The following is a 61,160-nucleotide window of genomic DNA, read 5'->3' as shown; positions in this document are numbered from 1 at the left end:
ACCAGCAGTGCCACCCCGGGCTCCGGGCCGGGCCGGGCCGGTCAGCTTCATCCTACAATGAGGATGGAGAGGAGGGACACTATTAGGTCACTTGCAGGGAAATGGAAGGACCTGGAAAAAATCCTGTTGAGGGCCGGGAAGGTGGCTCAGTGGTAGAGCGCGTGCCTCGCATGCCTGAGGCCCTGGGTTCGATTCCCCAGCACCACATAAGCAGAAAAAGTCAGAAGTGGTACTGTGGCTCAAATGGTAGAGCGCTGGCCTTGAGCTGAAGAGCTGAAGGACAGCGCCCAGGCCCAGAGTTCAGGCCCCACGACCGGACCCCCAAAAATAACTTTTAAAAAGGAAGAAAATATAAAACAAAACCCCATGGGGGGCAGTGGCAGAAACTGCTTCTGGAGAAGGAGCCCCTCCCCCACCAGGGCCCAGCACCGTCCCCAGCCGCGCCGCCTCCCACTCCGATCCAACCCCCCCCCCCCGGAAGGCACGTGGACCGGACCCCCAACTTCTGGGCTTTCCTTAGGCCTCTGCCCTCCCCCTCCCCTCCTCCCTCCCTCATTGATACTGAGCTCAGGGCTGGCTCCGTCCCCCACCCTGGGGAAGGGAAGCTGCCCTTTCCCCACAGCCAGGAAGCAACCCACCCGCGGCTCTGCTGGGGTCTGGGCTGTCCTTGTTAGAAGTCTTGGGTGACGGAGCCGGGCCAGGCCCAGCGGCTCTGAGTCCTCTCCTTCCCCATGCCGCTCCGCAGAGCCCTGGCCGTGGCGCCGCGCCCCCGGGCAGCACGGGCTCTGCCTGGCCAGCGTCCCAGCGGAACTGCAGCCCCGGCAGCGCCGCGGGGGAGGCCCCGTGTGTGCTGGCCTCTGAGGATCGCCATTCCTACAGCACAGGCCTCCCACTGCCCAAGACTGGGGGCGCCGTGCGGGGGGCACTTCATCTACAGCCCGCTAGGGGCACAGACATGAGCCATAGGCCTAACTGGACATGGATTTAGGGGCAGGGGCCAAAGGTCTGCGAGGGTAAGGGCTCCCAGTGCGAGATGCCGGCCTGCGGTCAGAGGGTGGCTGGTGGCCGACCCTGGGGACCGGTCAGGCAGGGCCTTTGTCCCGTGGGAGGCCTGGGTGCCTGGTGACCGCAGGGGCCGTTGAGGGTGGTGGCTGCGGGTACAGGGCAGAGGTGGAGCGGCTGCGTTCATCCTGCTGTGAGGGGCCACGTCACCTGGAAACGGGTGTCAGCCCTCTCAGCAGTGGCCACCCGAAGCCTAACCCGACACACACGCACAGAGGCCCCTGCGGAGTGAGGGAGACGCCGCCCCCCTTTGCCCGTGCTCCTCGGCGGTGGCGCCGTGGACGGGCACGTGGATGGGTCTCAGGCAGACCTGGGCCCCTTGGGCAGAGGTGGCGTGGACAGCGGGGACGCAGCGCAGGCTTGAGCTCCTCGCCCAGGGCCGGGCCCGGGCCGCCTGGCCGCCAGCCGGGGGACCGGCTTTGTGTCGTGGGCTCCCACCTGGGACGGAGCCTGGCCCGGCTGGGCACGCTTGCCCAGCGTCCCGCCCCGGGCGGCTGGGCGGCTTGGGTTGTGGAGCTGGGAGGAGGATGAGGAACCCTCTGGGCATGCTTAGCAGGACACCACCGAGGGGAACCCCTTTTCCTCTCTGGACCCTCGGCATCCCTCCTCCACCCCCTCTGCGTCTGCAGCCCTGTTTCCAGACCCACCGCCCCAACCCCCCAACACGTTGTCTTTCCTGCTGGCTGCCGGCTGCACACACGCCTAGAGCTGGACCTGCAAGGGTCAAGGGTCAGTGAGGGAGAACGGGAGGCCACTGGAGGCGACGTGAGAGACACCGGTGCTGCCAGGCGGGCCGGGTCCCCTCCGGACTGGGCGAGCCCCGTGGGCACGTTGCCACAAGTGTCGCAGGGCTTCCGACGAGGGCCTGGTGCTGTCCTGCGCCAGCCCGGCCCTGGGTCCCTGCTTCCCAGCGGCTCATGCCGGCAGCCACGGGTGTCCTGACAGCCAACTGGGACCTCTGTCAGGCTCCCTGGGGCCCCGCCAGGCTGGCCCAGAGAGGGGGACGGCAGCTCTCCTCGCACTGGCCTCCTCAGCTCCAGAGGAAGCGGGCACAGAAAGCCCACTGCAGGCTCCGCCCTCAACCCTGGGCTGCGGACGAGACGCGGCTGCTGCTCAGACCTGCCAGGCTCGGGAGGAAGGCGATGGGGCAGCGGGTGTGGGCCGCGGCGGCCAGGGACATCACCCAGCCTGGACAGGGGCAGGGCCAGGTGAGGAGCCCGGCGGCGGAGGGGTGGAGTGAGGGCTGCAAGACCCGGGGAGACGGGGAGCGGTGGAGCCAGGGCCGGGGAGGGTGGCCTCCTGGGCCAGGGTACTCCTCCACATGGGACTGGACGGGGCTGGGCCCCAGTGCCTGTGGAGGGCTCCCCTCCCTCCTCAGAGCAAGCCCAGAGCAGAAGGCTCTGGCTTAGCGCACAGGCCGTCCAGGCGCTGGTCGGGCTCGTGACTTGGGGCCCAGGATGTGAAGTCTCTGTGCCCCGAAGGGGAGGACACAGGTGACAGACAGCGCGTCCCAGCAGTCACTCATGCTCGAGCGAGTGGACACCTGGGCCAGGCCCCGGGCCCCGGGCGCCCGGAGCCTGGCCCACGACCCTCAAAGGCTCAGATGTTATCATTTCTCAAAAAGCCAACTTCTTTTAAATTATCTCTACAGTGAACAGGGAGAGCAACTCAAGTATCGAAGCGGATCAAAATACAACTTGAATATCATGTGGATCAACAGTGGCTGTGGAGAAGGGGAGGGGGCCGGCGCAGAGCGCCCCTGTGGGGTCAGCTGGATGACAAGGCGCCCGAGCTTCCGTCTGTGTTGTCTGCAGCCCACTCGGTGGTTCAAACCCACGCGGCCCGGCTTTCTTCCCCAGCTGCTCTCGTGGGTGTGTCTGGGGGCGTGGGACTGCCACACTGTGACACCCCTGTCCCGGAGCACTGGCCCTGTGCTGACCCCACCCCCGGCCCATGGCCCCCGGCCCCCAGCAGCCTCTGTCCCTGCTCAGTCTGCACCACGCAGGGCCCCGGGGGTGTTCTGCTTTCTGATTCCATCTAATCACACTCTTTCTGGAGGGGAAGGGTGTTGTTCTGCCTTATGGTTGATTTCCCTTGGTTTTTATTATTATTTTTACTTTTCTCTTGGTACCACATCTAACGAATGGCTTGTTCATTTCCAGACCCTGTGTGTTTGTTTTAAATCTGTGCGTTTGCTCATCAAGCCACCGCTTCATTGACATTGACGGCTTGTGCCGGTTCTTACCACCCTCCCACTCCAAGGGCGCTCTGAGAACCCTTCTCCTCTTCAGCGGATGAACTGGTTGTTTTGGGGAAAGGCCGGGGGTGGAGGTGCCGGGGTCTTTATTTCTTTCCTTTTTTTTTTTTTTAACCTTTTTTTTTTGTTGGTCATGGGGTTTGAACTCAGGGCCTGGCCACTGTGCTGCTCAAGGCTAGCACTCTAGTGCTTTGAGCCACAGCTCTACTTCTGGTTTTCTGGTGGTTAATTGGAGATAAGAGTCTCAGGAGGACTGGGAATGTGGTTTAGTGGTAGAGTGCTTGTCTAGCATGCATGAATGAAGCCCTGGGTTCGATTCCTCAGTACCACATATACAGCAAAAAACAAAAACAAAAAGAGTCTCAGGAACTTTCCTGCTCAGGCTGGCTTCTGATCCTCAGATCTCAGCCTCCTGAGATCTAGGATTGCAGGTACGATCCTTGGATCTCAGCCTCCTGAGTAGCTGGGACTACAGGTGTGAGCCATCGTTGCCTGGCTTGTGGCCCTGATTTTCTGCAGATGGGGTTGGCACCCTGACCCATCTCACTCAGGTGTCGGCGTCTGTCTTCAGGCGTTTGAGGGTGCCTGAGGGTGCCCCGGCCATCACCTCCCCCCCAGAGGCTGCAGAGGTCTTCCTGTGTCCCCAACATGGGAACCGGCTGGCAGCTGTGGGATTTCTCCCGAGTTTGGTAATTGTGTTTTTATAGGGAGTCTGCAAAAAGACACTCAAGTTAAATCTTGGAATCAGGAAGCGGAGCAGAGCCGGTGCAGAGGCTACAGGAACGGAGAGAGAATGGAGCCTCACCAATGCCTGCTGTAGACACAGAACAACCCGACCCCGCCAGGCGGGAGCTGAGGAAGGATCACAGTTTGAGGCCCCCCCCCCCCAGGCAGAAAAGTTCACAAGACTCTACCTTGAAAATAACCAGAAAAACAAACAACAACAAAAAAGCAGGACTGGCGTCCTACAAATTGTGAGGCCCTGCCTCAGTGCAAACCCTAATACCTCAAACTCCCCCACAAAAACGTTAGGTGGCAAGAAAAATGAATTATACATTCAAATACCTACCAAGGAAGTGGGGAAGAAAGGGGAGGTGGGGAGCGGCCCCGCTTGCATATTGGGTTAGGAAAAAGTGACACTGAGCATTCTTGATGCAGGTGTGAGGTTGAGCTCCCTAGTAGTAAATGTGAAAGTGAACTAGTTCACACATCTTAGAGCTAAAAAGCAGTGGAACAAAGTTGTAAGAGTAATGTCAGTATCATCAGCGCTCACATATAGACCAGAAACATGCAAGTAGAACCTGAAATGTAAAAATCTTAACACGTACAACAGCACCTCCTAAAAAAAGAACTTAGGTATAAACCTAGCAAATTATATTCATGAAATTCTAATTAAAGAAAATCTACAAAGTTTCTGGATGAGAGTTTTAGGAGATTTAATATACCTGACTATGACTTGTTTTATGACTCAAGAAGGTGGGCAGTTTTGAATCTGCTGACCTTAATCCTAACTGTACTGCAGGTAAATTAAAAGTGCTCAGGCCTGTAATCCTGGCTACTCAGGAAGCTGAGATCTGAGGATCCTGGCTCAAAGCCAGCCTGCACAGGAAAGTCCATGAGATTCCTATCTCCAATTACTGCCCCCCCCCCCAAAAAAAAGCCATAAGTGGAAGTGTGGCTTAAGTGGTAGAGTACTAGCCTTGAACAAAAAGGCTCAGACAGCTGGGTGCCGGTGCTCACACCTATAATCCTAGCTACTCGCAGGCTGAGATCTGAGGATCAGTGTTCAAAGACAGCCCAGGCAGGAAAAGTCTGTGAGATTCTTATCCCCAATAAACCACTAGAAAGCTGGAAGTGGTGCTGTGGCTCAAGTGGTAGAGCGCTTGCCTTGAGCTGAAGAGCACAGGGACAGCGCCCAGGCCCTGAGTTCAAGCCCCATGACTGACAAAAAAAAGCTCAGAGACAGTGATCAGACCCTGAGTTCAAGCCCAGGACTGCTACATACACACAACGTTTGGGACATTTGAAATTACCTTTTTGGTGAACTCTGTGTCACGATGTCATATATTTTATCACATTGTTCAAAGTCAGCTTAGGACCATTAGCAACGCTGAGGTGGGTAATGTGTTATTCTGGGAAGAACGTGAAGCTGGGGGGAGACGTGGGAGAGTGGCAGTTGGTCCTCAGAAGCGGATCTCAGATGTTGCTGCTGCTGGGTCCCTTGGGGCCCTCCTGTGTTCCTCCCCATCGCGGAGCCCTGCCCCGCCCACCCAGCCCCCCTTCCTGAGGAAAAGCGTATACCAAACACAAGTCCTCAGGTCCCATCCTGCCCCCTCTGTGGCACTGCCCCCCCCATGGCCAGTGGCCTCATAGGACCCAGACCATAGCCTGGCAAACGCCACCCCAGGGACAGTGGGTCTTCTGTTCAGAGAGAGGGAGCCCGGTGAGGTGATTCCCCCAGCAGGAGGGGGGCGGGCCTGTGGGGCCACCCAGTCTCTGAGCAGTGTGGAGGGGACAGCGAGGACCCCTCTGTGGGCACTCCCTTGCCCGGGCATCTTGGGCGGAGGGGCCAGTGCGGAGGGAAGAGTGGGTGAGGGGCGGACCGCAGCTGTGGTGTCTCCCGTTCCTCCGGCTTTGCCAGGCCCCGGCGGCCTCCGGCTCAGCGCCCCCTGGAGAGAACCCGGGGCATCCTGGCAGGAATAGAAGTGGACAGCAGCTGGAGAGGGCAGGAGATGCCAGTGGGCAGAGGCACAGGCTGAGGGTCTTTACCACAGGGTTCTGGCGACGCTCAGGGCCACTGGCAGCGGGAGCCCCCCGGGCAGGGCGCCGAGTCCCAGCGCGGCGTTGCAGAGTGGCAGGGAGCAGCACCGCCTGGTGATCCTGCCCTGCAGGTAGGTGGCCACGTTCCACTGGAACACACTGTTGGAGTTGGGGCACTGCAGAGCGCAGCGCTTGCTTAGGAGAACTCGGATCCTTGATCCTGCGGGAGTCAGGAGACAGCGGCTGGCCCCCAGTCCCCAGCGAGAGGGCGCGGTGCCAGGGCCTTTCTTGGATCATTCCCAGGGAAACGGGAAGTGGAGGACAGCCCGCATTTCATGAATGGATCTCTTAAGTGAATCATGCCGCAACCAGGCCCTGGGACATGGGGCCTCGGGGAGGAGGCCGTGTGCTGGGCTGGCCTGGCCCAGGGGCGGGCATGGCCCCAGGGAGCCAGACGGTCCAGCAATCGCCAGCTGCCATGTGTTCCCACAGGTCACCTGGGCACAGGGACAGCTTGTGTTATTCCCATGGGGGTAGTTGCCTTCCTAGTGCTCCATGTCCTCCCCTCTGTCCCCCCCCCCGCTGGGGTTCTGAACCAAGCAGGGACCTGAGCCGGAGCGGCCAGGCGGTGGACTCACGGGAGAAGATGGTCACCTCGTTGGAGACGCAGACCTGCTGGCCCTCCTGGCACTTGGTGGGGTGGCACTGGTTCTTGCTTTGGGCTTTGAAGCACTGGAAGCAGCTCAGGTTACTGGCGTGGGAGGTGCTGCGGGGCACCAGGTGGACAGCCTGCGGGACCAGAGGGCCGGGGCCCCCCGTGCACCCCCTGCCTGGTGCCTCTGCAGAGCCCACCAGCTCTGCGGACACCAGGGACACCCAGACCGCCAGCACCAGCCCCTCCATGGTGTGGGCTGGCCCAGGCCGGCCACCAGGCTGCCCGCTCTCGCCCCGCCCACGGCCCTCACCACGCCCTGGGGGAGGGGCTCGGGGAAGGGCTGGTCCCCAGGGCTGCCTGGGCAGGCCTGGGCTGGCCTCCTCCTGGCACCTGCTGTGCCATAGGTCCAAGCGGCAGGGCACGGCTCCCAGTCCAGCTTCAGATCCTGACTCAGGGCCCAGGACACGCAGGACGCCCCTAGACTACCCCAGGACAGCCCTGAACACCCCAGGACAGACCAGGCCAGGCCAAGACAGCCCAGGACAACTCAGCACGACTCCAGGATGCCCCCAGGACAGCCCAGAACAGCCCCGGGACAGCAGAGGCTGCCCTGGACCCAGAACACGCTCAGGACGGTCCTGGACAGGGCGGGGCCTGCAGGCTGTGACCAGACCAATTGGGCCGGACTGGGGAAGCGCCGGGTGGGGGCGGAGCCTCTAGCGGGGCCTGCGGGATGGGCGGGCACCGGGGCGGGGCCTGTGGGTGGGCGGGCCCTACGAGGTGGGCGGGGCCTGCGGGATGGGCGGGCACCGGGGCGTGGCCTGTGGGTGGGCGGGCCCTACGAGGTGGGCGGGCCCTGCAGGCGGGCGGTGCCTGCGGGTGGGCGGGGCCTCCGGATGGGCGGGGCCTGAGGGCGGGCGGGGCCGGACCCGGGGCGCGCCGGGGCGTCGGGCTAGGGACGCGGTGGTCTGGAGGCCGCTTCTCTCCCGAGGGCGACCCGGGAGGCGGCGAGGCGCGGAGACGCGGGGACTCCCCGCACCAGTACCGCCCGGCCGGCCCGGAGGACCTCCCCTCCTCCCCTAGCCGGCCTCCCCGGCCCGGCCCGCCCCGGCCGGCGGGGGTCGCTCGCTCTCGGTCGTTTTTGGCGCTGGCCCGGGGCCGGGCGCTGCCCGGGTTTCTCTGCTCACGACGAGCGCTTCCGCTTCCGCTTCCGCTTCCGCCGCAGCTGCGCTTCCAGCTTTAACCGATGAATGACCGGTGGGAGCCAGGGCTTCCGGCCCGGGCCGGCTCTGAGCCGCGATCCTCCGGATCTCAGCCTCCCGAGCCCTAGGATGACGGCGGGAGCCGCCGCGCCGAGGGACGCAGTCCGCGGAGACCGAGGCGGGAACAGCTCCCGTGTGTGCCTTGGGCCGAGCGCTGAGTTCCCGGCGCCCAGGCGGGGCCTTCCCAGGCTCCTCGCAGATCCCGGGTGGGGTGCGCCCCCAGGACAAGGGGCGTCGCTCCTGCTACTGCGCAGTGAAAGGCTGGAGTCTAAGGGACGGCGGGGAGAGGAGGGGAGAGGCGGGGGGGGAGGGGAGGGGGGGAGAGGAGGGGAGGGGGGAGGAGGGGAGAGGCGGGGAGGGAGGGGAGGGGGGAGGAGGGGAGAGGCGGGGAGAGGGGGGAGAGGCGGGGAGGGAGGGGAGGGGGAGAGAGGCGGGGAGAGGGGGGAGAGGCTGGGAGGGAGGGGAGGGGGAGAGGCGGGGAGAGGGGGGAGAGGCTGGGAGGGAGGGGAGGGGGAGAGAGGCGGGGAGATGGGGGGAGAGGAGGAGAGAGGCGGGGAGAGGAGGGGAGAGGCGGGGAGGGAGGGGAGGGGAGAGAGGCGGGGGGAGGGGGAGAGAGGCGGGGAGAGGGGGGGAGAGGCTGGGAGGGAGGGGAGGGGAGAGGCGGGGAGAGGGGGGAGAGGCTGGGAGGGAGGGGAGGGGAGAGGCGGGGAGAGGGGGAGAGGCTGGGAGGGAGGGGAGGGGGAGAGAGGCGGGGAGATGGGGGAGAGGGGAGAGAGGCGGGGAGATGGGGGAGAGGGGAGAGAGGGGGGGAGAGGAGGGGAGAGGCCGGGAGAGGGGGGGAGAGGGGGGAGAGGCGGGGAGAGGGGGGAGAGGCGGGGAGAGGGGGGAGAGGAGGGAGAGGCGGGGAGAGGAGGGGAGAGGGGGGGAGAGGAGGGGAGAGGGGGGAGAGGCTGGGAGGGGGGAGGGGGAGAGAGGCGGGGAGATGGGGGAGAGGAGGAGAGAGGAGGGGAGATGGGGGGAGAGGGGGGAGAGGCTGGGAGGGAGGGGAGAGGGGAGAGAGGCAGGGAGATGGGGGGAGAGGAGGGGAGAGAGGCGGGGAGAGGGGAGAGGAGGGGAGAGGAGGGGAGAGGGGCCGGCGGACGCTGCTGCCCTTCGTGGTGCAACTCGCCCGAATAAAGAAGAGGGCGCCGGCTCTTCCTTCTCAGGCTGGCGTTCGCGCTCTCCATTTCCGAGTTCCCCTTCCTCATTTCCATGCCTCATCATCTGTCGTGCCTCAGTTTCCCCTGTGGCGCACTCAGGAGCTGCCTCTCACCAGGGCTTTGTTTTGGGAGGTCCTGGGATGGGAACTCAGGTTCCACCAGGCAGCCACATTGTTCAGATGGGGTCTGGACGCGTGCCCTAGCCAGTCCGGACTGAGATCCTCCTGTGCAAACATCCTGAGATGCCGGCATATTCCACCAGACCCCGCTGCTGCATTGCGAACTTCTGGCCCAGGCTGGCCTAGAACCTTGGTCCTCCTGGTAGTAACTGGGGTGTGTGAGACCCTGCCTGGCTTCTCTAGGCTTTGTGCTGCTGTGTCCTGTGGTCTCGGGTGAATTTTACATCCAGGTCTGAGATATATCTGAGCTACTGTGGTGATGAGCAGAAGCATGGGCCTAGACTTGTTCTGGTTTTGTTCCTGTGGTTTCCAGTGAAGGGAGCTTCAGGATTTTGTTGTGGTTTCCCTAGAAGGCAGATTTGGTACTGAGGAAGGAAGACTGGCTGTTCTCCGCCCTCAGCCTCTGGTGTCACCTGCGTTACCCTCAGCCTCGGGCTGGGAGTCCAGGCTCCCCGCCCCGCCCCGCCTCCACCGCCCAGCAATGGCTTCCGCCTGCTTTCCCACCACCTTCTTCCTCGGATGAGTCTCAGAACGTGCAGTAATAGCAAAGGTTATCATCCACAGTAAAGTTCACATAGAAAGGCGCACTCCCAGGTGAAAGTGGGGGGCTGGGGGCGGCGGCTGAGGCCCTGCCCAGGCCGGTCCATCGCAGTGAGTGACTCGGACAGTCAGCCGGTGTGGAGGAGCCCGTGGGGCCCCTCGACCTGCCCCACGGGTGGGAATTTACAATCCAGTGAGATAAAGGTAATGATGGAAACCACACGACCTTAACCGAATCGGACTGGAGCTTGGACGGGGTTGCACTCCAGAGCCAGGCTGCCCTGGGAGCTGGGGGTCACGAGGAGTATTTCACAACCAGGATGAGGCATCCAGGCCGCAGCTGCGTGAGGAGAGGTTTAGCCTGGGGCGCAGGAGCCAGGAGGTGAGGGGTGAGGGGTGAGGGACGGGCTTCTCTGCCCCCGGGAAGCCCTGCCCAACCAACCCAGGCTTCTCCATTCCTGGACCTCTACCCAGCCAGCGCTGCCCTGAGCGGCGCATCACAGTGCCTCAGTGGGTTTGTGTGTCCAAGCGGACAGACCAGCGCCCTGAGTGCGCTGTGCAAACTCGCCGTTAGAGGAGAGCAGCCTCCCGTGCAGCCACCTGACGCCACTGACCACTGAGCCCACAGACCACTGAGCGGGGGCTGGGAGGGAGGGACACAGGGAGGGAGGGCTCAGAGAGGAGGCCTGAGATATTACCCTGCATCAACCAGCATTTGCTAGGCGGTGTGCAAGCTCTTGCTTTGTTAATGCATTAAGTTTCATTTGTTGTAATTTGATGCTTCAATTTTAATGTTTTTACCTTTTTGCGGTTTTGGCGCTGGACTTTGAACTCAGGGCCCTCTTGCGAGGTGAGCGTCTGCCCTGTCTGCCTGCCACTTTGCTTTAGTTTTCTTCAGGTTTTGCCCAGGGCTGTCCTCCAACAGCCGTCCTGCCTGTGGCCTCTCCCCAGCTGGGTCCCGGCGGGGCCCCGCTCAGCTTATGGCTGGGATGGGCCCTCACTGACTTGCTGCCCTGCTCATCTCCAGCAAGACCCTCCCAACCCCTGCGCTCTCCGTAGCTGACGGTGAGTCTTTTTAAATAACACTTAGCTTAAAGCACAAACAAAATATAGGTAAGGCACCACACACACACACACACACACACACACACTTTTAAGATGGCTCTGGGGTTTGAACTCAGGGCCTCAGGATTGCTAGACAAATGCTCTACCTCTTGAGTCACACCCAGGCCCTTTTTGGTTTAGTTTGTTTTCAGATGTGGTTTCATACATTGGCCTATCTGGCCCAGTCCCCACAGTCTTCCTATCTCTACAATCCTCCTATCACGGCCCTGCAGTAACTGGGATTATAGATATGCACTACCATGCCCCGTCCAACATATGTGTATATATATATATATATATCATGTATAAATATCAACCATATATATAAATATACACATATGTATGTTTTATTTTTTGCTGAGCTTGGAATGTAGTTCAGTGGTGGAGTGTTCCTGAGTTTGCGCTCCACCATGGTTTAAAAAGGACAGAAATAGGAAAAAAAAGACAAAACAAAACATCAAAAACCCTTCATATCCTTATTCTAGAAGGCTCTTCCTAATTTTTTTTTGTTGGTGGTGGTGGTAGGGCTTGAACTCTGGGCCTGGGCGCTGTCCCCAGCTCTTCAGCTCCAGGCGAGCGCTCCTTGAGCCACCGCACAACTTCTGGTTTTCTGGTGGTTTGTTGGAGATAGGAGTCTCACAGACTTTCCTGCCCAGGCTGGCTTTGAACCTCGATCCTCAGATCTCAGCCTCCTGAGTAGCTAGGATGACAGGCGTGAGCCACCCGCGCCCGGCAAGACTTTTTAACTTTTTTTTTTTTTTTTTTTTTTTGGTCGGGGCTTTTGTGGGGCTTGAACTCTGGGCCTGGACACTGTTCAGCTCTTCCGCTCAAGGCGAGTGCTCTACCACTGGAGCAATGGCACCACTTCAGTTAAAACTTAAAACACAACACACAGAGCCTGAGCCGCTGCGGGCCGCATCCGCAGGTCCACCTCCTCCCCAGGGACGCCCTGTGCCTGGCCTGGGTGACTCGGGGCCAGCTCAGCACCTGCCTGCGGCTGCTGGACTCTCTTCTCTTCCTTTTTCCCTAGTCCTGAGGCTTGAACTCAGGCAGGGCGCTGTCCCTGAGATTTTTTTTCTTGCTTAAGGCTAGTACTCTACCATGTGAACCACAGCTCTACTTCCAAATTTTTAATGGTTTCTTGGAGATAAGAGTCTCAAGACTTTCCTGTCTATGTTGGCTTTGAACTGCGATCCTCACATCTCAGCCTCCCGAGTAGCTAGGATGACAGGTGTGAGACACTGGCATCTGGCTCAGTTACTGCTTAATAAATATCAGGAGTGCAACTCTGGAGTAAGATAAAAGTGCATCTGGTGCGGACATAAACCAGCAGCACTGTCAAGTGCTATTGCTGGACCGGGTGCCGCTTTCTTAAGCGGTGGGCAGCGTGGCTGACTTGTGTATCCCAGCATCACGGTGATGGATGTGTGGTGCTGTGACCTTAGGACCACAGTGACTCAGTGGGTGTCTGTCAGGATGTCCCAGCTCCTAGGCCTCGAGGGAGCAGCTAGGGGTCCGCCCTCTGCCCTCGGCCCTCCACCATAGCTCTGGTGCGGGCAGTGACCCCCTGTGACATCACAGGTGGTTTCTGTTGACAAGCCAGGGGTGGGCCAGGTGCTGGCGATTCTTCCTGAGTGCCTTCCCCGTTCTTCTTGTCTTTTGTGTTAGTAGGCTAACCAGGGGCTGATGGGGCTCTCCTCTCATTCCGCTCTGGACTTGGCTGAGCCTCTTGTGTCGGAGACTTGAGGGTCCCTACAGACTTCAGCACAACCTGCCTTGCTATGGTTTTCTCCCAGTGAGACAAATACGCAGCCTGGGCAGCAAAACGTGAAGTAGACGTCACCAAGAGGAAATTCAGGAGCGTCAGCAAAGGGGTGACACTGCTCAAAAACAAACGTGCTCTTTACCTGAGATGTGATGGTAACCCTCTGGACACCACCTTTATAATAACAATAAAAATTTAAAAAATTCAGGAGGCAATGAGCACATGGAAAGATGCTCAGGGTCTCCAATCATCAGAAAACATCGTTACCCCCAGGAGACACCTGCCACCATCAAAGTCTGCTTGATGCTCACCTTGAGCTGAAGAGCACAGGGACCGCGCCCAAGCCCAGAGTTCAAGCCCCACAAACAGCAAAAAAAAAACAAACCACCCCCAAACAAGAAACAAAGTCTGCTGGAAGGGTAGTAACTGACTGCAGTGCTGAGGGGGCGTGGAGATGCAGCCAGTCGGACAAGTTTGTGGACAAAGACTCAGACAGAGGCAAAAAAGAGCTCCTTCTTCAGCATGAATTTTAGTGTATACAGAAGGAATATATGTGGAGGCAGGTGCTGATGCTCAGTAGCTGTAATCCCAGCTCCTCAGGAGGCTGAGATCTGAGGATTAAGGTTCAAAGCCAGCCCTGACAGGAAATTCTCTGGCATTTTTATCTCCAATTAGCCAGCAAAAAGCCAAAAGTGGTGTGGCTCCAGTGGTAGAGCTCTAACCTTGAGCAAAAACGGCTAAGCAAGAGCAGGAGGCCCTTGGTTCAAGTCCCAGGACTGGAATGTGTGTGACCCGTGCTGGAGTGCACACACACACCAAACAAACCAACAAATAGAAAAAGAAGGAACTCGGGGATGGAGACACAGCCGAGCGGCGGCGGTCCACCGGAGGCCGTGGAGTTTGTGAACGTGTTGAGTGGGCATATCCCACCGTGTGGTGTCATCCCCAGGTGTGACCATGGTGATCTGACCCAGGACCCTCATGTTTGGTGACGTAGGATGTGGACAATCAGAGCCAGGCACCTAGAAGGGTCCCTAAAATAAACTGCTTGAAGAAACTGGGTCCCAGGAATCTCAGCTGGGGAGGTGTGGATTTCCAGTGCCTTCCTGTGCCCTGTCCCCTCCTGCCACCCACCAGAGCGTTCCTGGGTGCCAGCACCGGGGCAGGCCCTCCAGCCCTCTCTGTCCTCTGACCTGCCCCTGAGGGCCAGCGGTGCCCAGCTGCTCAGCCTGCCTCTCCCAAAGGAGCGGAAATCCCCACAACAGACACTGTGGGCCCAGGAGAAAGGGACCCTACCTAGCCTCTGGCCCCAGGGGCCAGCTGCCTGGAGGAGGTGTTGGGAGCGACTGGGCGGGGCCGTGGGGCTCTGGGCGGGGCCTGGGTGGGGCCTGGGCGGGGCCAGTGCTCGATCTAGGCCCAGCTCCTGTGCTCCTCTGCTCCATCCTCACTTGCCGCTGCTGGCCAGCCAGAGGACCTGAGGACAGGTGGGGCAGCCGGGGCCGGCCGTGGGCTCTGCTGCGTGGGGTGGGGACAGGATGGGGGCTCGGGAAGGCGCTCCTCCTCTGGGGAGCTGGCAGGGCCTGGGCCGGCCCTGGAGGGGATGTCGGCTCACACCCAGGCCCAGCTTTGTCTGTGCACCCCTCAGCCTAGGTGAGCAGTTCCCCCGCCATGGCGCCCTTTGTGATCATCCTGCTGGCTGCCCTACTGTGTGCAGAGAGAGGTGAGCTGGGGAGGAAACCCGGCCAGAGAGCTCGGGGTGAACTGGGCAGCTGGCCCCTGGGGTCAGCTGAGGGCCGGGCAGGGGAGGGGGCACAAGCCTCTGCCCAGCAGCCCCACCGCCTCTCCCTCGCTCACCCAGGCAAGCCCTGACCCCTCTCCTGGGCTGGGTGGTGGACAGGGCAGGACCCAGCCAGTGTGTCTGGATGGCCTGGCCCCTGCCCAGGCCCCGGGGGGAGGTGACCGGCAGGAGGGCCTCTGGCCTGGCCTTCTGGCCTCCCAGTCTGGTGGGAATGGGGTCGTGTACGGGGAGGGCCTGGGGGGGCCCTGCCTCACGGCCTCGGCCTCTCCCAGCTCAGAGTCTGCAGTGTTACCAGTGTGTGGGTGCCACCCAGGACAGCACGTGCAAGCCGTCCACCTGCCCCTTCCCCAATGGGGTCTGTGTCACCCAGGAAGTGGGGATGGCTATGGGTGAGTCCTGGGGTTGTGCTGGGAGGTAGGGCAGGGTGCGTCTGGGGTCACCTGGAGGAATGGCTACTCTGTGGGGCAAGTCCCTCCTTCCCAGTTCTCTGGAGTCTAGGGGCTTCTGGGGTCCCTGCCCCTCATCCTGCCATCGGGGTCCAGCCCCCCACAGCCTACCCCCCTCACCAGGCTGGGGTGGGCTGGCTTGGGAAGAGCTGGAGCAGACTGCCCGCGGTCCTGTGCCCTGGCTGACCTCCCTGTCTCTCGTGGCCCTGTCTGCGGCTTGGCCAGGCTCTGTCTCTCCCCGTGGGCATGGGTGCAGAGACTCTCAGGCCTGGGACGCCAGGCTGTGCCTGCCTTGGGTCCTGGGGTCACACCTCCTCCCTTTCTTTTACAGGGTCTAGGAAAGTGAAGAACAAGTTCTGCCTCCCTACTTGTCCGAAGGGGAAGAACATGTCCATCAAGAATATACCACTCATAGGCAAAATGATCCACTCAAAGACATCTTGTTGCAGCGAGGATCTGTGCAACTTGGGGGTTCCAGTGCAGGTCAGCACCTGGATGCTGGCAGGGGTGCTCCTGCTGGGCCTGGGGGTGGTGCGCCTCGGCTTCTGGCTGTGATCACCCTTCCTCCTCTCCCTCACAGCCCTCTTCTTTCCCAGTGGGTTGCCCGCCTTACAAGGAATTCTGCAGTGATGTGCGGCCCCAAGGCTGAGTGTTAAGTATCAGTTAGCCTTGAGGGAGGGGGTGAGGCAAAGGAGACCAAAGATGGAGCTGTCATAAGGTCTCTGAGAGAGCACACTGCAGGGAGATGCCTTCAGAGCCTGTCAGGCGGGGAATGGCACAAGATGAGTTATGTTTGTTTTTCCATTTGTGCCAGTACTGGGGCTTGAACCCAGGGTCTGGGAGCTAGCTGTCTGTCACTCAAGGTTGGCTCTCTACTACTTGAACCACAGCTCCATTTCCTGCTTTTTGGTGGACTTTCCTGCCTGGGCTGGCTTTGAACTGTGATGGTCAGATCAGCAGGTCTCAGTGTCCTGAGTAGCTGGGATTATGGGAGTGCTCGGCACTAAATGTACCTAATTTATATAACTTATGCAACCCCTCTGTACAGCACCTTTATAAGAACAATAAAAAATAAAAATATATAAAATGAAATCTTGTTTATTGAAGCATGAATTTTGTTGTTGTTATTGTGGTTGGCGGTGCTGTTTGGTTTTGGGGGGAGGGCAGAAGGGGGAGGATGGATAAATCCGGTTATAGTGCTCTGCAGACACTGTGTGGAAAACAGCCTGTGTGACCCATATGGGGGGGGTGGGGGGGCTGGGGGGGAAGAGGAAGAACTGATGTTGTCCAAATTGGAAGAAATGTACTCACTGCTGGCTTACAGCACCTTCCTAATAACAATAAAACTATATTTCAAAAATAGCTCCTGGAATAACAGATCTTTAACCTACCTACCTAGGCCGGTAAAACAAGCAGTAGGACTCCAGTGTAATTCCCTAAGCCTCCCATATCCCGGAGTGAGTGCTGTCCTGAGGGCTGGGGGGAGGCGGGGCTCAGCACCCCTAGCCCTCAGTAGGGGAGCCCGGGTGCCACCTCTGCCATACCCTCCCCCCGGAGGTCTAATCTACTTTCCACTACACTCTGTGTCTTGCAGAGTTCTTCTTTCCCCTCCGGTGCCAGCCGCCGCTCTGGTACTCGGTGGAGAAGGGGTAGCATGCTCCCCACTAGGCCAGTTTCCTGGGAGGCCCGGCCTCCGCAGAGGTGGGGGCCATTCTTGGCTTCGCTGGAGTCCAAAGCTCCATCCAATGCCACCACTGTCCCACGCAGTGGGCCCAGGATTCCGAGGCCCTGCGGGCCTCCTGCACGGGCCAGGCCACCCTCCCTCCGAGGCCAATAAAGCCTCTGCTCACGCAGCACCGGGACCTGGCTTTTCTTTTGCTGGGCTGGCCCCTGTCCAGTCACCCAGTCGCAAGGACTCAGCAACACTTTGCCAGCACTCTGGCCATCCTCCCCCAGGCCTGGGGTGGCCTGCCCGGGCCCTGGCGTCCGCGCGGGAACTTGCTGCGCTGCTGTAGAGGCCCCATCCCAGAATAAGGCCGCGGTCCACCCCCCCCCCCTCTGCTCAGGGGTGTCCCCACAGCCGGGAGGGAGCGCGTCCCCTGGATGTAGGAGCCAGCGCCTCCCTCAGGACTGATGCTTGGGGCAAATAGTGGGTCCCCCAAATCTTCCTTGAGCACCTGCAGTGCAGGGGAGATGAGCCAGGGGGAGCCAAAATGGGAGGGGTCGACCTGGGGGTCCCATGGGGGCGGGGCTGCCCTTGTGGAAACCTAAGCACTGGTCACCAGCAGGGGCAGGGCCAGGCTCAGATGCACGTGCATCCTGTGTCCTGGGTCCTGGTCCTGTGCTGGCTTCCCATGCTGGCCAGTGTGCCCAGAGGCCACCATCTGAAGCCTTTAGTGTATGTCCCAAATGTTGGTTAAAAATAACCTTATCTGAGATTCTTGTTTAACGGCGTATAGTGTTGTTTGTGAGTGTGAAACCCTGTAAGTGAATGAGGGGCTAACTGCCTACTCCCTTCCACAGGCAGTCCCCACAAATGGGGTTCACTCCTGGGCCTGCGTCCTGGGCTCGGGAACACCACTGTCCACCCTCTAGGGGCGCCAGAGAGCTGCGCTCTTGTCCGAGGTTCTGATTCCCAAAGGCAGAGCTGGACACCCAGTGGGGTCAGCCCTGGAAAGCCCCCATCCCACCCCAAGCCCCCAGGCCCAGGCCTGAGGTTCATTAGGATCAGAGTGCGAGAGTGTGGTAAGAGCTATTGTCAGAGCCTGTCAGGGAGGATACCGCAGCTTCTTCTCGCGCTGGCGGGGTGGCTTTGTTGTTAGAATGAGTTATAATGAGTAAGTTTGTTACTGTGGCATCTGGTCAGGATGGAGCTGGTCAGGAGTCCTCACCACTGGGGAGAGTATGTTCTGTCCCTTAGCTTTTCACTCAAGTCTGGTGCTCTGCCAATCAAGCCAGGGCTCCGCTTTCAGCATTTTGGTGGTTAAGTGGAGATAAGAGTCTCATGGCCCTTCCTGCCAAGCTAGCTTCCAACTCTGATCCTCAGATCTCAGCCTGAGTAGAAAGGATTACAGGTGTGAGCCACTGGCAACCAGCTCACTAGTGGTGGTGGTGGTGGTGGTGGTGGTGTGTGTGTGTGTGTGTGATTGAGAGTCAATAACTCCTTGTGCATTTCCCAAGTCCAACAATTCAGGTTTGCAGTTTCAGTAGGAATAACCTGTAAATGACATTGAATAGCTCCTTTGCATGGGTCAAACTTCTGTTACTTTTTGAAAAGCCTACCAGGCACCTGTGGCTCATACTTGCAATCCTAGCTACTCTGGAGACTGAGCTCCAAAGGATTGGCATTTGAAACCAGACTGGGAATAAAAGTTCAGGAGACCATCGATTCACCCACGGCGGGGTGTGGGGGGCATGCTACTCGATGTGGGAGGCTCCGACTGGGGAGCCACAGCGGTCAGGCAGCCCTGCCAAAGACTCTGGCGATTCCATCTCAGGAGGAAAGAAGCAGACATGGGGCAAGCCACTGGCTACAACCAGGAAGCCTAAACTAGGAGCGGCCTCAGCTGCTGGCACAGGCGCCCCCTGTAGGCAGACCCCTCCCTCTGCCCTTCCCCCACCGAGAGGCCTGGCCTGGTCTCAAAGACCCAACCTCTAGGCTGTTTGGTGACTGCTGCTCTCCCAGCTCCGTCCAGGCTGTGGCTTCAGGATACAGGCCCAAGAGGTCACCCTGCCTGAGGGCAGGCTGCGGCGGATCTAGGTCACAACCCCGAGGACCAGGACAGGATCTAGGTCACAACCCCGAGGACCGGGACAGGAAACTCAGATGCTCCTAAGCGCCCTTGGGAGTCATGATGAGAAGCTGCCGGAGCAGTCCTTCCTCTCGCAGCCCTGGCCGCAGCTGCAGCTCCGTCCTCTGCTCACCGTGTCCTGAGCAGGACATCACAGGCAGGGGAGGGGGGCCGAGGGGGGGTGGCTGGCTGGAAGGCAGCAGGAAGTATGGCTTTCTATTTGTCACATCACCGTCACCCCTGAGCGGATACAAAGGTGGGGGGGGGGAGCACTAGGAGTCATAAGACAGAAGAGCGCCGGAGGGGAGTCTGCAGGAAGTCCTCTCAGGCTGGAAGTCACGTCCCTCCAACACCAGGGAAAGACCCCACTCCCCCTGGATCTGGAGGGTCGGGGGGTGGGGCTACAGGAGGGGAGGACAGGGCTTGCCACTCCTTGGCCCCACAGACTGGCCTGGGTCCACCCTGCCCTGTCTCCCTTCCTGTCCAGAGGTGTCCCCCTGACCTGCCGCACTTGGCCTCCCCCCATGAGGCTGTCTGCCAGAATGCTAGACCTCCCTCACCACCCCTCACCTCTTTATGTGCATCCTGGAGCAGGTGGCCAGGATGTGTGGAGCCCCTAGGGTTGGGCCTTTAGCCCGGAACCCTTGTGGCACGCTCAGCACTGCCGGCCTCAACCGGAATGTGGTGAGGGGGTCAGAGGCCTCTGTGTGGCCCGAGCTGGGCCCTGACTGAGAGCGGTCAAACCCACCTTCAGGCCTGGGACTGTGCTTCTCTTCCTGCCCTCCTGTCACACGGAGACTGGAGCTGGCCTGATGTGGCCACGGTCCTGCCCTTGGCGAGCCCTAAATCGGACCCAAGACCTGAACAGGGGCACAGGGAAGAGGTGTAGGCCCCCAGCCCCGCAGAGAACGTGTGGCCGCTGCTGTGGGTGTGGCACTGGCCCACCGTGGGCACCGGGCAGGGTCTGCTCTGGCTGGGTCGCTCGGTGTCCCACCACCTCCAGAGCCCCAGGAGAAGGGTCCTTGCCGAGGGTCAGCAGAGCCAGGGCGCTGTCTTGCCTGAGGGAAGGCCAGCCAGGCGGGCAGGAGCCCCCGTGTCTGCGCTCTGAGGGGCAGGTGCCGTGCCTGCCTGCGTCCTGCGTGGTTAGACTCAGGTGCGGAGGCGAGGGCGCCGCCCTGCTAGGAGAGCTTCTGCCACAAGGGGGCGCACAGGGCTGCCTTGTACCCAGACTAGGTCAGGTCCTGCACCCAGACCCCGCCTGTGCCCAGACCCGGACCTGCCCTGCACCCAGACCCCGCCCTGCCCTGCACCCAGGCCCCGCCCTGCCCTGCACCCAGACCCCGCCCTGCCCTGCACCCAGGCCCCGCCCTGCCCTGCACCCAGGCCCCGCCCTGCCCTGCGCCCAGGCCCCGCCCTGCCCTGCACCCAGGCCCCGCCTGTGCCCAGACCCGGACCTGCCCTGCACCCAGACCCCGCCCTGCCCTGCACCCAGGCCCCGCCCTGCCCTGCACCCAGACCCCGCCCTGCCCTGCGCCCAGGCCCCGCCCTGCCCTGCGCCCAGGCCCCGCCCTGCCCTGCGCCCAGGCCCCGCCCCACCCTGCAGAGCTGCCCACCCCCAGTCAGTGGAAGGAGAGGTCGGGGCTCCTGTGAGCCCCCAGGATAGCGTCCACTCCCTACCACCTAGGCCCCCCACAGCCCTGGAGCTGTGGGCTCCTCCACCCTCACCCAACGGCTTCCACCCAGGACCCCGTCCCTCAGCCCCTCCGGTCCTCACTCTGTCCTTCCAGGGGGGCAGCGTGCGCCCCCCCCTCCCCTGCGGGTCCAGGGCTTGGTGAGGAGCCCAAGAGGAGGCCCAGGACCCGGTGTCTCTCGCAGACCCTGGCTGCCCATTGATGGGATCTGCTGTGTTCTCCGATGCCGGCCCCCCTCCCCTCCTCCACTTCCCCATCCCCACCCCTCAGGTGACTGCACCGGAATCCTCCACGCTGGCCACACCTGGCCAAGCCCTTAACCCACACAATAGGCTCCAAGAATCAGGCAGTTTCAGACTACAAGCACCAACTCTCAAGACCAGTCCTGAAACTCCTGGCCACTCCCCAGCTACCTTCCCCCAGCCCTACCTAGGCCCCCACTTACACCCCTCCACTCCAGCCCCCCCCCTGCTTTGTCAGCCTTTGTTCTCACCGTTCAAATCTGTCCTTTCCCCAAACACTGCGGTCTCGGGGTCCTCATGAGGCAGGAGAGACGGAGGAAAAGGGGCCAGGTGAAGGCAGCTCAGAGCGTGGGCTTTAGAAACATAGTGTAAGAAAGGAGAGGTGAGGGGCTGGGAAGGCGGCTCAGTGGTAGAGCGCTTGCCTTGCATGCATGAGGCCCTGGGTTCGATTCCTCAGCACCACATAAGCAAAAAGAAAAAAGCCGGAAGTGGTGCTGTGGCTCAAATGGTAGAGCGCTGGCCTTGAGCTGAAGAGCTGAGGGACAGCGCCCAGGCCCAGAGTTCAGGCCCCACGACCAGACCCCCCCCCCAAAAAAAGGCGAGGTGAGCGCGATACAGGCTCAAGGCTTTGTTGGGGAGACGTGCAGGGCTGCTCCGAGCAGCCATGAGAGGCCGTGGGGACAGGTGTGGGCGACATTTAAACAGAACTTTGGGAGGCATCACATGGGCATCATTATGTGGACCGTGGGATTCGGGGTGGCGGGGGGGGGCGTTATAAGACTGTGAATGAGTCTCGTTGGGAGGAGTGTAACGGGACTGGCAACTGGAGCTGGAATGTGCACATCACACGGGGAGCAGAAACAACTGATTTTTGTAAGCTGGGAGGGGACACGGGCCGGGGACCTGGTCTGCAAGCTGACTCCCAGACCTTAGAGAAGCGCCATCCACGGTCCAAAGAAAAGCGAGAAGCATTCCTTCCTGGGCGCTGCCTTTCCCACATCCAACACTAGCATTTATTTAGCAGGACGTGTGCCTTTCTGAGGGAAGTGCTCCCCCAACCTGATCTCCTCCGCCCCCAAGGCAGTCACCAGGAAGCCTTTCTCACCTCCAGGACACCTGCTCTCTGGCAGGATGCATTCCTGCCTGGAAGAAATGCCCAAACATCCAGACATTCCAAGTGTAACACCAGGAGAGATTAGAGCAAAGGTCACACACCCATCCTTGCAAAACGTTAGTCGGACCCCTGCCTTTACCATATAAAACCCGAGGCTAAAGAGCTGGCGTCTCTGCCGGCCCCCACCCTCGGTGGTGTGTCTGTCTGCCAGTGCCCTGGCAGCCGGCTCACGTAATAAGGCTCCACCAAGTTTTCATGACTTGCTCAGAAATTCTGACTCTGCAACGAAGTCAAGGACTCCCTACCTTTAGAGAGAAACTTCACAGACCCTCGCCTGCAGCCGTGACGCTTGCAGCTTGCAGGGGTGAGGGCAGGGTGTGGGTGAGGGGCGCTGCGGCCTGTGACCTTCAAGTTGGAGGGTGGGGTGACAGGGAGCAGTCCAGCCCAAGACTGCAGGCCCCCACGGTGCCCCCAGCTGCTCAGAGGCCACAGGGGCCCTAAGGTCAGAGCAGACCAAGACCCTCTCCAGAGAGGCATTTGGGGAGGGGGCAGGTGCCTGGACTTTGGGTCGTTAGGGCTTCAGACCCAGTGTGGGCAGGCGTAGCACGGGGCACCAAGTCTGAGTAGAGCCCTGAAAGGAGAGGGTTTCAGCCTTCCCCTCCTTCCCCTTCTCCCCCCCTCCCTCCAGGACTTCCCTCCCTTCCCCTCCCTTCCCCTGCTGGCCTCACCCACCTCTCCTACCCTCCCAACCTGGGTTTCAGAGAAATGGAAACTTAGCTCCCCGGGGCCCTCCCCTCCCCCAGCATCCTCCCCAGGCCCTCCCTACCCCAGCTCCAGGAAATTGAAACTCAGCCCCCAAGCTCCTCCTCCTCTTCTGGAATCTTCTCTCTCTCAGCTGCCCCTGCCTCCAAGCACCCCGGGGCTCTTGGCTGGACGAGGCTCTGAGCTGCCAGAATCTCAGACCCAGAATGAGCAGGACAGATTCTGGTGACAGGGAAATTAAAAACAAAAATAATAAAAATTCTTAAAAGGGCCAAACTCAGTAATTCAAGCAGAACCAGTAAGTAATTCAAAATAAAGCTGGAGGGGCTGGGAAGGTGGCTCAGTGGTAGAGCGCTTGCCTTGCATGCATGAGGCCCTGGGTTCAATTCCTCAGCACCACATAAGCAAAAAGAATAAAAGCCGGAAGTGGCGCTGTGGCTCAAGTGGTAGAGTGCTAACCTTGAGCTGAAGAGCTGAGGAACAGCGCCCAGGCCCAGAGTTCAGGCCCCACGACCGGACCACCCCCCCCCAAAAAAAAGCTGCACACCAGCACACCCTTCCTCCCTTTCAGAGGTATAAAAATTATAAGGTGGGGGGACGGGGGGAGGCTGGGAAGGGATGTGAAGGGTAAACAAAGGAGGAGGCTGCAATGCTTGATAAGAAATGTATTCACTATCTTGCCCATGTAATTGTAACCCCTCTGTACAGTATGTTCACAATAAAAAATAAGAATTAAAAAAAATTGCAAGATCCTCTCCTGGATGGCAAGCAGACTCCACCCTCCCCACAGCAAAGTCTCCACCAGTACCTGTGTTACCTAGGCAACTGGCACACCTGGAAGAGGTCAGATCTGAATTTGATGTGGTCACATCTTTCTCCACCCATACCCTAGATAAGGCCTAGCCCAGGCCCAGACGCGCTCTCTTCGAGCTCTTTCCCAGCTCTCTTTCCCAGCCGTGTGGAGGGCCAATGTGGCCTGATGCCAGCCAGAATGAATAAAACTACCCCTCACCTGAATACCACATGCGTGGTGCTGTTCCTACTCGGCTACCTCTTTTTTTTTTTTTTGTCGGTCATGGGGCTTGAACTCTGGGCCTGAGTGCTGTCCCTCAGCTCTTCAACTCAAGGCGAGCGCTCTACCACTTGAGCTACAGCGCCACTTCCGGTTTTCTGGTGGTTTATTGGAGATAGGAGTCTCACGGTCTCTCCTGCCCGGGCTGGCTTTGAACCGCGATCCTCAGATCTCAGCCTCCTGACTAGCTAGGATTACAGGCGTGAGCCACCAGCGCCCGGCTCCGGCTACCTCTTTTTAAAAACCTAACAAAAATAGGGTGACTTAAAGTGGCTCTTCCCACGCTTCCTTCCTGTACTAACTTAACCTGGGGTGCTCGAAGATCAGCTGCGCAGCCCCAGAGCAGAAAACAAAACCAAGGGGTCTCTTGGGATCTCTTCCCATCTTTTGTTACAACCAAGTGCATTTTCCTTTCCTTTTTGCCAGTCTCCCCAGGTTAGCCCGTGCTAACCTGGAGGCCTGACCAGCTTCCTTTGCTGGGACTGTCCCGATCACAAAGGCGGTGCACAGCAGAGCAAAGGCTGGGCCTCAAGGGGTCCCAGACCCTACCCCGTGGCCGTGCCTCAGTCACCAAAGTCCCAGCAGAGCGGGCCTCAGTGCGGCAGCTCCCAGGGCCTGGAGGGCCCATGGGTGGGGGCCCCTCTGGTAGTCACCTGGGGTTTGCTCCTGAGCCTTCTGCAGGTCAGGCTACAAGCCCCACGCCCTGGGCAGCGCTCCCTGCAGGAGCCCCGTTCTGCTTTCCTTCTCTTGCTTTCTAGTACTCCAGGAGTAAAGCATGTTTCAGTTGCTGGGAGCCTCCAGGGTTGCTCTGCTGAGTTTCTGGAACCTTCTCTGGGGCTTGTAGAGTACACCCTGTTTTTCTGAGTGATCCTTTCTTCCACCTATGTCTGGCTCCTTCCTCTGCCTTCAGGGCACACCAAGTCGGGGGTCCATGCCTAGCCCCCCTCTCAGGGGTAGTAAGGAAGACACTGAGTCTGCAAGCTTCACCCTGAGCTATCATGGCGACTACGCTGCTGGGCAAGGTTCCCAGGGCCCCAAGAAACCCTACAGCTCCCGGGGAGCTGTTCTGAGGACAGGGACCCCACCCCCGGCCTCCGGGTGTCTTTTAGTCTTGGGAAGTGTGAACTAGGGAACCTGTGGGGAACTGAGCCGGAAGACGCTTCTCCCAACGCTCCTCCCTGCTGCCCCCACCCCCGCCACGCACGGCACGCGGCTGGCCAGGCCAGGGCCAGCAGGCAGGCGGAGGGGCCTCGCAAAGTCCAGCCTCGCCTGGCCTGGGTGTCTCCGGGTAGGACCCCCTTGTAGGGCCGTGGCGAGCGGCACAGGGACCAAGGCCGTGCAGAGTGAGAATGTTTCTAAATTTTATTCCACACTTTGGCACCAAAGCTGCGGACGGTGGCGCAGGGTGGGCAGAGGGGCAGCGGGGCTGAGCAGAGCACAGGAGTGCCGGGTGGGTACGCAATGCTGGGCGAGGGGCTTTGGGACGGCCTGGGGCCCCTGGACCTTCCCATGCCCTTCCTCAACACTGCCCCGCACTCACTCCACGCTGCCGTGTGCTCACCATGCCACACGCTCACAGCCGCACACTCGGCACAGCCTCCTGGGACCAACAGGAATGGGGCATAGGGGGCCCTTTCCGTGCCTCTGAGGGTTCCTAGACTGACCCTGGGAACCTCAGACTTCAGGGGAACCCCTCATCTCTTCCCTGATCCCCCAAGGAAGGTCACATGATTGACTTAAGAGGGAGGGCAGCTGCCCCCCTCCGCCCCGGGCTGGGCAGGTGCTGGTCTGGCCTTGGAGACAGGTCTCAGGGGAGGTTATCAGGCATGAGGAGGAGCTGGAGACTCGCCTCCTGTGATCGGGAAGGGGCCGGGTATTCTTCCTGAGCTCAGGGCATATGGGCACGGGGTCTGCGGGCTCAGGGGCTCAGCTGCAGCAGCAGGACCGACAGCAGGCTGAGGAGAAGCCCAAGGCCCAGCAGTGGGCCGCTGACCCGGGGCCCGCCACCGGCCGCGCTGATATTGCACAGGAAACTCTGGCAGCAGTGGGTGCCCACGGAGGCCACGCCGACGTTGATGCTAGGGCCGGGGCAGATGGGCGAGCAGCCCTTGTTCAGGGTGTAGCCAAAGTCCACAATGTTCCCTGCACAAAAAATGAGGCTGTGAGGGGAAAGAGGGCAGATGGGCGGAGGCGGCGGCAGGTGGGGCTGGTCCGGCTGGGCCTGGCTGCCGTCCGAGCACTCACCGATACCAGCGGAGGCGGACAGGGTCACGCAGTAGTTGTCTGAATCGGAGCAGATGGTCGGCTTCAGGCAGTAGAAATTGCTCTGCTGATTGGTGCAGGAAAAGCAGACCAGGGAGTGGCCTGCAGAGAAAAGGGACACACGGCAGGTGACACGGGTCCCATGCCTGGGGAAACCTTCCAGTGCCTCCCTCCTTCAGCCCTGGCTCTGCAGGCATTAGTGATCAACTACTGTATGCCAGGCCCTAGTCTGGAGACAAAAACATAGTGAGGAGTGACACCAGATGCTGGCCAGGAAGCCCTGGAGAGGACTCCAATCACACCACGGCCACTGTGTGGACAGGAAGGCAGGGGGTAGGGCCACAGGTGCCCTGGGGGCTGTCCCAGAAGGACAGGGCGGGGTGGGGGGGAGGGCAGGGCTGTGCGTCGCACCTTGCTCCACTCCCAGGATGACAACCAGCAGCACCGGAAGGAAGACCCTCATGCTGGAGGCAGCGGACATCCCGGACATGGCTGTTTGGTCTCCCGAAGCCGAAGAAGCCTGTCCTGCCATAAGAGACGCAGCTCCTCAGGGGCCAGGCGGCCTCTCAGGCCCTGCCCAGGGGCAGCTGCTGACACCCAGATGCAGAGCCAGCAGGAGGGGTTCCTGCTCCACTCCTGCAGGACACCTGGCCAGCTAAGGGATATGGTGAACACGCGCAGAACTGAAGGCCCAGGGCCCAGCCCCCGCTGGCGGTCAGCAATGCAGCTACACCTTGAATTTCCCTCGCTCGGAGGGTGGTTCTCTCCGGAGCCTAGGCCACACCTCAAAAGTGGAGGACCCCACCCCCACTCCCACGAGGCTCCTGCTGGGCTAGGCAGCAGCCTCCCTCAGCGGGCAGCAGCACGGGCTGGAGGACCCGGGTGGCCTTCGGTTCACCAGGGAGACCTGTGTGAAGATCTCCCATCCCCGCGCCATGCTCAGGGCAGGCCACCTGCGGCCACAGACGCGCGCGAGGCTCCTCCACGCGGGGTCCGAGAACCACGCGGCCCTTGGACCAGAGTCTGTGGCACTGGGTAGAAAAGCCTGGGTTTTGGTACCCGGTTTTTCCAGCTGGACGCACGCACACTGTGGGAGTCGGGGCCTTCTGCCGGGAAGGCCCCAGGTGGGGGAGGGGCGGGGAGAAGAACCCCAGGGAGCCCGGATTTGGGGGAGGTCGGTGGAGCCTGCGGGGCAGAGCAGCCGCCGGCCAGGCCTCTCCGGTGCAGCCTCGGACCCCTGCAGCAGCTTGGTGGGAACGCAGAAACTCCAGATGGTCACGAGGCGCGCAGCCCGGCCGGACCGGTGCTGCCTCCAGGCGGGGAGGAAGGCGGGCTGGGCGCGGGGAGTCCCGGCCGGCCTCGGGGCCGGGGCGCCCGGGCACCTCCTTCGTGGGGGGCAGGGTAGGGGGGTCTGTGTCCAGAGATGAGCACCGGAGCCAGAGGGCGCCGCCGGCGGGGGGCACCAGGGGGGACACGGGGGGGGAAACCGGGAACGGGCGTGGGACGGGGCGGGGGGGGGCACCGGGAACGGGCGGGGGACGGGGCGGGGGGGGGCACCGGGAACGGGCGGGGGACGGGGGGGAGCACCGGGAACGGGCGGGGGACGGGGCGGGGGGGGGGGCACCGGGAACGGGCGGGGGACGGGGGGGAGCACCGGGAACGGGCAGGGGATGGGGCGGGGGGGGCACCGGGAACGGGCGTGGGGCGGGGGGGAGCACCGGGAACGGGCGTGGGACGGGGCCGGGGGGCACCGGGAACGGGCGGGGGACGGGGTGGGGGGGCACCGGGAACAGGCGGGGGACGGGGTGGGGGGGACACCCGGAACGGGCGGGGGACGGGGTGGGGGGGCACCGGGAACGGGCGGGGGACGGGGCGGGGGGGGGACGGGGCGGGGGGCACCGGGAACGGGCGGGGGACGGGGCGGGGGGAGGGGACGGGGCGGGGGGCACCGGGAACGGGCGGGGGACAGGAGCCCTCCTCCCCGGCCCCCCGGAAAGCCAGGCCCCGAGGCCGCGCGGGCCCGGGCTGCCTCCTCCCCGCGGCGCCGGCCCCCGGGCCCCGGCTCCCGCCCGTCCTGGAAGCCGTGGTCCCCACGCTCCGGTGGGGTCGGGGCTGGGCCCGGCAGGCGCGGGCTCCGGCGCGGCTGCCCGTGTGAACGGCTCCCGGCCCCAGGCCCGCGACCCCCCGGCGCCGCCGCCACGCGCCCGCCCCGGGCCCGGAGCCCCCGGGGGGGCGCTCGCCGCGGCGGGGCCCGGCAGGCCCGGCAGACTCACCGCGGCGGACGCAGGCGCGGGGCCTGGACGCGCTCCCAAAGCCGGCGCCGAGACCGCGGCCCCGAGACTCCGGGCAGGCGGGGGACGAGTCTGAGCGCGGCGCGGGCGGGGCGGGGCCTGGGCGGAATCTGGGCGGGGCCTGCCTGTGGGCGGGGCCTGGGCTGAATCTGGGCGGGGCCCTGCCTGTGGGCGGGGCCCTGCCTGGGGGCGGGGCCGGGCTGGGTCTGGGCGGGGCCCGGGCTGAGGCTGAGCGGGCCGGACGGGGGACGGAGCTCGGGCGGAGTCTGGGCGTGGCCAGGATGGGGATGGAACCAGGGCGGGGCGGGGCCTGCTCCGGGGCGGGCCCGGGCCGGGGTGGACCGCCCTGCCGGTCGGTTGGGGTCCCTGGACTTGCGCCAGGATCTGGGACTCCGCGGCGGCCAAGCGACCCTGGCAAGGCGCTGAGGCCGCCCAGACCCCCCCCGCAAGGGGGCACCTGAGTCCAGCCAGGCCTTGTCCCCGCGCTGCCCCGCGCTCCCGCGGCCCTTCCCGTCCTCTCGCTGGGCAGGCCTGGTGGTGCTGACCAGGTGGCCAGGGCGCTGGACCGTGCCCCCGTGTCCTCCCCGTGTGCCGGCACCGGGCAGGGCGCCCGGGGAGCCCCCAGGCCCTCCTCTGCGCCTGCCCCAGGGCCTGCCTCCGGGCTGAGCTGTTTCTGGGCCTCACGGCTGGGTGCGAGGCGCACAGGGCTGGGGCATGGAGGGGGTATCCTGGTTCTGTGGGACTGGTCTGGCAGAGTTAGTCCATCCTCCTCCTCCCTGGGTCGCAGGGATGCCTCCTGTACACCCCCACATGGGCCAGGACCCCTGGAGAGGACAAGGACAGCCCAGGGAGCTTGTGCCCCGGCAGGGGGCCAGGCAACCCGCCCCGCACCTCCGGCCACACAGGTGCTCAGGACCTGAGAAAATGAAGTCTCCAGCCCTTCTCCTGACCTCTCAGGAGCGACCTTCGCGCCCTATCTGCCTCCAAATGCCTGCAGAGCTCTCCCCTCCCCTCCCTTCCCCCCACCTCGTGTGTGTGTGTGTGTGTGTGTGTGTGTGTCTGTCTGTCTGTCTGTCTGTCTGTCTGTCTGTAAGTACTGGGTCTGGACCCCAGTGACTGGGTATGTTCTTTAACCTTTTCTGCTCAAGGCTAACACCAGAGCCACAGGTTGAGTAAAGGTAAGTCTCTGGACTTGTCCACCCAGGTTGGCTGGGATCCTCAGGCCTCAGCCTTCTGTAGCTAGGGTGACAGGTGTGAGCCATCCGGCGCCATTCATCCAGCAGGCATTCACAGAGCACCTGGTGCTGGGGCCCTGCCCCTCCCCCCCAGCCCTGCCTTGGTGGACTGGCCCTTCCACTTTGGAGGGCTCTTTGTCACTCCCTACCCACCTCACCCCTCCCCTCCTTCTGCCAGGGCCCTCCCAGGAACAGTGGGCTGCTGAGTTTCTGCCACCTTTTTCTGACAGCCACGCCTCTCTAGCACATTTCTGTGGAGTCTTTCTGGGTGACAGCAAAGAGGGGGGTAGGGGGGGAGGAGGGAGGGCAGGGAGGCAGGATGGAGAGCGAGGGGGTCTAGGGTAGGGCTGGGGCTGAGGCTGAGATACTCTGAAGTTTCTCTGAGGCTGGGGGTCATTGGGGCGCACTCTGCAATGCGAGGTGTGTGTGGTTGTGAGACGTGTGTGGTGTGTGGTTGTGCGTGGTGTGGTGTGTGGGTGTGTGTGGTTGGGGATGGTGTGGGGTTGGGGGGATGGTATGTGATGTGTCTTCAGAGCTTGGGGTGAGCCATCTCCTTGCCTGGTCTCCGGAGACTCCCTCTTGCAGAATCATGGGATAGATCAAGTTGGCAGGGTTCCAGGGGTTCATCCCCTGGGGCCTATGAACGCGGGGGCTCTGTGTGTGTTGTAAGGTGTCTGGGCCGCAGCGTGGTGATATTTGTGGAATGGTGTTCTGTAGCTGACCCGGGGAACGGGCAGTGGCCCGGCCCCTGCTGCGTGGGGTCCCGGCTTCATGGCTTCACTCTGTCCTCCAGCGGGGAGACCATTCCCACTCCTCGTCCCGCACTGGGATCGTGCCAGCGCTCTGCTGGCCCCTACAGGGGAAGACTGGTGAGTTTCCCCAAAGGGGCGCACACATTCCGTGGGGGCATTCCCCTCCTGCTGTCTTCCTGTTAGCAACCTAGAACCACGTGGCAGTGCCCGGCGGTGCCCGCGGAGGGGACCGTGGCTGCCCCGTTCAGAACAGGACTCTCTGGCTTGGATCCTGAGCCCCTTCAGGGAGGTCTTTGGGATTCTGCACGTCCAGCCCAAGATCACTGCCTGCGCCAGACCGACCGTAGGAAGAACTTACTGACCTTGTTTGCAGAAGCCCGGGCTCCGCACCCATCTGCTGGGAGCCGGGGGAGGACTGACATTGGGGTTTCCACTTGTGCGTCTGTCTGTGCTCTGGGTCACCCCTTCAGCCGCTGCCTGGGAATCCAGGAAGGACAGGACAGGTGATAAGATCTTTCCAATGAGGGTCAGAAGAAACTTCCCGAGGAGAGGCACAGCAGGGCCTACTCAAGATAGACTGTACCCCGGGCAGTCATGGCAGGCTTGTCCTGACAGACTGCTCCCCAAGAAATGAGAACATGGATAGCATCTCAGGAACTCCCCCGTGATGGTCAGCCCGGCCACACTTGGATCAGGGTGGCCTAGTAATTATGCATACATTTCACCTGTGCCCTAAGTCTTCTTCTAACCTAATGTGCAGGTCTGTACCTAAAGTGGGCTGAAGTGCTTACCTTGCCTCTTTCATGGCTTCCTGTGATGCAATCATCAGACCTCCTTTCTCTGCCTTTCTCCATTCTCAAGTTTTTTAGTTTTGTTTTGGTTGGAACTTGAACTCAGGGCCTGGGTGCTATCCCTGAGCCTTTTCTGCTCAAGGCTAGCACTCTGCCACTTAAGCCACAGCTCCACTTCTGGTTTAATTGTGGTTAACTGGAAGAGTCTCACAGACTTTCCTGCCCTGGCTGTTGTTTAACTTCAATCCTCAGATCTCAGCCTCCTGAGTAGCAAGGATTACAGGTATGAGCCACCAGCCCCGGCTAGAATTTGGCATGTTGATAGATGCCTTGATATGTGGAATTCATGGAGTTTTTGGCCTAGAGCTGGAAACGACAGTTTTGAGACTTCTTTGGAATCCTCCACCTAGAAGATCCCAACGGAGCCACGCCATGCCAGGGTTTTGCCCATGACCACGGGCATCCGCACCCAGCCATCCTGGCAGAGCAGGTGACACAGGAAAGCCAGCGGTCAATGGTGTGACTTGGGCCCAGGCCTGTTAGGAAAATGGAGGAGAAAGGATGGAGACAGGCTGGACTCGATCTTCCACAGGAGAGGACTGCACCGAGGCAGCGGCGAGGGACACAGCCTTCCTGAGGTCTGTGAGTTGAGCGGGGACAGGAGCGGGTTTTCTGGGGTCTGAGCAAGGCGGCAGCAGGTCAAGGGAGGTGGCGCTTTTCCATGGGGGCCATGGCGGCATGTTTACAGCCAGGCTGAGGCCAATGGCCCTGCTGGGTCAGGCAGTCTGCGCTTATCTTTGCTGGCTTGCGGGATGGGCCTGTGGCGTTACCTGCATCTGCAGTTGTGTGGATGCTGAGGGTAGCTCCTGGCCCACGGCCAGCCTGTGCCACCCAGGGGTTCCCCACACGTGCTCCGCGGGGGTGGGGGCCGGATGCTCTCTCAAAGCTTCTCCAGGTGGATCCACATGGATGTGCTGCTACTCCAGGGCCTGGAGGACACAGACACGCTGGACAGAAGGACCGTCCAGAGCCGCTTTCCCCGGCACGGGAGGGGTCTCCTGCCTCATGGCTCTGGGCGCTGGCCCTCGGCCATCCGGGAGGATGGCCTTCGCTGGTCTGGGCAGCTGTCTGTGGGTGTGACCTTTGTCCTGTAGAGGTCACAGGGCTGGAGCACCAGAAGGTCTTCTCCCCAGGACTTCTGGACTGTGGCCAGGCCTCCATCTGTTTGGGTTTCCGGGCTAGCATTCCTGCGTCCTCGTGGGAGGAGTTTTGTGACTCACACACACATGCTGCCCTCAGCCGGGCATCCGATTTTCAGGTTGGTTGGCATCGCCCCCACCCTCCCACGGGACTGGGTGGGGTCCTCCTGCACTCAGGGGGCGGGGAGGGAGAGCTGACAGGAAATTGAGACCAATAATAAATGTTAAAAACACAACCAGGATGTGAAAGCCCGGGCTTCCCTCGCACCTCCCTCCCCTTTCAGATGTTAAGTTTCTGGATTAGGAGACACATAGAGCTCGCTGCTCCGCCTCTTCCCTCCCCTCCCTCCCAACCCCCCCCCCCAAAGGATCTGCCAAGGGCACATCCTGGAACTCACATCTATTGATGCTGTGTTTTGGATAAACCTAGGTCACATCTCCTTGCTTTGGGATAGTAAGGAGACATATCTTGGGCAGATTTGGGCTGACACACTGCGGAATAATTGGGGTGGCATTCCTCCTCGAAGGGCCTGCCTCCCTGCTCTTGGCCTGTTCTGGGCATCCAAAGATGGACTATGACAGGTTGACCCCCACGCTGTGTTCCCAGGTGCACACAGACGTCAGGAAAGCCACCAAAGACAGGCGCAGGTTGCCTGACACAGGTGGGCAATCCGATCACCTGAGCCTGGTGGTGGGCCTGGCCTGAAAGACCCTGGCTGGGAGGCCAGGAAAGAGTTAAGAGCTTGGAAGACAGAACTGTATCCTGCCAAGGTCAAACCGTCCAGGCCAGACAGATGTAGAGCTGTTTGAACATTAAAAAAGCTTGAGGCCCTGGATAAGGGACTATTCTCTGCCTGCACCTGCAGCCACCTCCCCCCTTTATTCTAAACTCCTGTGACCCCTGTCTCCTAGCTCAGACCGGGATAAACACCCAACTCCTAGCCCAGTTTTTGCATAGTCTCCAAGCCCGTGGTGGGAAGCGGGAAGCCTGGCTCCTTGCTGGGCTATCTTGGTAAACAGGCCTCCCCTGAGGAGGATCGAGTCCAGCCCATTTCCTTCCTTTCTCCTCCATTTTCCTAACCCTCTGCTCGGAAAGTGTAGAGCCATGTCCAACCCTCCAGGTCTGAGTGTCTCTGCTCCCACATCCGTACTGTTCGCTCATGTCTTCCTCCTTTGCTCTTTATAAACCTGTGCTAAACTCTCACCACGCAAGGCCTCCTCTCCGCGAGCCCCTCTAAATGCGTCTGCAGCCTACCGCTCAAGGCTCTGTAACCCACGTGGGGACTGGGAAGCTAGAGACCGCCCTCACCACTTCCCACCTTATCTCTTCCCCTTCCTACCCTGGGAGAGGGGTTGGATGACTCTCCTCCTTGGCCCTCGGAGCTCCACCTTCAGGCTGGAAAGTCAGCGGTCCTGAGTGGGTCGGCCTTCCCCTTCCAGCTGAGCCATGATGCCCTCCGCGGCGGAGCTGTCCTGGGGGAGCAGAGGGAAGCTGAGGCCGGCAGAACTTCGACCCAGCAGCCTCCAGCCTCTCGCCTGCTGCTCCACGCAGGTTCCTTCCTCCCGAGGACTATGGCAGTGGTGAGGCCACGGCTGGTCCAGCAGCCCCTCAGCTAGCCAAGGGACAGGCATGCCCTGGAAATGGAGAATGAGGGGTTCTCTAAGGCCTCCTGTCCTTGAGAGAGGAAGAAGGCTGAGTAGCTGGTGGCCAACCACAGAAAAGCATTACCACTTATCCTTGCAACCGTGGGTGACCAAAATATCCCAACAAGGTAAATGCGACATGGCCAGATGCCCCTGAGTCAGCCCAAAGATCAACTAAGGTGTGTGTGTGTCTGTGTGGTCTCGCTGAGTTTTTTTGCTCAAGGCTGGCACTCTACCACTTGAGCCACACTTCCACTTCCGGCTTTTTGCTGGTGAATTGGAAGTAAGAGTCTCTCCAATTTGTCTGCCTATGCTGGCTTCCAAGGTGGATCCTTGGATCTCAGCCTCCAGAGCAGCTAGTAACGAAGGCTCTTACTCAAGCCTAAGATGACAGGGTGGGGGTGGGAACCGTGAATCTTTTTTTTTTTGTTGTTGATTGTGGGACTTGAACTCAGGGTCTGGGTGCTGTCCCTGAGCTGTTTTACTCAAGGCTAGTGCTCTCCCCTTTGAGCCACAGCTGCACTTCCAGTTTTCAAGTGGTTAATTGAAGATAAGAGTCTCATGCCCATGCTGGTTTCAAACCATGATCCTCAGATCTCAGCTTCTGGAGGAGCTAGGGTTACAGGTGGGAGCCACCAGGGCCTGGCAGTAATAGATCTTTAACTTGACAAAACAAAGACCCAGGCCTGACACTGCACTCTGAGATAAAGTTGATTGGATAATATTCCCCGACTGCCACCAGTCTCTGAACACTGTAATCAAGATAGCCAGGGAAGTCCTCACAGGGCTCCCCCGCGGGGGTTCTGGCCTCTTCAGCCTCCTTACCCTTTCATACAAACCTGTGCTAAGGCGAGAAGAATTGTTCTCACCTTAGACACTGCTCTCAGGCCATTGCAATTTTTAAAATATAATTTTATTGTTATTAAGGTATTGAACAACCTCATAAGACAGGTAATGAGTACATTTCTTTTGTGGGCAATGACATAAAAGTGTATTCTTTTCTCTTCTTGCCATTCCTGGGGCTTGAACTTAAGGCCTGGGTGCTGTCCCTAAGCCTGTTTGTGCTAAAGGCTAGCACTCTATCATTTGAGTCACAGCTCCACTTCCAGCTTTTTGTGAGTAGTTTATTGGAGCTAAGTGTCTCATAGACTTTCCTGCCCTATCTGGCTTCGAACTATGATCCTCGGATCTCAACCTCCTGAGTAGTATTCTCGTCTTAATAGCTCAGTTTTGCTGTGGTTCTGTATCTTGTCTAAACCTACCTCAGGCCTACTGTGAAGGCAGAGGTACCGTCCCTTCTCCCCCAGCCTCGGACCTCCTGTCTCTCTGCCCCTAAGTCTTTCTCCTCTCCTGAGGTCGTGGGAGGCTCCTGGTACTAGGGTCTGGGGTCCAGGTCCTGTCTGGAGCTGCTCAGGCTGTGTCCTTTGTGGCTTGGGCCTTGAGCCCCGACTGCCCAGCGTGAGCTGTGAGTGGCTGTGGGTGGCCTGACGCAGGGCTCGGGCCTTGTGGTGTCCGTGTCCAGGCCCGAGTGGAGCGGGACCAGACAGTGGGCCTGGTGCAACCTGGGCACCTTTGCCCTTTGCCCTAGTGACACAGAAGGGACTTTTTGTGTTGCAATCAGTGGCAGAGCCCACGCAGCCCTGGTGGAAGCCCGTGGTGGCACGGCTGCTGGCCCTGTCCCAGCTCTTCCCGGGTAGGTGTTCATGCCCTGGTGCTCTGACTGGTTGTCCTTAATTTAATTACATGTTTGGACAGTGACACCTTAGTGGCTGGGTCCCACCACCTTCTGACTGGTTGTTGACTCCTAATCAGGTTCCGTTGGTCTTCCCAGGGGCACAGGAAGATCACGGGAGCTAGAAGGGACCAGAGGGGGACAAGGGAAGAGGTTCTGCAAGAGTGTCGCTTTAGCGTGGGATTTGGGCTGTGAGGCCAAGATGCTGATTTGGGCTCCATCCCTAGGTGGGCGCTGTCGGATGGCCACACCCTCTGAAGCATGGGGCTGTCCTGGGGTGGAGTGGCAGCCTGGGGGGGGCCCACGCTGGGGGTCCTGTGTTTGGGTCAGGGCCTGGGCTGCCAGTCGTGCTGAGCAGCTTGGGTGGGCGGGGTGAGGAGCCAGCAAGGCCGGCGCTGCCCGCGGGCATCAGCAGGGCATGAACTGGACAAATGAGCTGCGGGGAAGCCCTTGGCCTGTGATCGTGGGTCTTCAGAGAGGGAAGGAGGTGAGTGTCCATCCTCAGGTGCAGGACTTGGCATCTGTGTGTGAAAAGTCCTCAGGGGTCTCACACTAAGAGTATGACGTTTTAGCAAGGATGCGTTTTGGGATAATAGGATACATGGGAGATACATGGGCCGTGGGGCGGGAGGGGGCATTTTCTGCTTCCCCAAATGGTGGCCGTGCCGGTGAGCAATCCCAAACTGCCAGGCAATGATTCTGGGGACCAAGACGGCGTCTATTGTCCAAGACATGGAGGTGGGATCCGTCATCCCCCAAACACAGGGGCTTCGGGGAGTTGACAGGCCCGCCCTCCTCAGTCCCCTCCCCATCCCTGACCACTCCACTCCAGGCCAGTGCCCGGCAGGAGGAGGAGGCAGGAGGAGGCTGGAGGAGGAGGCAGGAGGAGGAGGAGGAGGCAGGAGGAGGAGGAGGAGGAGGAGGAGGAGGAGGAGGAGGAGGCAGGAGGCAGGAGGAGGCAGGCTCAGGCAGGGCAGGAGGAGGCAGGCTCCGGGCATCTTGGCTCCCTCCACCCCGACTCACTGTAACTTGCGTCTAAAAGGTGAAGGAAGGGAGCAGGCTACTCGCTGGTATTTTGTCTTATTCCATTTATTTCTGCTTTTACTTCCTTGTTCCAATGTTTGAGTCTGGCCTGTTTAATATTGACTAATTTTCCTTTCCCGTCTCCTCCTCTAGAATGCCCGTCTGGAGTCAGGATGGAGGAGTGGAACACGGGACGGGAGGTTTGCAGGGGTGGTGCAATGCGTCAGGAGGTTGAGTGGTCTTGCAGAGGGTGGGGAGCGCATGGGTGTCATGCGGCAGCTTTTCTGAGGGCGGCAGAGGTCTGGGGTGGGCTGGCGCCAGGGAAGCCCACCCGGCCTCTCAGCGATAGAGTTCTCTTGGAACAATAATCTGCTCTTGCTAGGAAATTGCAAGTCTTTTCTTCACGTTTGTTTTCACAAGGATTCTGTTTGGCTGTCTTAAGCCTTTGCCACCCTCGACAAGTCCTAACATTGGAGGTGTTTCCTTTTTCCTTGGCTTAGAACTAATTCTGGGTTTCTCAGGGCTCTATAGGCTGTAGTTATGCCCAGGTGAGAAATGGCCAGAGGCTACTGGGAGGCGCACAGAGATCAGGGAACACTTAGCTGGCAGCCCTGTTGGTGGCTCGTGCCTGTAATCCTAGCTACAGAGGCTCTGATCTCTGGGTAGCTAGCAAAGAGCTGGGAGTGGAAGAGTGCCAGCCTTGAGCCAAGTGGGAGCACAGACCGATTCACGCCCTAGACCTGCGTCAAGAAAAGAGCAACTTGACGTGTGGTCAAGCATCTAATCAACTCACCGCTGATTGACGAGGTGCTAGGAGGGCTGGTCTCATGGGAGGTGTGAGCTGGTATTCACCAAGGTGTTACGTAGATCTGCCCCTCCATGTTTCTGTCAGTTACCTGGAGCCATGGTGAGTTGTGAAAGAATCATCATTGCGTTGTTGCTCTGATCCTGGAGCGGCACCCTGGCGGCTGCCGCGTGTGTAACGTGTGTGAGTGTGGAGCTGAGCTGCACTGCCCTGAGCTGCCCGGGTCTGAAGCTGGTCACACCGACTGCTGTAGCAAAGATGTCCAATCCCGCGTTTCATCTCCACATCCTCGCGTCTGCCCGAACGCCTCCATCCGTTCCACACATTTGCTCACACACTCAAGTGTGGAAAGAGTCGTCCTTCCAGAGTGCAGAGCTCATGGCTTCCTCTTCCGCCTCCCCCAGCCTCAGCCTGGCTGGAGCGGCAGAGCGAGCTCCTCCTCCCTGGCTGCTCCAGGTGGGGTCTGCTGACATTTTGCCCAGGCTGACCTGTGACTGAGATCCGGAGCCCAGGCTGACCTGTGACTGAGATCCTCCGGAGTAGCCGGCATTGCAGGCTCCTGACTCGGTCTATTTAGGCAGGCTTCTAAGAGTCTTGAACACTTTTAGGTAGAACTTTTAGAAATTGAACGATTTGGATTTTGCTGTATGCACACATTTACATCTATACATGTATGTGTAATTTTTTCGTGGTGCTGGGACGGGAACCTAGGACTTTGTGCATGTCACAGAACACTCTGTTACTAAGAAATATCTTCAAGCCAAACAGGCCTTTCTTCCTCCTTCCCTCCCTTACTTTCCTCCTTCTTTCCCTTTCTTTCTCCCTCCCTCTCTCCCTCCCTCCCTCCCTCCCTCCCTCCTTCTTTCTTAGCTTACACTTGCTGTGCAGAGGAGAATTTTACTGTGACACTTCCATATGTTGATCTGATCAACCCCCTGCCCCCTCACTCTCTATGCCCCCCTCCTCACGTCCTCCCTTCCCAGACAATTTCAACAGGCCCCAAGTTAGCCTTCATTCTGAGGAAAAGCCAAACAGCACACTTGTCCTAAAGCTGATTTGCTTATTATCTGGTAGCACTCAGGGGATTTAGGCAGGCGGAGACCTATTTAAAACCACCCCTAGAACTCCTTTTTGGGGGACCCATTTGACATCCCAACTCCCTATAACCAGAACAATGAAGCCTCTTCCCACGGGGAAGCGGGAGGAATGTTCCCTGGGTCCACCGGCTGGGCTCTGCTCCTGTGGGCTGTGGACACGGGGGACGGCGAGACAGACACAGGCCTGCACCCTGTGGTCGTGGGCTTCCTACTGCCCCGGGACCCTGGGAGTGCCTGTGACCTTCCCGCATGACCAGCTGCCTCGGTGACCCTCACCAGCTCTGGTCACCACACCAGCTCCATTGATCACACCAGCTCAAGTGATCACACCAGATCAAGTGATCACATCAGCTTCAGTGACCACACGAATCTCAGTCACCACACGCACTTCAGTGATCACACCAACCTCAGTGATCACACCAGCTCCGGCGATCACACCAGCTCCAGCCACCAGGCCAGTTCCAGTCACCACCTGACTCTGGTCACTACACCATCTCTGGGTTGGAGGAATGGCCTGGTAGACTCTTCCTGAAGACACAATGACACAAACACCACCAATGGGCTCTGCAGCCACCAGCCCTGTAGCCGGCATCCTCGGATTTCTCTTTTGATGCGCGATTTACAATTGAGGCTTTTGCTTTGGTACAGCGGCTTGCCTGTCTTGGCTAGTTAGCGCTCACTAACTATGAACGCAAATGGAAAGCCCCAATAATGGGAAAGGACAGAGGCAGGGCGTTAGGAGCCTACTTTCTGCCTCAGTGAGTGTTCCGATACCTCGCTACCTCGCAGCACAGTATGCAAGCTTTGGAAAAGCTCGAAGCCAAATCTGTTCCTCTGCCAACAGGAAACCAATGAGAGCAACTGCGAAATGACCGTTTATTACTGGAGTCTTTTCCTCCCTTTGATTTTGAACTAAGCAATAAGATTTGGTTATGCTCACAAAATCTAGACTTCTTACCCCACATAATGAGACACATCAAGTTATTAGCAATGAATGGTGAACGGGTTGCTGAAGAGAGACCGCCACGCGCTTCAGGCAGGAAGGAGTTTATTTGGGAGAGCCAAACTTCCGGCCTTGCAAGATGGTGGCATGTAGAAGGAGGGCCATGGTGGGGTGGGGGAGGTGTGGCCGCAGCGGTGAGTTGGCCCCACCGAGGCTGAGGACGTGACCGCAGAGCCCTGGGACCTACCACTGTCCCCCGGCTGCACCGCGCCCTGCGTCACAGGGGCTGGGCGGGGCCTAACGAATAGAGTTACAATATGTTTTTTCTTAGAATTAGCTTTCCTTGTGGGTCACAGCCACAGAATTAAGTCAGTCAGGAGAAAAATTAGAATGGAAAGGTAATCAATTATTCCATTGAGCACAGATGATCCTAGACCCAGAACATGTTAGTCTGATTAAGAAGCACCATGGAAGGCTGGGGAGTGAGGCTCAGGCCCTGCACTGTCACAAGAAAAGCACAGTGCTGCTCTTGAGTCTGGTTCAGTAGTTGCTTCCGTCACCTGCTGACTTATCTTCTCTAACTGATGCAATGCCCCCCCCTTTTTGGTGCCAGTCCTGGGGCTTGAGCTCATAGTCTGGGCACTGTCGCTGAGTTTTTTTCACCCAACTCTGTTGCTCTACCATGTGAGCCGCAGCTCCACTTCCAGCTTTTTACTGGTTCATTGGAGATAAGAGTCTTACCGACTTGCCTGCCCAAGCTGACGTCAAACTGTGAGACCCTCTGATTTCGGCCTCTTGAGTAGCTAGGGTGGCAGGCGTGAGCCGCCAGTGCCTGGTGAGCCATCCTTTCTTTGAAGGGATGTCCAGACATCAGTGACCAGAGTTTGATGAGTAGGTCACTCTCAAAGTCTCTGAGCCCAGTTGATTAAACAGTAGAATAGGCAGGGCGCTGGTGGCTCATGTCTGCAATCCTAGATACTCAGGAGGCTGAGATCTGAGCATCACAGTTTGAAGCTAGCCTGAACAGGACAGTTCCTTATCACCGATGAGCCACCAAAGAGCTGGAAGTGGAGCTGTGGCTCAAGTAGTAGAGTGCCACCCAACCACTGGCTCAGGGACAGCGCCCAGGCCGAGGTCAAGCCTCAGAATCAGTAAAAAAAAAAAAAAAAAAAAAAAAGCCCCAAAACAAAAAAACAAACAACCAAACCAAACCAAACCAAAAGCAGAAAACAAACAAAATGGACAACCAGAAGCAGTGTAGCATGACAAAACATACCAGGCTTTAGATCAAAGGCAGACACTTAGCACAAACCAACCCCGACCTACCTTTTCACAACAGACGCCTGCGATGTGAAACTCGTCTAGCACCTGCCAGCAGGCGTGCCAGGGGAGGCCTGCCTGGCGTCCCAGGCTTTCCCGTGTACGGTCTTGGTCTTGGTCTTGACCTTGACCTGTCCTCTAGCTCTTTCCTGTGACAACTTCGAGAGCTCGCACTACAGGTTGGGCAGTGGTGGCGCGTCACGGCTCGGCCATCTGGGAATGAGGTGTCTGACAGCGCGGGAGGTGACTAATGGGCCGGTCATTTCCGTCACCTGGAGAAGGACAGGATTCTCATCCTGAGCAGGACAGTGTGGGTGCCCGGGGTTTCATCGCCGGGCGCTGGGCACCATGAGCTATAATTAGCTGAGTGGGCCGCGTGCCCACAGACTAAATGCTGGGCACGGTGGGCGGGCGGGGTCGGTAGGAGGGGCCTCCCAGGAGGAAGGAGGGCGCTGGGCTGCCCTTGCAGGGGTTTTGGGACCCCAGCCCCTTTCCGTTTCCTTGGTCAAGAGGCGATTCCTCCCCCTGCCCCCCTTGCCAAACGTTCCTGCTGTGATGTCTGCCCTGGGCCCCGGGGAACCCACCCAGGTGAGCCCGGACGGAAGCCGGAACGGAGGAAGCGTTCGTCCTTTACGTGGATGGTCTCAGGTAGTTTGTCATAGTGGCCGAAAGCCAGCCACGTGCAGTTTAAAACTTGTGAATGAATTCCGGAAGTTTCCACTGACTAGGCGCCAGGGCTTGTGGCATGGGGAAGGGGCTCTGCCTGGCTCCCGTGCCACTTGAGCCAGGGCCACGGGACGATTTTGCAGCCACCAGGCCCCGCAGGGAGGAAGCACGCTAACACCAGCCCGGGTCTGTCCCACCGCTCGCTCTGGGCTGTCCACGGGCAGAAGCGCCCCCCACCCCCCACCCCGAGCCGCTGCCAGAGCTGTTGAGATGCGGACGCGGGGCTCAGGGCAGCAGGCGGCGTTCCCACGCCTTCCCACGGGCAGGCCCCACCTGTCCCAGGGGAGGGGCTGCTGCTGGAAGGGGGGTGAGGACTGGACCTTGTGAAGGGTCCCCTGCCTGGGGAGGGGTTCACCCCTCCTCCAAACAGCCTCACCATCTCTGTAAACGCCTCCTGACCTCAGAATGGGGCCTTGGAATCCACCCGCTGTGGTGGGAATGGGGCCATGCCAATAATGGTCTCTCTGCGCCCGCCCTCTCCCTGGGAACCCCCTGGGGTCTCTGGACTTCCTCCTCTGCCCCGTCTTCTTCTGCCTCCTTGTTACCTGACGGCCGGAGCAGCTATCTCCTCCTCTTCCTCCTCCTTCCTCCTCCTCCTTCCCTCTTCTCCTTCCTCTTCCTCCTTCTTATATCTCTGTATCTGTGTGTGCTGATCCTGGAGCTTGAACTCAGGGCCTGAGCTCTGTCCCGTAGCTTTTTTGGCCGAAGGCTGGCATTCTACCATGTGAGCCACAGCTCTACATCTGGCTTTTTGTTAGTTCATTAGAAATGAGAGTCTCACCAATTCCTGCTCAAGCTGGCTTCGAACCTGCTTCAAACTGGCTGTGACCAGTGATCCTCAGTCTCAGGTTGCAGAGCAGCTAGGGTTACAGGCAGGAGCCCCTGGTGCGGCTCATTCCTGAGCACTGCAAGGGCAGACAGGCAGGCAAGCCGTGAACCGTGAAAGCAGCCGGGTTTGGTTTTTGCTCTGTAGGTTGAGGGGCCTTTGGGGTGAGGGACGTGGGCCTCCCCGGTTGAGCGCTGCTGGGGCGGCCGGGGGCTGCTCGCAGCAGGTGTGGCTGGGGACGTCACCTCTGCGGTGGGAAGTATTAACCACCGTCACCGGTTCCTTTCAGAGACCTTGTGATCTCCCTCTATCTCTCCGCTGTCCCACATTTTCCCTCTAAGGGTGGGGACTTGAATGTTTTCCATTTCTGGTTTCTTTTGCCCGCATACTCCGGGGGTTCAGGGCCACTATGGGCCTCCCTTCTCCGGGGCCCAGGCCTCCTCTCCCTGCCCCCACCCTCCACCCTGCTCCATTCCCGAGCACACTCGCCAGGCCCAGCCCTGGCCTCCGTGCGCCCTCTGGTGGCCATGGCCCCCACAGACAGCCAGCTTGGCCACGGCGAGCTCACTCCTGTGGACTCTGGCCCAGTGGGTAGGGCTGTGGACCGCAGGCAGCCCAGGACGTGAACCGGCCCTTCCCTTCCCCGAGGCTGCTTATCCCCGAGCCTGGCCCTGGCCCAGCAGCCTCCCCTGCTAGTGTCTCCCATTCCCTTCCTCTCTCGGGTGACGGGGCTGAGGCATCTTCATGGTGTCCCGGGGTAGAGCCCCCGGGGGGTGCTGGTAGCCCCGTCCCTCAGCCATCCTGTGCTCTGCCTCTAGATTGGATAAACACCTTTGGAAACACATTAGGATATAAAACCACTGCTCAACAAACAGCTTTTCTATATACCAGTCATGAGCAATGGGAAGGAAGTCAGAAAAATGTTTAACTCACTATAGCCCTTGAGGACACTCACATAACCAGTTAACGGAGGAAGCAAAAGACCTCTGCGATAACAAGCGTGAAATTTCAAAGACACTGAAGAGCACACAGAAGACAGAACAACTTCCCGTGCTCATGGACCAGCAGAATCAAGGCCAGGCACGTGCCACCCTGCCAGCGCCATCTGCGGAGTCAATGTCATACCTGTCAAGGTTTGCAAGGCCACGCGTCGGTCGCAGAAAGAAACAATCACGAAGCTTAGAAGGAAGCATAAGAGACCCCAGTAGTCAACTAAATCCCGAGTAAAATAAACAATGCCGGGGGTTATCACAATATTGGATTTCACATTATACTACAGAGCCACAGTAACAAAAGAGCTGGGTACTGGTAGGAATCCTCAAGGCCTGTGGAGCAGCCTGGAGACCAGGAACAAAGCCCCGCAGCTAGAGCCACCTAACAAAGGAGCCAGAATCATACATGGCAGAAACAGACCCCTTCACCACATGTACTAGCTACTGGAGTCTCATTTGTTTATTTAAAAGTGTTTGCTTTTATTGCTTTAAAAGAGGCTAGAATGTAAGACAGGTACAATGTGTTATGTCCAGTTACGAACGGCTGACCCCAGCAGAAGCCTGCACCCTGGCCACCACCGGTCACCGAGTCTCCCGGAAGGGAGGCTGCTCATGAAGTCTAGTGAGGCCCTGCGCCACTGCCCGCACCCCAGCATCCTGGGCGCTGTGTCCCACACAGCGATGAGCCACTGAGTCATAAAGGTCAGGGAGGCTCGAGAGAATGCCGTGCGTCCCTGACCCAGTGTCTCCCGCCCGGCACCAGAGACAGCGGGGGCTTGGCTGCGTGTCCAGCTTGGATCCCAGGGCGGGGCCTGGCCGTCCCCAGCAGAGCGTCGCCAGGGCCTGTGCTGCGCCTCACCTTCCTGCCCTCTGAACACCAGCTGAGGACCACTTCCTTCCTGGTTCCCGGGAAGAGCTGCGGAAGTTGGTTCCTAATACATTTCTGTCTCTCAGGTAATAATAACAACAATAATAGAACATTCTTTCCCATCTGAGCGATGTGTTTCCTGCTGGGAAGGGCAGGAGGGAAGAGAATCTCTTCAAGCCATTCTCAGGAGGGCAGAGAAATCCAGGCAGATGTGAGTTTTACCTTGAGCACTAGTGAGTATGTATTTCACATCCTTTGAGGTGGGCAATGAGAGGGAATTGTTTTGGACAACTGTACGGTTGTTTTGAGCTGTGAGTCAACACCAGCTACGGAGAGAAGGGAGATTCTTTGAGGTCAGGCCCACAGCAGTAAAAGAAGGGCACGTCTCCTGGGCAGGGCTTGGGAGCTGAGTGTGGAGACCCCAGCCCTTCCCCACCCCGAGTTTCTTGGGGCCTGGTGTGGCCACCTTCCCCGCCGGCCCCCCCACCCGGGGGGGGGAATCCTGGTTTAGATGTGGCTGTGATGGTACCATCCATTCTTCTGAGAGAATTTGACCAAGATATGGCCAACAAGACTGGTGAACACACAGAAGAGCCTGGCATCAGGTTTATGAGTTTGTGCCAACCCAAATGGAACAAACTGAAGCGGGAATGCGGGACGGGATGGCTCTGGGTCTCGGGCAAGCCGCCCCCAGCGAGGAGCCACCGCAGGACACCGCGCCACGGCCTTGTTGGCAGCAAGGAAACTCCGGGGCAAGAAATACTGGGTTAGAAACGGAGGGCGTGAGGTAGGTGAAAAGACTGGAAAAATGCCGGGCGCAGACAAGCGCAGACCCGTGCGCCAATGTCTGTGCCATGGGTGACGGCTGGGGAGAGTTCGCTCCTGCGGGGCCGCCAGGCCCTCGGGCCACTGGCTCACGCACGGGCTTCTGCCGGCCCCACTGTGAGGTCTGAGAGGGAATGCTGCAAGCACCGTTTGTGCTCCTCCAGAGCACGCGCTCGGCGGCCTTCTGAAGAGAACGCCAGGGGAAATTTGGGGGAAAAAATATTGAAGTTCACCATGGTTTCTTTGGGCCATCGGACTGGACTCTCCTGTCAAGAGATAACAACAAGGCTTGTGCAAAAGGGATTTGCAATCTTTTTTTTTTTTTTTTTTTTTTTTTTGGTTGGTCATGGGGCTTGAACTCTGGGCCTGGGCGCTTTTCCTTAGCTCTTCAGCTCAAGGTGAGCACTCTGCCACTTGAGCCACAGCACCACTTCTGGTTTTCTGGTGGTTCATTGGAGATAAGAGTCTCACAGACTTTCCTTCCTGGGCTGGCTTTGAACTGCAATCCTCAGATCTCAGCCTCCTGAGTAGCTAGGATGACAAGCGTGAGCCCCCGAGCCTGGCAAGATCTGCAATCTGAAAGACAATGAACGTGTTGTGGGTTTCCCAATGCGGGGTCTGCGTGGCTGACCGTGCACAGTGGCTCTGGAGTGTGGCTGACCACGCACAGCTGCACAGCATGGTGGGAATCCAGCCTGTCTCTGCAGAGACACTCACAAACGCTGCAGGGAACACCTCCAGACTGGCGCTGAGGGCGACCCCAGTGCGCATGCTCTCCTCGCCAAGCCTGCGAGCTGTGCCCTTGCCCACACCCGGGGCCACGTGCTCAGGAAGGCTCTTGGCACCTGTGCAGGATACTGTGTGGCCAGCCCCCGAGGCCTGGGGTCTCTGGGCAGGAAGGGGGGAGAGGAAGGCAGGCAGTGACACTCTGGGATCACTGCACAGGGTGGAGCTGGGGGTTCATGTTTCCGTAGAGGAGAGGTAATAACAATCAGTTTTTGTCATAAAGCAAGACACAGCTGCGATGTTGAAATCCAGCGTCTGGTAGAGCAGGCGGGTCTGGGGACCAGCCCGGGGGCTCGCTGCGGGTCTGCTTCCGTGTTTCTGACTGGCTCACAGCGTCTCCTTTGGTAAGTGCTATGTCCACACGGGTGGAACTGTGACCGCTTCAGCCAATCCACCCCCACGCACAGCGTCACTGCTGGTTATTGCCAAGTTCTGTTGGGGAAGGGAAGCGGCGTTGGGTCAGCTGGCTCAGAGCGGTGTCTGCGCAGGCTCCTTGTGCTGCCTTCCCCGCGCCAGGCCTGGCAGAGGCAGACGCGCCGCGCGGAAGGCAGCAGCCGCGCTCCAGGGAGGGGGATGTGAGGTGACTTAAGTGAGCCGAGATGGTTCGCAACGGAAAACACGCGATCTGCTTAACACTTCTTGTTTGATGGGCTTTGCTTTCAGTCGGAGTTTAGAGTTGTGGTGTGCACCGTTCTATCCCTGGCTAAGAACGGAAGCCGTTCCCACCACGCTTTAGGATGGACATCTTTTGTCGTCATTGCTTTAAGGATGTCAATGCCATAACTTACTATTTTTGCACACAGGTGGAGGGGAGGGATTTTCACTAAAAGCTGAGTGTTTTTGACGATTGGAGAAGATGGAGTTCGGGCACCATGTCTGCATTGCACCTGGTGTTCTGACAAAGAGGAGTTGACTCCGCAGCTGGGCACCGTGTGGAACGTGCCGGTCAGGGTCACTGAGCCCAAGGCCGGGCTGCCGTGGACCTGGGCCTCCTCCAGTGGTCCCCACAGCTCCTCTGTTCCCTCCCTCTCCTGGTGTGTCCCCCGGTCCCTGCTGCTGCTCCTGTGTGGTTGCTGCACAGTGGTTTCTGAGCCGCCTCGGTGGGAGGGTGGATGCGGGGGGCCACCAGGCTCCGCCCCGCGGCCCGCCCCCAGGCTCCGCCCCAGGCTCCGCCCCGCGGCCCGCCCCCAGGCTCCGCCCCGCGGCCCACCCCAGGCTCCGCCCCAGGCTCCGCCCCGCGGCCTGCCCCCAGGCTCCGCCCCAGGCTCCGCCCCAGGCTCTGCCCCGTGGCCCGCCCCAGGCTCCGCCCCAGGCTCCGCCCCAGGCTCCGCCCCAGGCTCCGCCCCGCGGCCCGCCCCCAGGCTCCGCCCCGCGGCCCGCCCCCAGGCTCCGCCCCGCGGCCCGCCCCCAGGCTCCGCCCCGCGGCCCGCCCCAGGCTCCGCCCCCAGGCTCCACCCCGCGGCCCGCCCCAGGCTCCGCCCCGCGGCCCGCCCCAGGCTCCGCCCCCAGGCTCCGCCCCGCGGCCCGCTCCCAGGCTCCGCCCCACGGCCCGCTCCCAGGCTCCGCCCCGCGGCCCGCCCCCAGGCTCCGCCCCGCGGCCCGCCCCCAGGCTCCGCCCCCAGGCTCCGCCCCGCGGCCCGCCCTCCTGCAGCTGGCGGTAATGGGGGGTGGGACCGATGGATAGGCCCAAGGTCAGCACCTCCCACCCCGCAGGCGCTGGCTGCTGTGGGCGGGCGGAGCTGAGATCTGTGAAGGGGTGTTTGCTGACTTACACAGCTGAGTTTTATTTATTTTTGACCCCTCAGGGGCTGGTATGAGGTAACCCGGCCTAATCACTTGAGATTCTCTTGGAGCAGAATGGAATGTTCTGCCCACCCAAAGGGTTAGAGTCGTACGCCGGTGGCTCATGCTGTCATCTCAGCTACTCTGAAGGCTGAGATCTGAGGATCTCAGTTCAAAGCCAGCCTGGACAAAAAAGTCCATGAGACTTATCTCCAATGAACCACCAGAAAACCAGAAGTAGCGCTGTGGCTCAAGTGGTAGAGCGCTTGCCTTGAGCTGAGGAGCTGAGGGACAGTGCCCAGGCCCAGAGTTCAAGCCCCATGACTGACCAAAAAAAAAAAGACAAAAAACTAAAAGGCAAAAGAAAAAAGAAAAAAAGAAAGGTTAGACTTCCTAGACTTGTCTTGGTTAGACTCACAATTGCCAATGTACGGAAACTCGTATTTCAGTTTCATGTATTTTTGTTGTAAATTTCCTAAAATAACAAAGCATTGTGAAACATTAAAAAAGAAAACAAGATTCCAAGGCATAATAACCGGAACACTGGGATAAACAGTGTTAGAGGATTGTAGACTTTGCCAGAAAGCCACACAGACATCCAGGTACAGAGAACAAAGCTTTGTTGCCTGGAAAGGGGCCGGTGGGCAAGACCCCTTCTCACAGGGGAGAAGTGAGAAGCAGCGCTGGCTGCTTCGGGTGACCCATATAACCTAGGAGGTCTAGGAGGGGCTGGAAGGGGTGATGAGATAGAGACCCTGGTGTGGACGCGTGGGCCAGGGGCTTCATCATGGAGGACTAGGATTGATGGCTGCTGCCCAAGTAGATAAGGGTCCTATAGCTGCCAGAGCTGAAGGTCACTCTAAGGGGCTCTTGTTGCTTATATGGTGGTGGCTGCCACAGAGAAGGGCCATCCCAAGCTAGAGGTGGTTGGAGGCTGATTATTTACTGCCTTTACTGCATGGGACCAGTGCTGCCTAGCAAGGGAGCGGGCTAAGCTGCGGAGAGGGAAGGGGTGGACTAAGCTATGGGAAGGGAGCTCATTGGGCGAACACCGAGTCACCAGAGCACTCCATTAAAAACTCATTAAAAACAATCTCCGGCTGGGAAGGTGGCTCAGGGGCAGAGTGCTTGCCTTGCATGCATGAAGCCCTGGGTTCGATTCCTCAGTACCACATACAGAAAAAGCTAGATGTGGTACTGAGGCTCAAGTGGTAGACTGCTAGCCTTGAGCAAAAGAAGTTCAGGGACAGTGCCCAGGCCCTGAGTTCAAGCCCCAGGCCCTGGCAAAAATAAATAGATAAATAAATAGTTCCTATTGAAAAGTTAAAAGTAACTCCATTTTGAAGCAGTAACCATTCTGTTGTTCATATTAACCCAGAGCCCACCTTAATTCTAGGAACTGACTTGTTTGCGCTGCGACTGCTAAACCATAAATTACTTGAACAAAGCTACTCTGAAGCAGGCTCCACTTTGTACTATAGCTGACCTTAGGTCCCCACAAACTCCAGGAGATGACTAAGCTGGCCCAAGATAAACAGGCCCTGTGAGCAAACCCAGACCACCAATTATCCCCGCGAGCAGACCAGCTTATCAGCACCCAACTGGCCAGGAAACCCCCTGCTGAACTTTAACTGCCCTGGAATGTCCCTGGCCCTGAGCAAAGGAACCTTGTTGAAATAGCAGGGTACTGTAAATTTGTCATTTTAGCTCCGAGCAAACTAAACTTGTTCCCGAACCCTAACCTTGTTGAAATAGCTGGTTGCTGTAAATTTGTCATTTTGTGGTTTTTGCCTTTATAAGCCCTGTGAAATTCCAGCTCGGGGCTTCCTCCCAAGCTCCGCGGTGCCGGTGCCGGAGTGAAGGACGAGGCCCGAGCTGCAGCCGCCTGAATAAAGCCTTGCTTTTGCATTTCGGAACGTCTGACTCTCGGTGGTCTTCTTGGTGGGGGTCCTGCGACGTGGGCACTACACTATGTCAGTGAGGAGTTAGGAGCCAGTGCACTGTGGCTCCTTCCAGAAAGTATCCTTGAGGGAGGGAGGGGGCTGGGGGAGAAGCCTGGCTCCCAGCCCTCCCGCCACCACCCTCCCTCTCCCTCTTCCCTGCCCCTACCCAGAGGCTGCGAGCTCCCTCCTGCTGACGCAGTCCAGCCTGTCCGTCCCAGTCTCCCAGCATCAACTCAAGTCAGGCAAGGGTGTCTGGGCCACACAGAGGCAGCGCCATGCCCTGGGGTGAGCTGCCTCTCACAATAGCAGGAAAGCAAAACACCTTTCCCTCAGCCTCCCGGGCACACACCCCACACTTCCTGGGACGCAGTTTTGGATGGCGCTGATGATCAGGCTGGGAAGAAAGGATTGACGTGTGTGTGGGGTGTTGTAGGAGATGATGGACACCTGTGTGGATGGTGGCCATTCTGCTGCTAAGACTGGCTGAGATTAGAGCAGGATGTGGCTTATAGGAATGCGAGTGTGCACATACACACACGTGTGTGTGTGTGTGTGTGCGCGCATGCGTGCGTGTGCATGTGTGAAGTATTTTTGTAAAAGAAAGGTTGAGAATGTGGCTCAGTGGTAGAGCACTTGCCTAGTGTGTGCAAGGCCCTGGGCCTGACTCAGCGCCATGCGGTTTACATAGTGCTTTATACATTTGTGTGTGTGTATTTTATGTATACATATATATATATGTATATATAAAATGTATATATTGTAGCTGGGCGCCGGTGGCTCACATCTGTAATCCTAGCTACTCAGGAGGCTGAGATCTGAGGATCACAGTTCAAAGCCAGCCCAGTCAGGGAAGTCCATGAGACTCTTATCTTCAATAAACCACCAGAAAACTAGAAGTGGCGCTGTTGTTCAAGTGGTAGAGCGCTAACCTTGAGCTGAAGAGCTGAGGGACGGCACCCAGGCCCAGAGTTCAGGCCCTGGGACTGACCTATATATATTATATACGATATATATAGTCTTTATATCTATGTGCATAATTAAAACACCCACTCACCTTACAGATTGCAGAGTCACACAAAGAACACCATGGCCACCTTGTTTTGACTCTAAGGAACACCTACGGTGCAGAACACCATGGCATTTGCTCCACTGTACTGCCAGAGTTTAAGGAAGTTATATTCACTGGCCACAGGCAGTCTAAGTAATACCTTACAGCAGTCCTGATGCCTTTTGCTGGGTAGAAGGAATTCTCCACCCAGTGCTGACAACCTTAGAGGTGAGAGGGGCCGTTGATTGAAGGCAGATGCCTAACTCAAGATGAGCTAGGAGGGCTCTGCTTCAGAGAACTATGATGTCACAGCCTTAGGAAAGCTTCCCATAGTGAATGCCCTGATTCTGCCTTGATTTCCTTCCTAAATGGCCTGTCACCTGTCTCTGTGTAGCCGCTAAGCATACCCCTATATGGAAGCTTGAGGCCAATTTTCCCTAGATGGAAAAGTTCTGCTGGTACCTGAGCTTGTACCTGAGGATGTGCATATAAGGTCTGGCATCTTGTCTACCTGGTGGGGAAAGGTGAAGTCCCCCAACCCCCCACCCTGCCTCCCAGGTGATGGGCACACCTGAATGAATCCCTGGAGACAGGGGCCGGATCTTGGAGGATAGGTTACTAAACCTGTCAGTGCCTGGGACTGGGAGTTTCTTGTGGCCCTGCCCCCTGACCTGACCCTATTTAGGCCTGGACTAGCTCAGGAGCCATTACGCCATGCCACATGTCTCCGAGTTCATGTCCTGTCTCCTGGCTCTTCTCCGTTCACAACGGCTTTCCATCAGAGCTGAGTTGGTTTGTTGGTAGTGTTTTTGTTCTTTCTTTCCTCTCTGGCCTTTGTGGCTCAGTTTCTGAACAGTTGAAGTGTATTTGCTGGCTGCTGGTCTTTGAGACAGGAGTCCACCATGCAGTTGCTGGCCTTTTAATAAAGACTCCAAGATTCAACCTCTCAAAATGTGGCTTCTCTGTTTTTTCACCTTACAACATGAAGAGAAAGATCATGTGTTAAAGATGAAGAGATTTCTAACTTCTAACAGATCTGCATTTGAGAATTAAAGCCTTTGTGAAGTCTTACACTGTAGGGCTTGAAAGTACAGAAGTTAAAAAGCCCTCTGGATTGGCAGAGACTTTTCTTAAGTGAAAACAGCTGGGGCAGTGAGGAGGGTGGACACGGCCACCTCTGAGTTCATCAGGCGCTTGTGTGAACTGGTACAAACCATTGAAGCAGTAACTTGGCAACGGGACAGGCAAACAAACAAACATCAAAAGCTGGGTATCCTTTGGGCTTACTAATTCAACCATGGAATGATCAGGAGAAAACTTAGCTCTGCATTGTTTTCTTTGTCCTCCTCCTCCTCTGAATTTTTAGTAATGGGTTTGCATTTGTTTGGCTGATAAGTATTTGTGGGATACATGGTGTCCATCCATTTCATGAGTGTTTGTGGAGTACTTTGTGACACTTATTTGATGGGCGTGTAGTTGCGGAGTACTCACATCCATCCGCTTGATGGAGTCGGAGGAATGTCTGTATCACGCTGCTGTAAGGTGAATCCAGTCAACGGGAAACAGAGAACACACATTGGGAGTCTTTATTAGAAGGCTAGCTACTGCAGGCGGATTCTTGTTGCAAAGACCTGCAGCCCAGTGAATACTCAACACTGTCAGAAAACTGAGCCATGAGAGCCAGAGAGGGCAGAAGGGGCAGAGAAACAATATCAACAAACCAGATCAGCTCCAATGGGGAGCTGAAGTGGGACAGCATGGTGACCGGGAGGAGAGCTGGGAGATACGGAGATGTGACACAGAGACCGGAGGCATGGCGTACCTGGGCCTGGACTGGTCTGGGCTTAAATAGGGTCAGGTCAGGGGGAAGGGTCACAGGGAGCTTGAGAGCTCACCCAAGATGGGCAGGTCCAATAACCTATTGTCCATGTCCCTGCCCATGCCTCTAGGAATTCAGGCGTGCCCATTTCCTGGAAGGTGGGACTTCCCTGCCTCCACCGTGAAGACAAGATGGCACCAGTTAAACCCAATACCCAATCATCTGCCATGTGGCCAAGATGGCACCGGCTAGAGTCAGCATCCTTACTTCAGTGCCAGCTCTGCTGGTGAAATAAGGATACTGGAGCTACGTATGCCATCTTGGCATCTTAATAGAAGTTAATAGAAAATGGGACTTTCTGAGAACTCCAGAGGTGATAGAAGATACTCTTTGGATTGCAAATATGTCATGGTTTGTTGAGTTCTAGAAAACCCATGCTTCCCCTAGAGAGCTGGAGTCCTGGTGGTCCTGGAGAGGTGGTTTTGCCTGTGCATAACACTTTTTATTAGGAACAAGTATCCCCATCTAGTCTGCTCTGCCTATGTACAACACTTTTGTTAAAGCTGTTAAGGATCTGTTCTGGGATGCAGGTCTTTGGGACAGGAGTCCACCACGCAGTTGCTGGCCTCTTAATAAAGATTCTTGGTTCAACCTTCAAAATGTGGCTGTTTCCTCGCTGTTTAACACTGGACAGGTCAGTTCATTGAGGCTAGAGTGCTGGCCCTTCCCACATGGGTCTTTGCTCTGCCACCTCCTCTCTGTCCTGACAGTAAGCCTGCTCTGCACACTGTCCTGTGGTGGAGCCCTGGCCATGCTTGTGTCTTCCTGCCTGGCACCACTGCACTGACATCGTCATGCTCCGGGCTGGGCTCCAGGGCCCAGCCCAGAGCCTGGGGCCCAGCCCTGCTGAAGCCTGCCCCACGATCCCATGCAGCTGTGCAGCTGAAATGGCCAAAGGGGAGGGTGGGAGGATTCAAGCAAAGGAGCCAGTGATGGGTGGGTGGGAGTCGGGAGCTGCAGTGGCCCCTGGTAAGAGAGTTAAGACAGTGGGGAGGCAGGTGGCCCACCCAGGAAGGCAGGACTTCCGTTTGTTGTGTTCTGAGCTCTGCTGGGTGCCTGACCCAACTTATGTCTTTGGTTGTTTGCCTCGTTTGGAAAGGAGTGGTGACTGTCTCCTTTTGGAGATGGCGCAATGATGATCCTGGAGGTGAGGCGATATTGTCCGTGGTACCTAGGTAATAAGCAGCAAGGCAGGTGCTGGAACCCAGGCCCCCTTGTCCCCCTGAACCCACGAGCTGAGTCTCTGGGGCAGGATGGGGGGCAAGGGGTCCTGCCCTGGCTGCCTTATTCCAGAGTGCACACTGTGGGCATTTGATGGGAATCTGCTCGGTTCTCATAATTCCATGTTGCCCACCAACTCCCTCCTCCAGGAGTCCTTCCTGGTTCTCAGCAAAGTCTCACCCCTGATGTTAGGAAAAAGGAAGAGAAAGGAAGGAGACAGGCTGGACTCGATCTCAACAGGCTAGGACTGTTTATTGCCAGTGAGGGACACAGCCTTCCCGTGGGTATGGAGGTTTGTGTGTAGAGCTGGGACAGGAGCTGGGTTTTATGAGGTCTGAGCAAGGAGGCAGAGGTTAGTGAAAAAGCCCCTAGGTCAAGAGAGGTGTGGGCTTTTTGGTTGGGCCCACGAAAGAATGTTTACAGCCAGGCTTAGGCAGATTGCCCTGTTGGAGTCGGGCAGTCTGCACTTACCTTTGGTGGGTTGCCTGGTTGGTATCTGTGTCCACCTGGGAAAACAGGGTAGGAGTCAATCCTTCACAGTCCATCTTTGGATACATAGAAAGAATGGACCGAGAGGCAAGTCCTTCATTTAGGGTCTTTGTATATATATAAAGAATTGGGCCAAGAAGGGAGTAACATGGAATTATAAGAACAAAGCAGATTCCTATCACCGGACCTTCTCTGAAAGCATGCAGTGGGCCTTATGTGAAAGTGCTGGACAGTGAGTCAGGAGGACACCCTACTGTAAGACCCCCAACAGGACTGCCTGCACCACAGATCCCACACAGGGCGGTTTGGAGGATAAAGACATTCCAAGAAGATCTTCCCATTGGGGGCTGGGAAGGTGGCTCAGTGGTAGAGCGCGTGCCTTGCATGCATGAGGCCGTGGGTTCGATTCCTCAGCACCACATAAGCAGAAAAAGCTGGAAGAGGCACTGTGGCTTAAGCGGTAGAGTGCTAGCCTTGAGCTGAAGAGCTGAGGGACAGCGCCCAGGCCCAGAGTTCAGGCACAACAACCAACAAAAAAAAAAAAAAGAAAAAAAAAAGAAAAAAAAAGATAAAGAAGATCTCCCCCTTGAATGTATAAAAACCTAGCCCCCCCCACCTCCACTCTGTGGTTCTCCATCCTGCCTGGTGTCCCACAGAGTCCTCTGCAGCATGATGAAAGCCTGCTCTGGTCTGAAGAGGTCTCTGCCTTCTTCCTCTCCTTTCATCCTTTCATCCACTTGGTCTCTCCTAATGCTCATGACTCCGTTTCCGAACAGCATTCACAAAGCCTTTACACTTGTCTTCCCAGAATTGAGAACATCCTCTTCTGGAAACCCTGACCCCAGCTCAGGCAACTGGGACAATCCGCAAGGTAAGCAGGGCTTGTCCACAGATGGGGACATCCCCAGGCCCCAGGGAGCATGTGCAGAGCAGGGCAAGGTCCATGGCCAAGGCTCCACTGCTAACTTAAACCAGGGCTGGGCTGAGCCAGGACAAAGATCAAGACCTGGGAAAACCCTAGCCAGGCACAGTAATGGTGGTGAGAGAAAGTACAGCCAGGCCTAGGAGTGTGTGTGTGTGTGTGTGTGTGTGTGTGTGTGTGTGTGTGTGTGTGTGTGTGTGTGTGTGTGTGTGTGTGTGTGTGTGTGTGTGTGTGTGTGTGTGTGTGTGTGTGTGTGTGTGTGTGTGTATTTAGTGGAAAGTTACAGTAAGTGTAAGTTCGTCTAAGTTCTTGCTTGGGCAGGTAGAGGCCTGGTGTAGGAGCTGGAGGAGGAAGTCTGGGTTGAGTTTCCATTTCCCCAAAAGCATCAGGGCAGGAGAAGGGGGGGAAATTGCTCAAGGGCTGGGTTCCAATCTCTCCAAGTCTGGGGTGGGGAGAGGAGGGGCAGGATGAGGAGAAGTCCTTAGGAGGACAAGGGGAGGCCCCACGAGGACAAAGGGAGACCCCCACGAGGACAAGGGGAGACCCCAGGAAGACAAGGGGAGACCCCAGGAGGACAAGGGGAGACCCCAGGAGGACAAGGGGAGACCCCAGGAGGACAAGGGGAGACCCCAGGAGGACAAGGGGAGACCCCCCCAGGAGGACTAGGTGAGTCTGGACCCCCCTCCCCCCCACAGGGCTCCACAGGTCCTGGAGTCAAGGGCAGGCTATACAGTGTTGCCCAAGCTGGGTCAGGAGCTGGGACTGAGCATCCCCTGGACCCTCGCCCTGCCATGTGCAGCAGGAGGCCCCTCTCTTCTCACTGGGTCACCTTCCCTTGGCTGGAGTTCTGGCCATTTCCAACAGCTGCCCAGAGGTGGCTTCCTGGAGGGAGCCTTCCAGCTTCTGCGGCGTAGTGTGCCAGTGCTGGGCAGGTGCTGCCCGTTCTCCCCAGGCTCCTGTGCCTGGGCTGTGGCCTCCATCTGTCCCCCATGTGTGCACATTGAAATGTCTTAAGCGTGTGATGGCTGAGGGCACCTGGGCGGCGGCTCACCAGCTCGGGCACTCCCCACAGCATCCGTGACTGCTCTGCATTGTGGAACTGATCCAACTCCCGGCGTCCTCCAAGGCGGTCCTTCCCGCCGGAGCACACCCATGAGTGTAGCACTGAGTGGGACTGTGCCAGACAAAGCCACCTGTGTGGACAGCTCCTTCCCGCCTGCTACCGGGCCTTAGATCCCACCAGTGGGCATGGCCACCGCTTCGAATCTCTACAGACCTGGAGGGAGACAGCTATGGAGATGTTCCAATAGTGCTGATGGCTCAGTCTCCAAGATGGCCACCAACAAGGGGTGATTCCCAAGTCCTGTCCCAGGGGCAGGCGGGTGGGGACAGAACACTAGGTCCGGGGGTTCTATTTGGGTATCAGCTTCGCAGAATCAGAGGGGATCGCAGACAAAGGACCCTCCATGATGAAGAAAGCTCCAGAAATGACTCTTGACTCGAGTTCCATGCCCTGCCCAGCCTCTTGGTCACATGCATGGGCTGTTGCTTGTTCTAGAGCCCAGGATGGAGCCCGAGGTACCTGAGCAGGGGAGCAGGCTGCGTGCAGGGCTGCCGTGTGGGGCCCGTGGCTCCACTTTAGTGGTTCAGGGCCCCGTCCTCTTCTCTAGTCCCCTTGGAGGGAGAGAGTTCTCGCTGCCAGGAATGCACGGGTCACAGATCAACACCCCACGTTTCCAGGGCGTGGCCGCTCCTTCCCTCCCACATCCCCTGGCATTGCCATGGTGTTAAATCAGCCGTGGCGGCGGTGAGGCGTGGAGGATGGGTATGTGCCGAGAGAACCTCACGTCCAGGACGAGGTCGCCAAGTCTGCGAGAGAAAACACTGTAATGACAACATCTCAATGGACAGGAGACAGCTTATGCTAAGACCACAGCAGCCAGCAAGGCTTGGGCTGGCACAGGAGGCTTCCGAGCCCACCACCAACCCGCAGGCCAGTGAAAGGTCACCTGAGGTGGCTTAGGGTGGGTCAAGGTGTGTGTAAATGAATCGTTCCTGGAATCCTAGATCGTCACCTCACCCATGTCAGTAAACTGCCCTAGAAGACAATGCAGTTCAGTAAGCAGTCCCCAAACCCGTGACCCTGTGACCGCACACACTGTCCTGATGCCACCGATGCCACCTCCAGGAGGTCCTGCAGGTGGAAGGGATCCGTCTTCACCCTGGGCTGGCCCAAGCTCTGAGTGCTGCAGACAAGCCCTCCCTCCCCTCCCCTCTTCTCTCTCCCCTCCACCCCTCTACTCTCCACGCTGTCATGACCTTTGCTGTGCAGCCCCACACATGACCTCAGCAAAGAGGGGTTCTAACTCTGGCACTGCTGGCCTGTGGGCTGGGGCTGCCCAGGTGTCACAAACTCTCCAGTACATACGGGGTTTCCTGTCTAGCAAATGAAAAATATAAAATGCCCAGTTAAGTGTGAATTTTGTGGGGCACCGGTGCCTAGCTTACTTAAGAGGCTGAGATCTGAGGATCAGGATTTGAGGCCAGCTGGGCAGGAAAGTCCATGAGACTCTTAGCTCCAACTAATCACCACAGAGCCAGAAATGGAGCTGTGGTTCAAGTGGTAGAGAGCCAGCTTTGAGTGGGGGGAAAAAACCCAAAACAAACCCCAAGCGATAACACCCAGGCCCTGAATGCAAGCCCCATTTCTGTAAAGGAAAAGAAAAAGAAATTTAATAAACAATTTAGGAAATTCTTACCTTAAAAGTGTACCTATTATTGTGAATAAACACCCCTACTGACACACCAAATCCTGACAAAGAGCAAAGACTGTATTACAGTTGTACCATGGTGTCAGATCAGAGGGGTTAAGGCCTTCAGGATGGTGGCCTCTGGGCACACTGACCAGCATGGGAAGCCAGCACAGGACCAGGACACAGGACACAGGATGCACGTGCATCTGAGCCTGGCCCTGCCCCTGCTGGTGACCAGTGCTTAGGTTTCCCCAAGGGCAGCCCCGCCCCCATGGGACCCCCAGGTTGACCCCTCCCATTTTTGCCGCAGACCAGGTTCTGTTGGGACGACGGAGGACACCTAGGGGAGGAACCTGGAATAGGATGGGGAGATGGCAAACAGACAACTCACACACAAGAGGAGTGGATGCTGAGTGCTGAGTGCGATAATGCAGAGGATAACAAACTTTTATAACAGAAGTCTTCATAAGAAAGGGCAAAAGGTTACACAATCTTGCTGCAGGGCTTCATTCTTGGGTGGTCACCAGCGCGTCACCTGATAGGCACTTGTTTCCGGCTTATCTCTAAGAAATACAATGATTACGATGTTTGTCACCAATTAACCATTACCTTCTTTTATAGAGGCCTTAACTTTCCCATAAGATCTTTCCTGTTTCTTCTTTAATAGTAAACACCAAGGAGACTTAGATCTAGCAAGTCTCTTAGTAAATGAAAGAGAGTAATAGGAAATTTTTTCTCCTAAATAATTATCTCAGCAATTGCCATACATTCTTTCTGTTCTAGCCGACCTACAGCTTTTTGTAAATCCCTTACAAACAATTCCTTCTGCTGAAGTGACTTTGTGAAACCCCCAATACTTTTATATTTACTTATAACTTGTCTACTAGCCTCCATAAGAGGGGTTTCAGGGTAGCACTTAACTATGGTGAGTTAGTCATATTTTTGAGACACTCATCAGATATTGGAGTCTTCAACACTCTTAAGAAAGAGCTTTGAATAAGGGAACGTTGACAATGAGTAAGTACAAACAGCAGTAGAAACAGTAAAAGATTAATAGGCACTCTTATGAGGAAAAGGAAGGCAGAAACACATCTTTCCCAGGGGTTTGCCAGCTTTTCAGGAGTAGACCTCTTAGAAGCCCTATTCTCCGAAGTAGACTTCGGTGAAGTCTCAATACTCAGAGATAGGTCTCTGAAGCCCCTTTCTCAGGTCTGAAAGCTGGTTTTCCATGCTAAGCAGACTCCACTGGAGTAGGCATGGCACATTTTGGCTCCCCCTGGCTCATCTCCCCTGCACTGCAGGTCTCAAGGAAGATTTGGGGGACCCACTATTTGCCCCAAGCATCAGTCCTGAGGGAGGCGCTGGCTCCCACATCCAGGGGATGCGCTCCCTCCCTGCTGTGGGGACACCCCTGAGCAGGGGGGGTGGTGGACCGCGGCCTTATTCTGGGATGGGGCCTCTACAGCAGCGCATGGACACGGGTGCCCTAGGCCTGCTCCACGAGCCCAGTGCAGAGCCAGAGATGTTCACGTGGGCAGCGGCCATTGGCCAACAATAGAAAAACCAAGTTGTAGCACTGGATGATGGAGCATTTATTGACCTTCGAGGAAGGGTGGCTTAGCCTCTGGGGGAAGCCTCAGGCCCCAGAGCGCCGGTGCGGTGGCGGCGGCGGCAGCATTATGCTTGCCCTGTATGGCTCAGAGTAGGGCTTGAACTCCAGAGTGGCGAGCAGCCGTCCTGCCCCACGTCCCCAGGCAGGGGAGCATTTGAGGAGGAAGAGGCCTGTGAGGGAGGCCACGGGCCGGCCACCACGGCAGGGAGCAGGGGAGCAGGAGACCCCGGCCAGCGTCCAGACGCTGACCCCAGCAGGACCCCCGCGCTGCACAGATCCTCCCTGCAACAGTGAACCTCGTAGCTGACAGCGATGCCCGTGAGGGTCTCTTGTAGATGCTCTTCCTTGGGACAGACCAGGGAGCACTCGTTCTGCAGCTTGATTTTCACAGAGCCTGCCTGTCGGGGAAAGGGAGGGGTGTCAGTTTCATTTCACAGGGGCAGCTGGCGTCTCAGGGCTGAGAGTCTCTGCACCCATGCCCACAGGGAGAGACAGAGCCTGGCCAAGCCGCAGACAGGGCCACGAGGGACAGGGAGGTCAGCCAGGGCACAGGACCGAGGCACTCTGCCCCCAGGCTCCAGCTCCTCCCAAGCCCAGGAGCCTGGCCGGGGGGAGGGGGAAGCAGGGGGGGGGAGCTGTGGAGGAGCTGCATCTGCATCCTGACGGCAGGGTGAGGGCATGGCATCTCATGGGTGGAGGATGTGCTTGGGAACTGTCCATGGCGGCATCCAGGGCTGAGGTCTGGGGTCTTCTCCCATGGTCCCCAAGCATCGTGAACACCGGCCACGTGTGGCAAAAGTGTACAACATACAGACTGACCTCAGGTGCACGAGTCTCAAAGCAGGAACACAGAAATATGTAAAACCAAGGCAATGTGACATCTCTACTGGCCAGCAACCTGGCAGTGATAGACACCGAGGGTAATGAAGTAGAGGAAAGCCCAGGAGAGAACTCAGAGCTCGATGATGAAAGGGATGAATGAAATGGAAGAGAATGAGCACAAAGAACGTACAATAATCAGCTAAAGGATTTCAATGAGGACCCACATGAACAGATGGATAAAGTACGGAATGGAGGATATGAAAGAGGAATTCAGTAGTGATCCAAAAGCACCCCCAAAGAACCAGACTGATTCTGGAAATGCTAAAGCCCAACAAGTCAAGCAAAAACGCTGTGCAAAGTTTCTCCAGTAGAGGGAGTTGCACTGAAGACAAAGTAGCAGGACACGGGGCAAGAGATGTGTATTAGAATAGCCAAGTAAAAGAACAGAGGAAAGCAATGAAGGAATATGGGCTGACCATGAGACCTCTGGGAAACTACCAGGAGCCCAAACTTCAGAATCATGGGCATCGAGGAAGAAGAAGAAATCCAGCTGAAGGGACAGAACACGCCTAGACTGAAGACTGTGTGTAGAAAAAGCATATACAGCTGGGAGCCTGGAGCCTCACGCCTGCAATCCTAGCTATGCAGGAGGTTGAGATCTGAGGACCTCAGTTTGAGGCCATCCAGGGGAGGAAAGTCTGTGAGACTCTTATCCCCCCCAAACCACAAGTGGAGCTGTGGCTCAAGTGGTAGAGCACTAGCTCTGTGCATATAGAAGCTCAGGAAGCCGGGCGCCAGTGGCTCACGCCTGTATCCTAGCTACTCAGGAGGCTGAGATCTGAGGATCATGGTTCAAAGCCAGACTAGGCAGGA

The 61,160-nt window shown here is 58.3% G+C and overlaps 3 protein-coding genes across 9 annotated transcripts; 1 reads left to right on the top strand and 2 right to left on the bottom strand.

The window, feature by feature from the left end:
- Nucleotides 1–5,614: 5,614 nt before the first annotated feature.
- Nucleotides 5,615–7,358, bottom strand: LOC138829548 (lymphocyte antigen 6L-like). Of its 2 annotated transcripts, none has more exons than XM_070025895.1 (3): nt 6,718–7,358; nt 6,089–6,299; nt 5,615–6,009 (listed from the first exon to the last, which is right to left on the bottom strand). In XM_070025895.1, exons 1-3 carry the CDS (start codon nt 6,980–6,982, stop codon nt 5,979–5,981), a joined length of 507 nt encoding a protein of 168 aa, XP_069881996.1. In that variant the 5' UTR covers nt 6,983–7,358; the 3' UTR covers nt 5,615–5,978. The 2 variants fall into 2 exon arrangements, with proteins under 2 accessions (XP_069881996.1, XP_069881997.1); XM_070025896.1 differs by having other exon boundaries at nt 5,615–5,988.
- A 3,201-nt stretch (nt 7,359–10,559) lies between these two features.
- Nucleotides 10,560–16,081, top strand: LOC138829585 (lymphocyte antigen 6A-2/6E-1-like). 5 transcript variants are annotated; one of them, XM_070025956.1, is made up of 6 exons: nt 10,561–10,764; nt 10,866–10,979; nt 12,690–13,732; nt 14,429–14,503; nt 14,854–14,970; nt 15,359–16,081. In XM_070025956.1, the coding sequence occupies exons 4-6, from the start codon at nt 14,452–14,454 to the stop codon at nt 15,580–15,582; spliced, it is 393 nt and encodes a 130-aa protein (XP_069882057.1). In that variant the 5' UTR covers nt 10,561–10,764; nt 10,866–10,979; nt 12,690–13,732; nt 14,429–14,451; the 3' UTR covers nt 15,583–16,081. The 5 variants fall into 5 exon arrangements, with proteins under 5 accessions (XP_069882058.1, XP_069882057.1, XP_069882055.1 ...); XM_070025954.1 differs by having other exon boundaries at nt 10,561–10,979; XM_070025955.1 differs by having other exon boundaries at nt 10,561–10,979; nt 12,687–13,732.
- Nucleotides 16,082–25,047: 8,966 nt separating this feature from the next.
- LOC138829584 (lymphocyte antigen 6E-like) lies at nt 25,048–28,327 on the bottom strand. Of its 2 annotated transcripts, none has more exons than XM_070025951.1 (4): nt 28,235–28,327; nt 26,373–26,486; nt 25,944–26,063; nt 25,048–25,841 (listed from the first exon to the last, which is right to left on the bottom strand). In XM_070025951.1, exons 2-4 carry the CDS (start codon nt 26,449–26,451, stop codon nt 25,618–25,620), a joined length of 423 nt encoding a protein of 140 aa, XP_069882052.1. In that variant the 5' UTR covers nt 26,452–26,486; nt 28,235–28,327; the 3' UTR covers nt 25,048–25,617. The 2 variants fall into 2 exon arrangements, with proteins under 2 accessions (XP_069882052.1, XP_069882053.1); XM_070025952.1 differs by having other exon boundaries at nt 26,373–26,481.
- Between the last annotated feature and the right edge of the window lie 32,833 nt (nt 28,328–61,160).

The sequence above is a fragment of the Dipodomys merriami genome, unplaced genomic scaffold (assembly GCF_024711535.1).
Source record: "Dipodomys merriami isolate MVZ:Mamm:240054 unplaced genomic scaffold, mDipMer1.0.p SCAF_174, whole genome shotgun sequence".
Lineage (NCBI taxonomy): Eukaryota > Metazoa > Chordata > Mammalia > Rodentia > Heteromyidae > Dipodomys > Dipodomys merriami.
The sequence above is the reverse complement of the archived record's forward strand: the minus strand, read 5'-3'. Positions and strand labels throughout refer to the sequence as shown.

Coding starts and splice junctions, on each gene's coding strand:
- LOC138829585 (XM_070025957.1), top strand. CDS start 14,452: ATGGCGCCCTTTGTGATCATCCTGCTGGCTGCCCTACTGTGTGCAGAG. Junction 14,504..14,853: donor CCTACTGTGTGCAGAGAGAG/GTGAGCTGGGGA, acceptor GGCCTCTCCCAG/CTCAGAGTCTGCAGTGTTAC. Junction 14,971..15,358: donor GGAAGTGGGGATGGCTATGG/GTGAGTCCTGGG, acceptor TTTCTTTTACAG/GGTCTAGGAAAGTGAAGAAC.
- LOC138829548 (XM_070025895.1), bottom strand. CDS start 6,982: ATGGAGGGGCTGGTGCTGGCGGTCTGGGTGTCCCTGGTGTCCGCAGAG. Junction 6,300..6,717: donor CGAGGTGACCATCTTCTCCC/GTGAGTCCACCG, acceptor TGACTCCCGCAG/GATCAAGGATCCGAGTTCTC. Junction 6,010..6,088: donor AGCGTCGCCAGAACCCTGTG/GTAAAGACCCTC, acceptor TATTCCTGCCAG/GATGCCCCGGGTTCTCTCCA.
- LOC138829584 (XM_070025951.1), bottom strand. CDS start 26,451: ATGTCCGGGATGTCCGCTGCCTCCAGCATGAGGGTCTTCCTTCCGGTG. Junction 26,064..26,372: donor CATCCTGGGAGTGGAGCAAG/GTGCGACGCACA, acceptor TTTTCTCTGCAG/GCCACTCCCTGGTCTGCTTT. Junction 25,842..25,943: donor GTCCGCCTCCGCTGGTATCG/GTGAGTGCTCGG, acceptor TTTTTTGTGCAG/GGAACATTGTGGACTTTGGC.